Source organism: Nicotiana tabacum, chromosome 19 (genome assembly GCF_000715075.1).
Source record: "Nicotiana tabacum cultivar K326 chromosome 19, ASM71507v2, whole genome shotgun sequence".
NCBI classification, from domain to species: Eukaryota; Viridiplantae; Streptophyta; class Magnoliopsida; order Solanales; family Solanaceae; genus Nicotiana; species Nicotiana tabacum.
This window is the reverse complement of record NC_134098.1, coordinates 29,131,816-29,203,904: the sequence shown is the minus strand read 5'-3', so window position 1 is coordinate 29,203,904 and position 72,089 is coordinate 29,131,816. Positions and strand designations below refer to the sequence as shown.

The following is a 72,089-nucleotide window of genomic DNA, read 5'->3' as shown; positions in this document are numbered from 1 at the left end:
TATACCTATGCATTTCATAGACCGTCCATAGGGTTTCATAACACAATATTCCTATGCGTTTCATAGACCGTCCATAGGGTTTCATAACACAATATTCCTATGCGTTTCATAGACGATCCATAGGGTTTCATAACACAATATTCCTATGCATTTCATAGACCGTTCATAGCATTTCATATACAATGCACCTATGCATTTCATAGACCGTCCATAGGGTCATTGGGACACATCATGTTCATGCTCATTATGGAGAAACATCGCTCATTACATTAGCACATGTATGGTGAATCAATAAGCCAATTTTAGTGGCACATGGCCCAAATTCGTTTTCATAAGATTTATCATCATTTAGCATAGGACATCTCTCTTCTACCTCATAAATACCCTCTTGTCAACTTATAGTCATTAGCTATGTTCATGATTCTTGGGGACTTAACATCGAAGTCATTTACATTAATTATTTTAGTAGCATACATACTATGATAGAAATCATAGGGACATACAACACCTCATAATTCTCATTTTGGCAAACGGCAACATTTCATGTTCATACCATCACTTACTTGTACTTGCCATTGGTGATCATAGGACATCAAGAACATTTAAAATATTTAGGAACACTATAGCCTCTCCTCATGAGGGCGTAAGAGCTTATAATACATTGGAAACATAAGTACAAATTCATTCGTCTCAAAACCTTTCCCACCATATATCACTTCACAATTACTTTCAACTAGTTACAATATCATTATTTCATTGGCTCCCTCGGCCATACATATTATTCTTCATTCGTGGCACTGTGGCCGTATATCATATTCTGCACTTTCATTTCCTTACTTTCAAGGATTATCATCATAAATATCATCATACAGAATACTCTTGAAATACCTTTCCCCAAAAAGGGCAATACACAATTTCAACTCATGAATATATAAGAACTCAAAACATATCGGAACAACTACATTTGGACATGACTTGAGTACATGAGCTTTTGGATAATTCTATTTTCTGAGTCAATTTGGAATAGTTGAATCAAGACTCATTTCTTAACCTTTCTCACATTATTTTATTTCATTTGTACAATTGGCCAGAAGCATAACTTTTATTCTTGGCACGGTGGCCACACTTTATATCCCCAACTCTCTCCTTTCACTTTCACGCATCTTTATAGATTATCAACAACAAAACATCTCTAATCACGTCTTTCATTACACACACGAGTAATTAAGAGTCTTAAGCATGTCGAGACTTCTTACACAATTTGTCATAATAGCCTTCATTCGAAACACTACTTAAAGTCATAACATCTTAACACACATCACATACTTGAACACATTCTCGTATGATATCATAATATGACAAGAGCGTTCGTAACACATTTTGAAATACCTTTCGACACAAAGTTTATTCGGATTAGTCAATTTTTAATTAATAACTCGGGACTTACAAGAACATCATGGGATTCAATTCAAGGAAAGAAGTTTAGCCAACATACCTCGCTTTGAGCTTTCCTTAAATTACTACAACATTTCGAAAATTCTAGCAATCCCAATCTATTTGAGACATAACAAAATTGAACACAAATTAGGGAGATATTCATGGTTTCAGCTCATTTGAGCATTTTATCAAACACTAGGTGCGCAAATTTGGCTACAAGGTTCTTCTACAATATTTCCTTCATTCCACAATCCAATCTTTACTTATTTTAGCTCAACAATCTTCCCACAAACCTTATTGGAACAAGCATGCATAATTAACACTCTTACACCCAAAAATCATACTCCAAATCACCCATCTTTTACCCCAAACTCGAAATTGAAGACTAGGGGTTTGAATCATACCTCTTCCGTGAAGATCTTGTGAGATTTCCTTGTTCGATTGCAAGGCTTGAACAAGATCTTGATAAACAAAACACTTCATCTACTTCCTCTCTCTAGAACACTCTCACTTCTCTCTAAAATATCAGGTTTTAGGTCAAACATGACTTAACCACTCTCTCTACCCGGCCTTGGGCGTATTAAATGAGCTCCTATGTGCGCGAACGTGCACCTGGGCAAAACTCCACGCATCTGGCCGCGCACCTGAGGAAGAAACTCTCAAATATGCGCGGCCGCGTATTTGGGCGCGCATATGACATAGATCCAGTAAAATGACCATAACTTTCTGTAGAAAAATCCAAATGACGAACGGTTTAATGCGTTGGAAACTAAACTCAAATTGATTTAATTTGATATGTAGATAACCACCTAAGTCATTATATTGAGGTAGTGATATTCATTTGAAATTGGGTCTTGTGCCAATTGAAATATCCTTTCCACTTAATGTGTCCAATTTGTTCCACACAAGTTCTTGCCATTCCCAAAACTCCTTAGTATGTTCCAACAAACATTAAACATACATTATCAATTCAACATGATGTGGCTCTATCCCATAGGTCTCCTTTAATACTCATACACGTTATTTCCAAACACCGTTGGCGCACTTTATAACTTAAATCATTAGAAATTTTTTACGGAGCCTTACATTCTCCCCCACTTAAGATCATTCGTCCTCGAATGAGGAGTAGAGTCCGGCCCCAAACATTTAACATAACTCAACTTCAAACATTTCAATCCCCCAAATTTGACTAACTTCAAAACTTTTCAGAAATTTCGGCAGAGTCTCCCCTGTAATTGGGCCTAACCACCTTCCAGAGAAACACCAAAACCACCCTAACAATATATTCGTAACTCAACAAAGCATCACAGTATATTTCAACAACACTTCTTAACATTAAGGGCATTACATTTACAGTAGTGGTATCTAGACATGAGTTGCACATATTTAAATCATAACATATAACAAGTACCCTTTTAAACCTAAAACCATAACATATTTTAAGAATCATTCAACATAAACCGCGTGGCTAAACCCGAGTGGCTCTTCTCTCACATCAAACATTTCTGCTTATTGATGCCAATGGCCCTCTTTCATTTCTTTGGTGCTCTTACCCCATAAACTAGTGGCGGGGTAACATTAATAAAAACAGGGACACTTCCCCTAGCAACTGGTTCTTTCATTCACTCCTCGTTGCTTGTAACTCGTGGGTTACTCATATGAAATATGAGACATGACGAGGAATTTAGCTTCCTACCTTGAGCTCTATCGCACGATCTGGAGTATCAAAGAAGGGTGTAATTCCTAAATGGCCAAGTAACCTCCTCATTATAGATGTGGTCAACAACACACCGATAAGAAGGACTCTACTAGACACGGCTTCGAGACATCCTAGGACACTTTAAAACCTTAGGCTCTGATACCAAGTTTGTCAAGCCCCAAACTCGGGGAATGCGACCGGCGCTCAACCGAGTAAACCTGACTGAGCAAGCCTGTTAGATTTCATTCTACCCAAACTCATCCATGAATAAAGAGGAGATGTACTCCGTTAATCAAATAATAAAAAGATTTCATTAACCGCTTCCATTTCATTCCCATTAACAACATCATTCAATATTTCCCTCATCCCAAGTGTGGATGGAATGATTGGGCAATCTCTCTATCCAGTCCAAAGCCTTTCCCCGTAGAGAAAAGGGAAATAGCCTTAACCGCAGTGCATCCTTGGTGATATTTGTTTGCTTGCTCCCCCAACAAGTATCGACGAAACCCTTGAGATGCTTGTAAGCATTTTGGTGTGGAGCTCCGGTGAAGAAACCCCGTTGCTCAACCAGTGTAAGCATCACGTTGGTAATTTGGAAGTTGCCTGCCCTAATCTGGGGCGGGACTATTGCACTTGCATAGCCCTCATTCGGAAACACCCGGTGTGCTGCTCTTGGTGGAGTTTGTCAGCCTCGCCTGTTTACTTGAGGCTCGGGATGAACCTCATCTACTTGATCGCAATCTACCTCCTCCCCCAATGGTAAATTTCCGAGGAGCTCGTTGTTAAGGGCTATTTTGTACCTGAAAGCAATTCACAAATAAAATTGGTGACTCAGAAGGAAAGAAAGACAAAACATACAAATACCTAGATATATAGATAAATCCGTTTAACTCCCCGGCAACGACGCCAAAAATTGATCTATGCCAAACCTACACCACAATTGAGTAGCGAGGCGGTCGATGCAATAATAAACCCAACAAAGGTCGGGATCAAATCCACAGGGAGTTAGAATATGGGATTAGGTGTATATCTAAGTTAATTGCAAGTTTTGTCTTTAATTGCACTTCCACAAACTTGATTGGTTTTTCTATTTCTAACTTTACTCTAAAGATTGCAATAATTGAAACTAAGGACAATATTTTTGTTGTTGTTTTTTAAATGTTTAAAGAGACTAGGGTAGTGACTTCTACCTAGGTGGATATCTAACGGGTAGCAAAATCTTGGGGAAGCGTGATTAATTGGGATTGTAATATAGCTATCACACCCGGGTACTCACTCTATACCTCTCGGTAGTTTGAGTGATTTTACCCAATTTTGGTTTTCTCAAGTCTAAATGGGTATTCATGCAAATCAAGTGATATTGGCTCAAGTTGGGTATTACTATCTCTAGGTTTAACCCTTTAATTGGGGCTATCAATTTCTTGAGTTCATCCCAATTCCTTGTTAGCCTAGTTTTCCTAGACTTAGTCCCTCTTTCTCAAGTAAAGACTAAGTCATAAAGGCATGAATCAATGTTTGCAACCATTAATTTTTGAGTTCTAGCAAGAACTAGACTAAATATCACTAACCCATTCACATTCAAGCCCTAAAATCAAATACCCATTAAATACCCATACTAGGGTTGGGTCACAACCCTAGCTATAGGTTTAGCTACTCATGGAAATAACAGAAATTAAAGATAAAATGAAAATAAAATCCATAATATTAATTTGTGGAATGAAAATCTAATGTTAAAAAGTGAATATAGTGCAAAAACTCCGAAAACAGAAAAGTCAGTCGTATACAAAACATAACATACCCTAAAAATGACAAAAAGTTCTATTTATACTAAGCTGAAAATATCTAACAAAAATGCCCCTATGGAGGTTGTGCGGCCGCGTAATTCTGAGTGCGGCCGCATAATTCTGATGATGTCCGCGTTCTTCTCTTTTGGATCTGGGTTGAATTGAACTTTCATGGACCGCATAATTCTAAGTGCGGCCGCGCTCCAAATTATGCGGCCACATAAAAGTGATGCGGTCCGCACTTGCTTGAGTTTGGCTTAAATCAACTCTCTAGTTCTTCATTTCGCAGACCGTATAATTTTGATCGCGGCCGCACAATTCTGGTGCGGTCCGCACTTCTCTCTTTTGCTCAAGTGTTCAGCTCTCTGAATCTCAGTCATCGTTGTCCGTGTAATTTAATTCGCGGCCGCACAGGGACTTTCGTGGCCGCACATTTCTGGTGCGGTCCGCGCTCATCATTTAGCCCAAAAATCACTCTCTGGATCACCCTCTCACGGACCGTGTAATTTTGATCACGGCCGCATCATGGCTTTCGTGGTCGCACTATATTTGTGCGGTCCGCGCTTCAAACCTCTTTGCCCAGCCTTGGTTTTTGTTCAACTTTTGACTCTTTTGTGAGTTGATTTTGATTGCTTTGGCTCATTTTGAACAATTCCTGCAAGCAAGCATATTTCATTAGTTTTCGGGATTACCTCCAAGCATTTTTGGCCTAAAACACAAGTAAAAGAGAGCAAATAATTAGGGTAATGCCATTGCACGAGACTCTAATCTTCAGTGTACTGGTCAAAGACTTAGCTCACATTAATACTATAAGTGTTTTCAGGAATTACCTTAAAAAGATAATCAAGTATGGAAAGTATATCTCATGATTAAGCAGACAAGAGAACTCTGGTGAAAGACGTTCACCGCTTAGTTAAGCTAGGAGTTCAACTTTCAGACTCCAAAGATAATGGAGTTGTTGTCCAGAACAAGACTTATTCCTCCTTAGTAGCCGAAGTGAAGGAGAAACACTTTGATGATCCCTACCTGTTGTAGCTGAAAGAGGGGATTCACAAGCATAAGACGATGGCTTTTGAACAAAGGGGGAGATGATGGTACTTTGAGGTACCAAGAAGGAGTGTGTGTCCAGACATAGATGGACTTAGAGAAGGAGGATCATGTTAGAAGCCCATAGTTCCAGGTATTATATCAACCCCGGTTCCCCAAAGATGTATCATGCTCAAGGAGATTTATTGGTGGAACGACATGAAAAGGAACGTCGCAGACTTTGTGGCCAGGTGTCCGAATTGTCAGCAAGTGAAAGTCGAGCAGCAGAAAACCAAGTGTTTATCTCAGAATACACATATCCTTTAGTGAAGATGGCAAATATGGACCTTATAATAGGATTATCTCGCTCATTTTGAAAGCATGATTTGTATGGGCGTAGGTGTAGATCGCCAATTGGTTGGTTCGAAGTTGGCGAAGAAGAGTTGTTGGGTCCAGATTTGGTCTATCAAGCTATGTAGAAAGTCAAGTTGATTCAAGAGCATTTGAAGACGGCTCAGAGTCGCCAAATGTCCTATTCGGATGTGCAGCATAGAGACTTAGAGTTTCAAGTTGATGATTGGGTGTTTCTGAAAGTTTTGCCCATGAAAGGTGTTATAAGATTTGGGAAGAAAGGAAAGCTGAGTCCCAGATACATCGGGCCATAGGATCCTATGAAGGATCGGGCAAGTAGCTTATGAGTTAGAGTTTCCACCAGAATTGGTGGTTGTACACCCATTATTTCACGTGTCATGTTATAACATTCAAGTTTCCAGTATTCAGATCTCATGTCACAACATTTATGTTTCCAGTATTCAGATCTTATGTTAGAACATTCATGTTAATTCAGTACTCAGATACTCATGTCAGTCCAGTACTCAGATATTGATGTCAGTTCAGTGCTTATATATTCACTTTAGTTTAGTACTCAAATATTTGTGCCAGTTCAGTATTCATATATCCACGTTAGTTCATAATTCACGTATCCATGACAGACCAGTATTCACGTATATGTTTCATGTTATGTGTCTTATGATGCCTTGTGAGGCTTGTGGTATGCTTTGTTTGCTGACAGGTGTTTTGGAGAAATGTTGAAGGTAACTAACCTTTTCATTCAGACCTTATAATATAATCTCCATGTCTTTCAGTATTCAGTCAGCTCAGTATTCAGTCAATTCAGTAGCCATTCAGCTCAGTACCTATTCAGTTCAGTACCTCAGCAGTTCAGTAATCATGTATTCATTTAGTTTAGTATGCGTGTGTTCTAGACGATTCAACTTTCACAGGTTTCCATCTGTACCGTTAAGGTCCAGAGTTAGATGTAGTTACAATAAAGAAACTCATTCGAGGACGAATGATCCCAAGGGGGAGATAATGCAACACTCCATAAATTTGAATTAGTTGTGGATGCATTAAATGAGTATTAATATGACCTTTTAACATGTGAAGTCCTATCGGGATGAGTATGGGCAGAAATAATTATATTAGAATCAAGATCGAGAGTGAGGTGCATAAAATTCGATTGGATCAACTAAGTTTATGGGAGGTCCGTCTTATAGCATTAGACAGTTCAAGGCCATGAAAATTCACAGCCTTAGATAGTGCAAGGCCATGAAAACTCACGGCCATCGACAATGCAAGGCCATAAAAACTCACAGCCATATACAGTGCAAGGCACTGTCCAAGGCATTAACCTCAGCTCCCATGACAGTGCAAGGCACTGTCCATGGCATCAAAGTCAGCACCCATGACAGTGCAAGGCACTGTAGTTTTGGCACTTCTAATGGCGCCTTGCACAATCATTTTGGCGCCTCAGATGATGCCCTGCGCCGATGATGTTTACCCGATCTACTTTTATTTCCTCCTCAATTTTTGGGACGCGTACACTTATTTAAACCCTACCTCGTTCTCTACAACCCCAAACACGTAAGTTTTCTCAAGAAAGGGAAGCTCTCAAGAACCCAACTTCCCCAAGGTCCCTCCATCATCCAAGGTGAGTTCTAAAGATGATTCTAAGTTAATTTCAATTCTCCAACACCTTATTAACATGGGTAAATCCTTCAAATCATTAGATTATTTATCGAGATACCATTGTTGAGAAAAGAAATCCTAGAACTCGAATTCAAGAGGATTGAACTTCAAAAAGGTAATGCTTCTACTCCCTGATCATTTATATATATGAATTGATGAGTTTTTGGGAGAATTGTAAATGAGTTTGATAAACAAAACCATAAGAACTATGCTAGGGTTTTGGATTGTTGACTTATGATTGTAGTAAAGATTTGGGTGATGAGAAATGGTGTCAGTTACATCTATTTGGGATTGTAGAGTCACCTAGAAGTAGTAGAATGAGAATTAGGTGAGGAAAACACCATTAATGGGGGATATGAGATATTACTCCCATAAGGTGTTTGATAAAATTCCAAAGTTACCAAAACATGAGTTGTAGCGCTAATATTGGTTCCTCTTACTCTGAGAGATAAGTACAGACGTCTCCGTACCGATCCTTCTAACTCTACTAAGCTTGCTCGTGACTCGTGAGACCTATGTAACCTAGCGCTCTGATACCAACTGTCACATCCCGAATTTCCCACCTTTGGACCGTGATGGCGCCTAACATTTCACTTGCTAGGCAAACCAATGTTAGAATAATATTAACCAATTTAAAATAATTTTAAATGTATTAATAACAAGAAAACAAATGCGGAAGCAAAGTTTGAAATATAGTAAAATAATCCATCAAACAACATTGTCTAAATACCATCCCAGAATTGGTGTCACAAGTGCACGAGTTTCTAGAATAAATACAAATAAAGGTCTAAATAATATAAAGCTGTCTGAAAATAAACACACAGCTAAAGTACAATAGACGGGGACTTCAGAACTGCGGACGCCATGCAGTTATACCTCAAGTCTCCTCTGATAGCTGAAATCCGAGCAAATCTATAGTACGCCGCTGGGACCAACTCCAAAATCTGCACAAGAAGTGCAGAGTGCAGTATCAGTACAACCGACCCCATGTACTTGTAAGTGCTGAGCCTAACCTCGACGAAGTAGTAACGAGGCTAAGGCGGTTCACTTACATTAACCTATACGCAATATTAGTAAAAACAACAATAATAGGAATAAATTAGGTAATTCATTTATAATAATTGAAGGAAACTCAGCAGTCATAACCAATTATCATTTCCATTATTTTTGTTGCAGTGTGCAACCCGCTCTCACAATATATCCACATTCAGTTCTGTTGCGGCGTGCAACCCGCTCCTCAAACATATTCATTTTAATCAAGTCTGTTGCGGCGTGCAACCCGATCCTCCAATATTAACTTTTAAACAAGTCTGTTGCGGCGTGCAACCCGATCCTCCAATATTGACTTTTAACAAGTCTGTTGCGGCGTGCAACCCGATCCTCCAATATTGACTTTTAATAAGTCTGTTGCGGCGTGCAACCCGATCCTCCAATATTGACTTTTAATAAGTCTGTTGCGGCGTGCAACCCGATCCTCCAATATTGACTTTTAATAAGTCTGTTGCGGCGTGCAACCCGATCCTCCAATATTGACTTTTAATAAGTCTGTTGCGGCGTGCAACCCGATCCTCCAATATTGACTTTTAATAAGTCTGTTGCGGCGTGCAACCCGATCCTCCAATATTGACTTTTAATAAGTCTGTTGCGGCGTGCAACCCGATCCTCCAATATATTCATTATAATCAATCATGTTGCGGCGTGCAACCCGCTCCTCCAACATATTCATTAACCAATCAATTCTTATAGAAGAAATTCTCCAATAAACACAATAATTAAGCAAACAATGACAAATAGCAAATTATTATGGAAATCAGGGAGCAAATAGGCAGTTTAATATTTATTATGCTAAATATCAAATAATAATTAAGGCACATAATTCAAATAGCACGTAACAATTAATGCAGGAATTCAAGAATTTATATTTGCAAAGAATAAGAGAGAAACAATTATTATAATAATTAATTTATGATTAAAAATATTTTATGATTTTTCAAGTAAGCAGACAAACAATTAATTTGACGACGTATAGACACTCGTCACCTCGCCTATACGTCGTTTACATGCAATTCACATAACAAACAATTTAAGGGTTGTATTCCCTCAAGTCAAGGTTAACCCCGACACTTACCTCGCTTTGCAAATTCCAATCAATTATTCAACCACAGCTTTTCCTTTTAAATTTGCCTCCGAAAGCTTCAAATCTATTCATAAACAATTCGATATATTCAATACGAATCATAGGAATTAATTCCATATGAATTTATAATTTTTTCGGATAAAAATCCAAAATTCATTAAAATATTCGGCAGTGGGACCCACATCTCAAATCCCGAAAAAACTCGCGAAATCCGATACGAGTTCAACCATACCAAATTTGTCCAATTCCGATATCAAATGGACCTTCAAATCTTAAATTTTCGTTTTTGGAAAGTTTTACAAAAATTCCAATTTCTTCCATCTAAATTCGAAATAAATGATGAATATAGACATGGATTTGTGAAATATAATCACTTTATGATAAAGAACACTTATCCAGTTCAAAGTCGTAAAAGTCCCCCTTGAAATCGCCCAAATCCGAGACTTAAAACTCAAAAATGAGTAAAAATGGCTAAGACCCGATTTTATGTATTCTGCCCATCATTTTCGCATCTGCGATGCCTGGGCTCGCACATGCGAGCTCGCATCTGCGAAAAGGGGCTGCCAGGCGAGTTCCGCATCTGCGGACAAAATGTCGCACCTGCGATGTCCGCTTCTGCGCACAAGAGTCGCACCTGCGAAGGCCGCATCTGCGATGGAAGTCTCCCTTCTGCGAGCTCGCACCTGCGGTCAAAATTCCGCAGGTGCGATTACACCAGAACTCAAAATTTTAGATTTTGCTTAAGTCTAATTCTTGTTCCGATTTCGATCCGTTTCACTCTCGGGGTACTCGGGACCCCGCTAAATATACCAACAAGTCCCGTAACATAATACGAACTGACTCGGGGTCTAAAATCACGTCAAACAACACTGAAATTACAATTCACACCCCGATTCGAACTTTGAGTTTTAAACTTTCAATTTGCAAATCTCATGCCAAAACATATTAAATGAATCCGGAATGACTTAAAATTTGGCACACAAGTCATAAATGACATAACGGAGCTGTTCAAATTTCCAGAATCGGATTCCGGCTCCGATATCAAAAAGTCAATCCCGTGGTCAAACTTGGAATATTTAGCCTTTAAATTGCTAGTTCCGTTAAATGGTCATAACTTGAGCTAGGGACCTCTAAATTAAATTCGGGGCATACGCCCAAGTCCCAAATCACGATACGGAGCTACCGAAACTGTCAAAACACTAATCCGGGTCTGTTTGCTAAAAACATTGACTAAAGTCAACTCATCTGAATTTTAAAGCTCTATTTCCCATTTTAATCTATTCTTCACATAAAAAGTTTCTGAAAAATTGTACGGATTATGCACGCAAGTCGAGAAATGATAAATGGTGCTTTTCGATGTCTTAGAACACAGAATTACTTATTAAATTTAAAGATGATATTTTGGGTCATCACATTAACGCACGATAAGGAATCAAGAAGGAGGAAAGTTCCTAAAGATCTGTAACCTCTCGTAGATAGATATGGAAGTCTCTAAATCGATCCAAAAGACTATACTAGGCCTGCTCGTGACTTGTGAGACCCTTAGAACCTAGAGCTCTGATACCAAGCTATCACGACCCAACATTGTCACGACCCAAAATCCAAAAATGCTGTGATAGTGCCGGACACCACTGTCAGGCAAGCCAACCATAATCAATTAATTTAATTACCCATTTTTGTATTTTTGAAATAAAAATTTCTTTAATGAAATTGTAAAGATAAAACTCATAGAGTAAATGATAAATATTTTTAGCAACTAAATTTCTAAACAATTCACAACCATTCCCAAAACCCGGTGTCACAAGTGCATGAGCATTTACTAGGGAATTAAAAATAAAATACAGCATCTGTCCAGAATACAAATTAGACAGAAAAATATAATAACTCTGAAGGAGACTCTGTTAGCTGCGGATCGTAATATAGAATGCAGCTCACCTATGTCCCCACAATTATTAACCACACCTCTGCGCCCACAAGGCCGCTATACATATATGTACCTGCACAATAAAATGTGCAACAAGTGCAGTATGAGTACGAAAACAACGTGTACTCAGTAAGTATCAAGCCTAACCTCGAAGTGGTAGAGACGAGATAGCCGACTTTGACACTCACTATGGGTCAATAATAATAATTAAAATAAAACTAGAATATCTAAATCAACATGATTCACAGAATTTACAATAATTTATTTAACCAGCGAAAATAATCATATTCCTTCAAATGCAACAATTCTCAATATATTAATTAAATTCCTTAAATTCAAATAATTTCCAATTTATCAATTAATCTCATTTACAGGAATAACAATTAATTCCTTAACAAGCAGGAATAATAATTCATTAAATTTTAAGGATTCTCCAATTTATGAATTAGCTTCGCAAGTTGCAATAACTATTAAAGAGTATCGTGTAATTATTATTATTAAGCACAATTTCTGCCGAGGACGTACGGCCCGATCCAGAGTGTCATGTACACTGCCGAGGGACGTGCGGCACGATCCATAGATGCATCTATCCTGCCGAGGTGTTCGGCCCGCTCCACAAGAAAGGGGGACATTTTCTTATGTACCTCCGGAAGGAGAGTATATTTATTATAAGATAAATTCGGGAGGAAGAACAATTTCTTTAATAATTAATTAATTTAAATAGAAAATCAAGCATATGCGATTTCCATCCTTTAATATCTTTTAACAATTAATTAATTTAAACAGAAAATCAAGCATATGAGATTCTCATCCTTTAATATCTTTATCTGACAATTCACAATATATTCATATATATCAATTAATATTAATTAAATAAAGAATACAATGTACACATGTAATTCATACTTTGAGTCCTAAACTACCCAGACTTTAGCATTAATAGTAGCTACGCACGGACTCTCGTCACCTCATGCGTACGTAGCCCCCGCAATTAGCAACAATTATTTAATTTAGTCACCTATGGGGTAATTTCCCCCTCACAAGATTAGACAAGAGACTTACCTCGTCTCAAAGTCCACTTTTCGATTACCACGTCGAGTTGAATTCTTGATTCGACGCTGAAAGATCCGAAACTATCCAAATATTATACACAATAATTAATATATGCTAAATGATTCGAAATGTATCTATTAAATAAATTACCTTATCCAAAATGGTAAAATTCCTAAAATTCACCCCGGGCCCACGTGCTCGGATTCTGGAAATTTTTCGATGAAAACGTTACCCATAATCTCAAGAACTTAAATATATAATTTTTACCCAATTCCATAACTATTTTCGTGGTTAAAATCTCACTTTTATAAAAATCTAGGTTTTCCATCTAAATCTTTGATTTCTAATATTTACTAGTTATAATCTACTTATAATCTATGTATTTAACTCAAGGGGTATGGAATTAACTTACCTTCAAATTGCTAGTTGAAATCCCCCTCTCTAAAGCTCTGAAAACACCCGAAAATGAAGGAAAAATGGGCTCAAAATGTCTGAGCCCCGATTTTAAAACATTCTGCCAAGCAGGGGTTTCGCACCTGCGGAAGGTGCAATGCACATGCGGCTTTCCCACCTGCGGAAAAGCCTCGCAGGTGCGAGCTTAGCTTGACTGCCCAGCTCCGCATCTGCGCTTTTGATTTTGCACCTGCGCGTTCGCAGGTGCGCCCGAGATTCCGCACCTGCGATGGCAGGCCTCCCCTTCCCTCTTCGCTTCTGCGAATAAATCTTGCATCTGCGAGTGTCACTCCTGCGAGCTTCTGCCGCACCTGCGGATGTCGCGCCTGCGGCTGGCCAAGCGCAGGTGCGATTCTGACAGTAGCTGGGAGCTTCAGTTCTGGCTCCCAATTTCCAACTTGTTCCGAGCCTCGTCCGATTGACACTCGGGGTCCCCGGGACCCCGCCCGAACATACCAACAAGTTTGAAATCATAAAACGGACTCGCTTGAACTCTCAAAACGCGTAAAACAACATCAAATCTAAGAATCATACCCTAAACCAAATTGATTCAAACTTAAGAATTTCAAGTTATTCAATCTACTTCTAATGCGCCGAAATATACTTAAACTACTCGGAATGACATGAAATTTTGCGTGCAAGTCTTAAATCACTATACGGAACTATTCCCAAACTCGTAATTCCAAATGGACTTCAATTACTCAAAACCTACCCCAAACCAACTTTAAAGAATTTTTATACCTTCAAATAGTTGATTTTTACTATTAAGCGTCAAACACTCCCAGGTTTTCCAAAACCCAATTCGGACATACTCCCAAGTCCAAAATCATCATACGGACCTATTGGAACCGTCAAATCCCGATTACGGGGTCGTTTTCGCAAAATGTTGACCGAAGTCAAACTTATCCATTTAAAGCTAACTTAAGGAACCAAGTGTTCCGATTTCAACCCACACTTCCAAATCCCAAACCAACCATCCCCACGAGTCATAAATTAATAAAAGCATGTTCAGGGAGTTTTATTTTAGGGTGGGTTAATAAAAGTTAAAATGACCGATTGGGTCGTTACATTCTCTCCCACTTAAATATACGTTCATCCTCGAACGTGCTAAGGAGTGTTCCAGAGTTATCCAAAATTACTGTTTAACACCTCGTGCACCTACCCGTGCTACCACACCCAGTTGAACACATTAACTCGAGCCAATTTAAAATTCTCCCCTTTATTTAGGCAAATAAGCCTTAGAGCCCAATTCTAACATCCAAAATTCTCCACCATGCATGTTTCCAACCTATGAATGTCGTATCAATCACTACACGATGCACCAATACATGATTGCATACCTTTGTTGAATTTAGACCATGTACTGCATCATTCACATGACTATAATAACATCCTCCGATAACAATAGCCAAAATTCCACGAATCTGATGTTCACAACACACCTCATGATACATATAAGTCCTGTTCCAACTCTTGAAATGCTTCCACGATAGAAGAAATGTGTACAAATTCATAACCAACTGCCGAGTCAACAATTATTGAGTTTCTCCTTCTAACAAGAACCATTGCCTCATTATAACCAAATAATGGTATTTGCTCTTTATTACACTCCATATAATCTGATCGCACTGATCCCGAATCCAATAATCTCGTCTCACCAAGTATACGCTGCTCAGGCAATTAAACCACCTCAGACACGATCAAAAAGTCTCATATGATGCCACAATTAGCTAATAAGCTACGGACTCGATTGCGATACATAAGGAAAACGAACTCGGGAAAGGATTACTCAACCCACATAACTAATTAGACAACTGAAAAGGTGTCATGAACCTTCCTCAGAAAACGGGACATAAAACACACAAAATAAAATATAGGTGACTGTACTCAACATCACACTATTGCGGCATGTAACCCGATCCACACATGATACCGTTGCGGCGTGCAATCTGATTCAAACAACATACTCGTGGCGGCGTGCCACCCGATCCACACAAAAAGAATCTATAAGAAAATACTTACCGAGCTAGAATGCTCATTACTACAAAATATTCGAATATCGAACACAAGCACGCTCAGTGCATAATATCATCCCTAGAAGGATTGACAGCGCCATACGCTACAAAACTCAAGCACAACTAAGGTGCGATATATGATCTGAATCTCGAGAGCCATCCTGCTCACACAACACCATCGCTACGCGGAACCTCAACACATAAGAATTTTATCAAGTTGTTTCATAACTCACACGGCACAATATAGTATTACATGAAATAACCGATGACGAAACGACATCCAACGTCTGAATACTCCTCCATAGGGAGCTTTTATGCTGAAATGAACACATCTGACCCGATATAGAGCCCGTATTCATATTTAAATCTATCCATAAAACTCAAGCCGATTCTGATCGCACCGTACTAGGCTAATAACCTTTCAAGGATCCATAATAACCTTTTTTCCCATAACACACAAGAATAGCCATCATAATCGGAACAAACTTCCACAGTCCACAACCAAATGAACCGAGCACCCTCCAGGTATAAATTCTCGAATCAGCGATATTACCACAATCTTCATACTTGGTTTCAATCTTCACTCAATCAAGTGACTACATGTCACTTTTACACAATCTTTCCGTGAGACACGCTCCCACGACCTTCTGCACCAGGTAACAAGTCTGCACATCCATGCTACCGGTTACACTAATGTTGTAAAGCATATCAAGAATTCACAAATCAATACACAAGGTCTCTTACACCTGACATCGACCTTAGATGATTCCAAAAACAATACCATCTTACTTTAAACATCTAAATCCCTTTCCTGCTCATCCGAGCTCATGACATCCTTGTCAACCGAAATCTTAAATCTTCAACTTTCGAATCCCATGCTACTTAGTGCACTTAACCACGCCAATGCACAGGAGTACAAGAAATCCATCATAACTCCCAAACCACTAATAGGGTAAAAACTTCATCATATAGAAACCTTCTTCTTAACTCATTCAAGAGAACCATTGCAACATGTGACTGAATTCCCATATCCGTAGAAAATACCGGCCTCAAGCAGTGGTCTAAACCACCCTAACTCTTCTGGGATCCCTCTACACATAACATGTCATAATACTTGAATTCCTCCATATAAAATCAATTACGGCGGCCGTCAAGCCTCACACGTACCGCCACAAATCACATGCATAATTTAATATGCTGAAGGAACTGATCATTGCCACCATCGTGCCGATTCAACCATTGTTAGCCGGTCTGTCATTTCTCAATTTACTCTCAACTTGCCTTAGAAATAATGATGACTCCATTCATTACATCACGAACTCAAATCCGCACTCATCCCAAGTGACCTTATTTCACGAGACCACGCTATTTCAAAACCCGCTAATTATCTCATATCCCTTCTTGTGCGCACTTTCACATCTTCAATTGGTACACCCATTCTGATACTTCTTTTATGAATCCGAAGTTATTTTCTTCCATTTCTCTATTGCTACACAACAACCTGAAGATAACGCAGAGTACTCCAAGCCCCGTTTCATAATCTGCTGCAAAAGCTCGATACTCAACCATACTACAGACTCGAGATCCTTAGACACCACACTTTAAATTTTTGAATCCACTAGGACCGTTATTCAGAGTCACTTGCTATGACTTGTTCCCAAACATGATCAATTCCAAGGCCCTGCTAGCACATGGACACTTTATCAAGGAAACATCCGACTGTTTCACTTTCATGTGCATTACATCTACATGAAACATAAACTTTGAGTCTTCCAAAAACCTGAATATGAATTGATAAGGCCAAATATGGCACACTTCCCCAAATACTTTGCTCAAATTACCACTGATGTTTTCTTTCCTTAGTTGCAATGACCCACCCATACACCGATAACCAGAAACCGCATAAGTTGACACTACGCAATCCAATCATAGACGGTGGGGCTCTCCCACTTAGCTTGAAGCTACAATTACAAAATTTTTAGAATCCACCGAGATTCTTTCTTCATTGTTGACATGATCCTACACACGCAACTCGCCAAATTTTCTCCAAATCCTTCTATCAACCTTTAATAAATACTCTGAACCACTAGCCACATTTACATATTAAATCTCTTACCAGGTAGCCAGTAGAATTCTTCGCAGAAGCTTCGTCAATACCACGCAACTGCTAACCTGCTCACAGGAGATAACCCACCTGTGGAAATTACGTGCCGACATATTCCAACGTTGTTGCACTGGGTGCAAATACTACGAAATCAGTAGATCATCCTGAGTCCAAGATCATTCACCAGCTGCATCAGTCCGTTCACTCCTCATGGTCATCAACTAAAGGTGCGATAATACATTCCAATCCAAAGTCATGTTGTATCCTTCTTCATATCAAGCAACTCTCTCCTATCACACAAAATCTTCCTCAATATAGCAGCCAATATTCCAAATTAAGCCCGTAGACATAGTCACTGTCCACCATGGATCCCAAATCACTTCAAACTTTCCTCAAGCCGTGTAGTTATCCTACCACGTAACCCATATGCTACTTTGCCACTCTCCCACTTTGGTCAAACCCTTCTCCTTTAAGCAACTACTCGACTTTTGTTTTCTTACACTTGGCCTTCTAGGAACTTAACCACCACAAGACACCTTCCACATGTCTTTTCTCATCCTTCGCTGCCCAGTTGTTGCCTTACTAAAAATCCATCTCTGTAGCACTTGAACCAATAGCTCGTTATCAGCTTTAAACCTTTTTGACGATCATCCTTCTCGAGACATCATTACTAGGAATGCTGCTTCGATCCTGAATCACTGCACACCAAGATCTCTAACGACTGCTTCCCCTATACAAATTCCTAACACCCCGTCGTGAAGGCGAGTTGAAGAAAACCATAACACCGGTGAACCTTAACGTATTTTACAAGGCGATGACACCACATCAAAATTGAGAATTCTACCACACTCGAAAATATCAAGCTTCGTTACTCCATCAACCCCAAACCTGAACATTCATAGTTCGATTGTCTTTTCTCCGCAGAAATTAAAACATGGAACCTCTGAATCATGTACTGAGAAAAACCTTCTTTCAAGTCGTTTAATGCTCTGGCACATAGACAGGCATTCTACCATTACATAAACACTATGCGATAACAACGCATGAATCGTCATAACAATCAATGCAAAATCTCAAAACCTTAGGTAGTATTGATACTGAACTGAAACGATAGAGCGGCCTTCCGCAGGGCGACGACAGTAGCCCAATTAATTACACAGGAAGAAGCATCCCACACTTCATCAGTAGTACCATTAAAAATTTCCTCGATCCCCAATTTATAACAAGTGCTTCACGTCGCATAAGATTGAATAGGAAGGAAATGTAGGCATAAGCGTAAAAGGAATCGAATCGCACGATGAGGAATCAAAAAGGGAAGTATTCCTATCAGCCCTGTAGCCTCTCGAAGATAAGCACAGACGTCTCTGTACCGATCCGCAAGACTCTACTAGACTCGCTCATGACTCCTGAGACCTAAATGAACCTAGTTCTTTGATACCATGTTGTCACGACCCAAAATCCAAAAAGGCCGTGATGGCACCGAACACCACTGTCAGGCAAGCCAACCATAATCAATTAACTTAATTACCCATTTTAGTATTTTTGAAATAAAAATTTCTTTAATGAAATTTTAAAGATAAAACTCATAGAGTAAATGATAAATATTTTTAGCAACTAAATTTCTAAACAATTCACAACCATTTTCAAAACCCGGTGTCACAAGTGCATGAGCATTTACTAGGGAATTAAAAATAAAATACAGCATCTGTCCAGAATACAAATTAGACAAGAAAATAAAATAACTCTGAAGGAGACTCTGTTAGCTACGGATCGTAATATAGAATGCAGCTCACCTATGTCCCCACAATTATTAACCACACCCCTGCGCCCACAAGGCCGCTATACATATATGTACCTGCACAATTAAATATGCAGCAAGTGCAGTATGAGTACGAAAACAACGTGTACCCAGTAAGTATCAAGCCTAATCTCGAAGTGGTAGATACGAGATAGCCGACTTTGACACTCACTATGGGTCAATAATAATAATTAAAATAAAACTAGAATATCTAAATCAGCATGATTCACAGAATTTACAATAATTTATTTAACCAGCGGAAATAATCATATTTCTTCAAATGCAACAATTCTCAATATATTAATTAAATTCCTTTAAATTCAAATAATTTTCAATTTATCAATTAATCTCATTTACAGGAATAACAATTAATTCCTCAACAAGCAGGAATAATAATTCATTAAATTTCAAGGATTCTCCAATTTATCAATTAGCTTCGCAAGCTGAAATAACTATTAAAGTATCGTGTAATTATTATTATTAAGCACGATTTCTGCCGAGGACGTACGGCCCGATCCAGAGTGTCGTGTACACTGCCGAGGGACGTGCGGCACGATCCATAGATGTATCTATCCTGCCGAGGCGTTCGACTCGCTCCACAAGAAAGGAGGATATTTTCTTATGTACCTCCGAAAGGAGAGTATATTTATTATAAGATAAATTCGGGAGGAAGAATAATTTGTTTTAATAATTAATTAATTTAAACAAAAAATTAAGCATATAAGATTTTCATACTTTAATATCTTTATCTGACAATTCACAATATATTCATATATATATATATCAATTAAAATTAATTAAACAAAGAATATAATGTACACATGTAATTCATGCTTTGAGTCCTAAACTACCTGGACTTTAGCATTAATAATAGCTATGCACGGACTCTCGTCACCTCGTGCGTACGTAGCCCCCGCAATTAGCAACAATTATTCAATTTAATCCCTATAGGGTAATTTCTCCCTCACAAGATTAGACAAGAGATTTACCTCGTCTCAAAGTCCACTTTCCGATTACCACGTCGAGTTGAATTCTTGATTCGACGTCGAAAGATCCGAAACTATCCAAATATTATACACAATAATTAATATATGCTAAATGATTCGAAGTGTATCTATTAAATAAATTACCTTATCCAAAATGGTAAAATTCCTAAAATTCACTCCGGGCCCACGAGCTTGGATTCTGGAAATTTTTGGATGAAAACGTTACCCATAATCTCAAGAACTTAAATATATAATTTCTACCCAATTCCATAACTATTTTTGTGGTTAAAATCTCACTTTTATAAAAATCTAGGTTTTTCATCTAAATCTTTGATTTCTAAGATTTACTAGTTATAATCTACTTATAATCTATGTATTTAACTCAAGGGGTATGGAATTAACTAACCTTCAAATTGCTAGTTGAAATTCCCCTCTCAAAAGCTCTGAAATCGCCCGGAAATGGAGGAAAAATGGGCTCAAAATGTCTGAGCCCCGATTTTAACACATTCTGCCAAGCAGGGGTTTCGCACCTACGGAAGGTGCAACGCACCTGCGGCTTTGGCACCTGCGGAAAAGCCTCGCAGGTGCAAGCTTAGCTTGACAGCCCAACTCCGCATTTGTGCTCTTGATTTCGCACCTGCACGTTCGCAGGTGCGCCCGAGATTCTGCACCTGCGATGGCAGGCCTCCCTTTCCCTCTTCGCTTCTGCGAATAAATCTCGCATCTGCGAGTGTCGCTCTTGCGAGCTTCTGCCGTACCTGTGGATGTCGCACCTGTGGCTGGCCAAGCGCAGGTGCGATTCTGACAGTAGCTGGGAGCTTCAGTTCTGGCTCCCAATTTCCAACTTGGTCCGAACCTCGTCCGATTGACACTCGGGGTCCCCGGGACCCCGCCCGAACATACCAACAAGTTTGAAATCATAAAACGGACTCGCTCGAACTCTCGGAACGCGTAAAACAACATCAAATCTAAGAATCATACCCTAAACCAAATTGATTCAAACTTAAGAATTTCAAGTTGTTCAATTTACTTTCAATGCGCCGAAATATACTTAAACTACTCGGAATGACATAAAATTTTGCGTGCAAGTCTTAAATCACTATAAGGAACTATTCCCAAACTCGAAATTCCAAACGGATTTCAATTACTCAAAAACCTACCCCAAACCAAATTTAAAGAATTTTAAACTTTCCAATAGTTGATTTTTACTATTAAGCGTCAAAACACTCCCGGGTTATCCAAAATCCGATTCGGACATACGCCCAAGTCTAAAATCATCATACGAACCTATTGGAACTGTCAAATCCCAATTCCAGGGTCGTTTTCTTAAAATGTTGACCGAAGTCAAACTTATCCATTTAAAGCTAACTTAAGGAACCAAGTGTTCCGATTTCAACCCACACACTTCCAAATCCCGAACCAACCATCCCCGTGAGTCATAAATTAATAAAAGCATGTTCGGGGAGTTTTATTTTAGGGAACGGGTTTCTAAAAGTTAAAATGATCGGTTGGGTCATTACAAACATCCTATCAAAGATCGTGATGGCGCCTAACCCGCTTGTTAGGCTAGCAAACACTCAACACCAATGATATAAGAAGATTATTAAGGAATCAATAGAGTAATAATATAAATAAGAAAGCGGAATAAGTCTCAGAATAACATCCTAATATACATAAGTCTATGACAGGGTCTAAACACGACCAAAACTGTCTCTTAATCTCCCATGACCCAGTGTCACATCATTACGAGCATCTAATAAGAGTAAACTTTCTCGACAAAACATCTGTGTGGAAAGAAATAAATAGACAATGGTAGACAAGTAGGGAAGGGAGACTCCATATGCTGCCGATCGGATCAAATCAGGCATCCCACCACGAAGTCTCCAAGTATGCTCCTACACTGCTAGATGGGTACCACTAGTACTTGCCTCAGAATCTACACAAAATACGTAGGAGTATAATATGAGTATAAAACCATGGTACTCAGTAAGTATCAAGTCTAGTCTTGAAGAAGTGGTGACGGGGAGTCGACATCGACACTTACTAACAGTCCAATAAACAAATAGAGGTATAAATAGGATATGAAATAAGGTATGGTATCATCAAATAGGTACAAAAGGCATAGATGCAGTAAATATGAAATTTAAGCATGCTTTTTAGATGAAAAGAGATTAAATACGATCTCAAATACTTTAGTGTTTGCATAAAGATATGGTGTATACCAATCAACATTTATATGAAGGTTACTACAAGAATCTAAGATGTATATGCATGTGTAGGACCCACTCTCAATATATTACAATACAAAACTATGTTCCTGACACATGCCACATGACCAAAACCAAGCACCAATCTGAGTGCCTATGCTCACAGAGACAAAAGTAACATGGGTAATCACTTGATTTCGGAGGGGCGGATCCATATCCAACGTCGATCAAATTACAGTAACTGATCAATAGTCAATATTTGTTCACAATGTCCTTAGTACTAAAATTCTCAAGTTTTCCTCAATATCCAACTCTCCAAAATCATGCATATTCCTATGAAATAATATAATTAAGATGCACCAGGACATATTAATAAAATACGGATGAATGTTCACATGGATAAGAGATGGCTATGGCTAATCATGTAATTCAACTTTTCATAATAGTTCAATATGCTTATTCAATATTCATAAGTCTAATGCTGGTGCTGATATCATAGGCTGCAAGCTCTGCTGTGGAACCCTACTAAAAAGTCTGGGGCAATCCCTCTTGAGATGACTCAAGTCCCCACACTCAAAGAAACCCTTCCACTGACGAAGCTACTAACCCTTTACCACATAGTCATAGAATAAACGAAACATGGATAAATAATTCACACTATCCAAAAAAGACATACTATAAGCCTAATTCTATTCGGAGATGGTCATAACCTAGCTAACGCATATACACTCGTCAACTCGCATATACGTAATTTCCAAATCAAGCAACAAGTAGCAAATAGATCGCCTATGGAAAGTATTCTCTCTTAAAAGGTAGACAAGAGACTCACCTCTTCCCCGGAATATCTTCAACCTTCCAAAACTACTTTTCCTTTCAAATCTACCACCAAACGACTCGAATCTAGTCAAATATTATTTAAATGAGTCAATATAAGTTTTAAGAATTGCCTTTATATACAAAATATTCAACCTTTAACTCAAACTAAAAAATCAACAAAAATCAACATCGTGCCTCGGCTCGAAATTCGAAATTGTCAAAAATCTTGATTACCCATGAACCCCCTGAGTCTTAATACAAATTAGATTTCATGTTTTATTTCTACTATTTTATATATTTATTATCTACAGAGGTGATTAAAGTAGCTTTTGACTAAATCTTCGCTACTACTTTATTGGGGGATATTATCAGTGATACTTACTGAGTACTATATCGGTGTATATATACTATACTTCTGCATATTTTTATGCAGATTCAGGTCCCAGTACCAATGGAGTACCTGAGTGAGCTTAGGAGGTAATTTAAGGTCTTTGTAGTGAGCTACCTCGCTTTGTTTGCAGTTATTGGAGTCACCATCTATTTTTCTTTACTTTCTTTATTCCAGAAAGTATTATGTATTTTAAGACGGCCTTGTATTTTGTTCCTTGGAGCTCAAGATTTGTACTATCAATTCCTGGGGTTATTTAATATTTCATATTGTACAAGATTTATTATCGCACCTTATTTATATTATGACTGTTAGACTTTATTATTGTTGTCTCATTTTACCGTTGACCAACTCCCATCGGAGCCTCAACGGTGCCTAACACTACTTGCCACGCAATCCAACAGTCACATAATAGCTTAACATTTGAATAAACATGGTTCAATAAACTCAACAGCGGAAATATTATAATATCTTCCACAAATAACTGAAATACTACTACAACCACCCTAAAATACGGTGTCAACGAGTACATGAGCACTACTGAGTATCAAAACATAACCAAATACTTAGTACAACTGTCTGAGTAATAGAATAATACTGAAGAAATAAACGAAAAGAGAGTCAAGGTCTGCGGACGTCATAGCAGCTACCTTGAAGTCTCCAAGCACTGGTGCTAGCCCTAATCTAGCAATCAACATGTCCAAATGCACATGGATCTGCACACGAAGTGCAGAGTGTAGTATGAGTACAACCAACCATATGTACTCAATAAGTAACAGGACTAACCTTGGGTTGAAAGTAGTGACGAGCTCAGAAGAAGACAGACAGGGTCCAGTATAATGACAACACAGGTATAATAATGACAATAACAATAAATAACTCAGAATCAGCTCGTCCATTGTACAAAAATTTAGACATGCTTTCAAGTTTAACAATTAAAGTCCAACATTGATAGGAACGTGTCAAGTACAGGTAGCATGAGGAATGGTACATCTTTATGCTTACATGTCAAATATGCATGTCAAATTATGATTTCTCAGTGATATTCCCAAGTACTCACACTCTCAGAATACTCAATCTGTCTATCTCAAATGCCCACTCATCACACATACAATCACTCAGCATTATACGGGTGTCTGGCATTAATGGCCCTCACCAAAGCACGTGTATATATCATTGTGCATGCGCTCACTGCTGGTATGTCAGACTCCAGAGGGGCGGATCCTGCCCAAGCGCTAATCAAAGCCTATAAGTCCTGTTGCGGTGTGCAGCCCGATAACAATAATAAGAATAACAACAATAAGAATAACAATAACAATAATAAGAATAATAGTAATAATAATAATAGTAATAATAACAATAGTAATAGTAATAGTAATAATAATAGTAGTAGTAATAATAATAGTAGTAATAATAATAATAATAATAATAATAATAATAGTAATAATAACAACAACAACAACAACGGTGCACGCCCACACACCTGTCATCTAGCATGTGCGTCACCCCAACATAACACAAATAACATGTATTTCAGGGATAATACCATCAATTCCAAGTTTAGAAATGTTACTTACCTCAAAACGCGCAACTTAATACTCCAAAAAGCACTTCCCACGCATATCGGCTTTCGAACGGCTCGAATTTAGTCACAGACAACTTAATATCATAAATAATATTGTAGGAAACAACTTCAAACAATAAAGTTTTGATTTTTTATCAAACTAAAAAAGTTAACTCAAAAAGTCAACCCCGAGCCCGCACCCTAGAACCCTGTCAAACTCACAAATTTTGAACACCCATTCTGATATGAGTCCAACCATACCAAAATCATCCAATTCTGACTCCAAATCGACCATCAAATCCTCAATTTTCATTTTGAGAAGTTTATACAAAATTCCCAGTTTCTCTACTTCAAATCCCCAAATAAATGATAAAACTAAGATGGAATAATGAATAATGAATAAGTCCGAGTTAAAAACACTTACCCCGATCCAAATCGTGAAACTCCCCTCCAAAATCGCCCAAAATCGAGCTCTACAACCCAAAATACGATATAATAACTCTAACCCTCGAAATGAGATTTAATAGGGTTTTGCCCAGCGATTCTCGCACCTGCAACTCAACTAACTGCATCTGCGGTTCTGCAGGTGCAACCAAATCACGCTTCTGCAATTCCCCCTGAAGCCTCCGTCTTTCCGCATCTACGGACCATGCTCTGCATTTGTGAGTCTGCTTCTGCGGACCAGCTTCGCACTTGCGCTTCCGCAAATGTGGTTCTCCCACCGCATCTGCGACCACTACCTTGCCCAGCTAGAATCCCTTTTTGTGGAAAACCAAACGCATATGCAGGCTCGCAGATGCGGCAAATCCCTCGCATCTACGACCCATCACCAGCCTAGCCAAATACGCACCAGCGAAAATTCCTTCGCAGGTGCGATCGCATCAGAACTAAAGCCAACAACCATCTCACTAAGTGCAACCATGTTCCGAATCACACCCGGGACCTCATCCAAACATACCAACAGGTCCAAAAACATAACACAAACTTAGCAAAGTGTCACGCCCCAAAACCGAGGAGTGCGACCGGCGCTCAACCGAGTGAACCCGATCGAGCAAGCCTGTTAGATTACATTCTACCCAAACTCATCCATGAATAGAGATAATACATATTATCATTAATTAGACGAAAATGTATTCATGTCTACAATACCAATTCATTTCCAATTGTTTCATCATTTTTAAAGTCTCAAATGGACAAGTAATACAATCACAACATAGCATAGTTTGTCTTTCCCAGCACCAATACACAACCCACACTATGTCTACGGAGCCTCTATAGATAAAGAAGAGTACAATGATAATGCCGGCAACAAGGCCCCGGCTATACCTCAAATAGAATACACAAAGTACAAAAGATTTATGACCCCGGAATGAAGTGGGGCTCACCAAGTCAGCTGGGAAGAAGGTGCACTGCTATCACTGATCAATATCTCCTACTGTGGAACCACCTGCATCCATTTAAAGATGCAGCGCCCCCGACAAAAGGGACGTTAGTACCGTCGAATAGCACTAGTATGTATAACTAAACACCCTCTCAATAGAATGACAAATAATACAAATAAGATTATCATAATATCAATAAAAGACTTAATCAACATCAAACCTCAATTTAGGATCAAGACAATGTTCAAATTAATTTCCATATCTCACATTGGGAGATTTTTAGTATCGATATACCATTGTCCACAATACCATTATTCACAATACCATTATTCACAAAACCAGTACCACCGTACTCTCAGCACGGAGTCCGATCACGACCCGATCGGCTAGGCCATATCATTAGAGGCATCAATCACAATTTCTCTCAATATCAATACCACTGTCTTTAACACGGAGTCCGATCACGGCCCGATCGGCTAGGCTATCCATTAGGGACATCAACCACAATTACCATTTCAATTACAATTTCCAGCACAATCACCACCATGTGTGCGGCATGGTGTCCGATCACGACCCGATCGGCTAGGCCGTCTTATTTGAGACATCAACCTTTTTATATCAATCATCGCATTTCATAATACTTTCACATCTTTTCATTTCATTGGCACTAGTGGCCATAATTATAAGATCATTCTTGGCACGTTGGCCATATTCAGTATTTCATGCTCACATTATCAATTTCAAATATCATCCTCATCATCAACAACAAACACAATTCAAATCAAAGTGTGTAGTACACATGTGAGCAATTTAGAGTCTAATGCACATAGAGATATTTCACAAAATTTGGCATAATAGCCTTCATTTGAACTTGACTTAAAGTCGAAACATTATTAATGCACAGTCCATATTTTAACACATCCTCAATTGGTAACATAACATGAATAGAGCATTTGTGATGCTTGTTGAACATATATCGTTCAACCCAATCTTACTCGGAATAGCCAATTTCATAATGAATCACTCGAGACTTACATAATTTATATGAATATCGTAGGATTCAATTCTAAGAGAAGAGTTTAGCCAACATACCTCACTTGAGCTTCCTTACACTCTAAAACGTTCCGTAATTCTTAGCAACTTTAATCTATTTTAGAAATATAACAAATTGAACCAAAATTAGGAAGATGATCATGGTTCTAGCTCACTTGAGCATTTTATCAAACACTAGGTGTGCATAAGGTTTCAATGTCCTTTTTATGAAGGACTTCATCATCCCACAACCCAATCTTTACCATTTTTAGCTCAACAATCTTCCTACACCCTTTGATAACACATGCATGTAAAATAAACAACTCTCATGCCCAGAAATTTATCTTGCTAGTTACCCATTTTCAGAAAATTTTGATATTAGAGTTTAGGGTGTAGAATCTTACCTCTAGGATGAAGACCTGGTAAGCTTCCCTTCTTAATCTTCCAAAACTTGAGCAAGAATTGAAGAAAAATTATGGAAGAACACCTTCTCACTCTAGGGCACTCTCTTTCACTCTAAAATATCAGATTATGTCTCAAAAATGGCCCAAATAGTGTATTTAACGAAATAGAGTCGGGTTTTAAAAATCCAAAAATGGAGCTCCGGAACTAGGTATGCGATCGCATAACCGATATGCGGACCGCATATCGGTCGCATATTTGGTTACAAAATAGCCAAAAGAACTGCATGTGTATGTGGTCACTATGCGGTCCGTATAACTGTTATGCGGTCGCATAATGCACCGCATAATAGTTATGCGGTCACATAGTCGACCGCATAGTTGCTTCCAACTGACCCAATCAACTGCCTCACTCTCCAGCCATTATGCGGTCCGCAGAGAGGTTCTGCGGTAGCATAATGGACCGCAGAAATGCATTTTTCCGCCGAGAATTTTTCTTTACTTTCCGGTGCATTGTGCAACCCAAAAAGTCCGAGTCGCGGCTCGCAAGCTCACCACGAAGAATTTCTACAATCCTCAAACACGTAAGCCTAGTACGGCACCAGAAAATATTATTTTCTTTGTAAATTTTATCGGGCTTTGCACTTAAGTACTTTAAAATTTTTCGGGGTGTTACACAAAGCCTCAAATCACATCAAAATTACGAATCGCACCTCAATTCAAGCCTAATGAAACTAGTGAACTTCCAACTTCTAAAAACGATACCGAACCATATCAAATCAACTCCGAGTGACCTAAAATTTTGCACACTAGTCCCAAATGAGACAAAGGACCTATTCCAACCCCCGGAACCAAAATCCGAATCCGTATCAACAAAGTCAAATCTCGATCAAATCTCTCAACCTTCCAAACTTTTCAACTTTTACCAAAAAGCCTCAAACCAACATACGGTATTCGGACATACGTCTAAGTCCAAAATCACCATACGAAACTATTGGAATCATCGAAATTCCATTCCGGAGTCGTCTACACAAAAGTCAAACTCTGATTAACTCTTTCAACATAAGCCTCAACCTTAGGACTAAGTGTCCCAGTTCACTCTGAAACCTCCCCTAAACCAATCCAACTACCCTGACAAGTCATATAATCATAAATGAACATAAAAAGCGATAGATAGTGAAACGGGGCTACAATATACAAAATGACTGGTCGGGTCGTTACAATCACGATTATGATGGGATTTAGATCGTGAAAAGTACTCAGTAAGTATTATTGACTGTTTTTTCCAATAAAATAATGGCTAAGGTTTATTCAAAGTACTCTCTTTTTTAACCTCTACAGTTTATATACACAACAACAACAACAACAACAACAATAACAACAACAACAAAGAAATGCGCATAAGCAACATAACAAGTTAATCATAGTCAAAGCATATAATAATATGCACAAATATGGCATGACATGAAACAACCTATCTCAGCTAAACAAATCCAATATATGTATTGATACATCCAAAACAGCATATATAATATATGTATAGAGTAATATTTATATGAAATGCATAAATAATATTTATAAATGCTATGCATGATAAAGACTCAAACTTTACATCAACCGACATTCTCTAAGTGACAAGCAAGAAACTCATTATTTTCTCACAAAATCGCGTTAACACCATCAAGAAAGAAATATAGTTGGGCGACTCTAGAGGGACAAATCCATATGCACACGCAAGTGCATGGCCAATTCAATATGCATATCATAAACTAGCATGGATAACTCAATGTGCATTTTATAACCCACACTGATAGACCAACGTGCTTATCATAACCCCGCATGATCAGCACAACATCCCATAACCACATCTATGTACGAAATTCATATGCAAATAATGCATATGGCCAATGCATGACTAACAGGTTAAACATGTAATCCAACATATATGTCAATTACAATGTCAAACTAGCATGTGAAGGATTCCTATAATATTATACTAGCATAAGTGAAATACTTAGATAACCATGCAGCAACTAGTCTTGACATACAATATCCTATTATGTATGTTACACTAGCATATTAGAGATGCGTATAACATGATACTAGCATGTGAAGATCTATATGTAATCATGATACAAGTAAAGCAATAGATAAAGCATATAAAGCTTATTATTCTACCTAAGTATGGAAGCATATGACATCTACATATACATTAGTTACCTTGCATATACGTTATCCCCAAATATGTAGCACATAGCGAACAATACAATTTGGAAAAATTGCCAGGGGTAAATTTTTTGAAATTTGAACGTTTGCCAATAAGAGAAATGGAGTCAAAAAATTCAAGACTACCTACCACCAAAATCATTCTTGTAAATCACCCTACCTATGCTCATAGGACAAGCGTCGGAAGAATGCTCATAGGACAAGCGTCGGAAGAATTCAGCGAACGTGCCATGTTTTGCGCGCCAATAAAAATTGATGCTATTATATCTTTAGTTATTGTGTGGAGATCTTCTGTAAGTGTTCCTTTTCACGACACTATGTATTAACATCAAAAAGTTCATTTTCTTATTCCACTCGGAAAAAGCTTGATGAATTGATCTAAACTGTATATCTTTGTGATGATCCAAAATATCATCTTTAAATTTAACAAGTAATTTTGTATTCTAATACCTCGAAAAGCACAATTTATCATTCTTCGACTTGCGTGCGCAGTCCGTAAAATTTTCCGGAAAGTTTTTATGTGAAAAATGGATTAAAATATGAAATAGAGCTTTAAGAACTCAACTGAGTTGACTTTAGTTAATATTTTGATCAAACAGACCCAGATCAGTATTTTGACAATTCCGATAGGTCCGTATCGTTATTTGGGACGTGGGCGTATGCCCGGAATCGAATTCCAAGGTCCCTAACTCGAGATATAGAATTTTGATGAAAAATTAAAAACTTAAAAGTTTAATAATTTTCAAGAAATTACTGATATTGGATTTATTGACCTCGGATCCGTATTTTAGTTCCGGAGCCCGGTGAAGGTCCACTATAATATTTATGACTTGTCTGCCTAATTTGGTGAGAATCGAAGTTGATTTGACGTGATTCGGACGTCTGGTTGTAAAAATATAAGTTTTAAAGTTTTCTGGAAAAGTTTCTTTGATTAGGTGTCCGATTCGTAGTTCTTGGTGTTATTTTGGCGATTTGATCGCGCGAATAAGTTTGTATGATGTTTTAGGATTTGGGTGCATGTTTGATTTGGATCCCTGAGGGCTCGGGTTGGTTTCGGGTGGTTAACGGATCATTTTCGCACTTAGGAAATTTGGTTTTCTGGAGACTTCACGCTTCTGGTGTGTTCTTCTTCGCGTTCGCGAAGGTACTTTCGCGAACGCGAAGAGCAAATTGGGGCTGGCATGTTTTATGCTTCGTGTTCGCGACAGAGTGACCGCGTTCGCGAAGGCTTGAGGTTCAAAACTTCGCGTTCGCGAAGGGAAAGAGGCTGGCCAGGATTATTGCCTTCGCGTTCGCGAAGTGTAAAATTGGACAGCACAAATTTGTGCTTCGCGAACGCGAGGCACTGACCGCGTTCCTGAAGGGTAAAAGTCCCAGAAACAGAACTTAAGTTCTGGAAAATGGGATTCGTCCCATTTTCAACCCTTTTCCATTTTTGAGCTCGGGTAAGGCGATTTTTGGGCAATTTTTACGGGAAAATATTGGGGTAAGTGTTCCTTATCCTATATTGATTATATTTCATGATTGCATACTCATTTATATCATGAATCCGTGAATTTATGGAAGAAAAATCAGATTTTTATAAAATCTTCCAAAAAAGAAAATTTAAGATTTGAAGGTCCATTTGACATCAGAATTGGATAATTTTTGTATGGTTGGACTCGTCTCGGAATGGGTGTTTGGATTTCGTAAGTTTTTCCAGGATTTGATATGTGGGTCCCACTGCCGAATATTTTAATGAATTTCGAATTTTTATCCGAAAAATTTATAAATTCATATGGAATTAATTCCTATGATTCGTATTGAGTATATCGAATTGTTTGTGAATAGATTTGAAGCTTTTGGAGACAAATTTAAAAGAAAAAGTTGTGGTTATATAATTGATTGGAATTTGCAAAGCGAGGTAAGTGTCGTGGTTAACCTTGAATTGAGGGAATAGAACTCTTAAATTATTTGTTATGTGAAATGCATGTGAACGACGTATAGGCGAGGTGACGAGTGTCTATACGTCTTGAAATATATTGTTTGCATGCTTACTTGAAAAATCATAAATTATTTTAAACCATAAATTAATTGTTATAATAATTATTTCTCTCCTATTCTTTGCCAAATATTAATTCTTAAATTCTTGTAATAATTGCTACATGCTTATTTGAATTATGTGCACTAATTGCTACTTGATATTTAGCATATTAAATATTAAATTATCTATTTTCTCCTTGATTTCCAAAATAAATTATTATTTCCATTGTTTGTTCATAAATAAATTATAATTATTATGTGCCTTGATGCTTAATAGTTTCTCATTGGACGTGGTATTTATTGGAGTAATTTTTATTTACATTATGAGCTGTTTAAAGTTATATATATTGGGGGAACGGGTTGCACGTCGTAACAGAAATGAAAGTAAATATATTTATATTATGGGGGAATGGATTGCACGCCACAACGAAAATGAAAGTAAATATATCAATATTGGGGGATCGGATTGCACGCCGCAATAGACTTATTTAAAAGTCAATATTGGGGGATCGGATTGCACGCCGCAATAGACTTATTTAAAAGTCAATATTGGGGGATCGGATTGCACGCCGCAACAGACTTATTTAAAAGTCTATATATATACTTGATTGAAATAAATATATGACAGACTAGATTAAAAGGAATATATATATTGGGAGAGCGGGTTGCACGCTGCAACTGAATTAAGTGTGAATATATTATGAGAGCGGGTTGCACGCTGCAACAGAATTGGTTGAAATGATAATGGATTATGACTGCTGAGTTGGCTTCAATTATTATAAATGAGTTACCTATTTTATTTTTATTATTTGTTGTTGTCATTAATATTGCGTACAGGTTAATGTAAGTGAACCACCTTAGCCTCGTCACTACTTCGTCGAGGTTAGGCTCATCACTTACCAGTATATGGGGTTGGTTGTACTGATACTATACTTTGTACTTCTTGTGCAGATTTTAGAGTTGGTCCCAGCGGCGTACCATAGACTTGCTCGGATTTCAGCTACCAGAGGAGACTTGAGGTATAACTGCATGGCGTCTCCAGTTCTGAAGTCCCCGTCTATTTTACTTTAGCTATGTGTTTATTTTCAGACAACTTTATTTTATTCGGACCTTTGCTTGTATTTATTCTAGAAGCTCGTGCACTTGTGACACCAATTCTGGGATGGTATTTAGACACCATTGTTTTTATGGATTATTTTACCATATTTCAAACTTTGCTTCCGCTTTTGTTTCCTTGATTATTAATAAATTAAAAATTATTTAAAAATTGGTTAATATTATTCTAACGTTAGCTTGCCTAGCAAGTGAAATGTTAGGCGCCATCACGGTCCGAAAGAGGGAATTTCGGGTCGTGACAGTTGGTATCAGAGTACTAGGTAACATAGGTCTCACGAGTCACGAGCAAGCTTAGTAGAGTCTAAAGGATCGGTACGGAGACGTCTGTACTTATCTCTCAGAGGCTATGAAGTTTAGGAACAATATCACTTCTTTCTTATTCTGTCGTGCGAATTTATTCTATCATCGATGATTGAACCATTCTACTCTTAATCTCTCGCATATGCTGAGAACGCCTAATACCTCTACCGATGGACAGGAGCCAGAGTCCCCAGTGACAGCTACGACTAGGGGCAAAGGTCGAGGCCGAGGTCGTGCTAGAGGCCGAGGTAGAGCTCAGTCAAGAGCTCGAGCAGCTGCACTTGTTGTTGAACCGCAGGTGGACGTTCAGGAGGAGGTTCCAGTTCAGAATGTACCAGTTGGACCAGTTCAGGTCCTGAAAGGATTCATAGTCACTCCAGTACTTCAGGACGCTCTAGCCTGTTTGGTAAGTCTTATGGAGGGCGTGGCCCAGAATGGTACATTTCCAGTGGCACCAGCCGTCTCACAGGCTGGGGGAGGAGCACAAACTCCCACTACTCCCGCTCCAGAGCAGATGGCTCCCCAGACTCAGGCTCCAGCAGCCCCGCCAGTTGGGGTAGTTCAACCAGTTGTTGTGGCACAGACCGGTGATAGGCCCGCCATATCTTTTGAGGTCTTATTGAGACTAGATAAGTTTACTAAGCTCTTTCCAGTTCACTTCAGTGGTACACCTTCTGAGGACCCACAGGATTATCTTGAATGCTGCCACGAGGTGCTGCGGAACATGGGTATAGTTGAGACCAATGGGGTTGATTTTGCTATATTTCAGATGACGGGTTCCGTCAAGAGATGGTGGAGAGATTATACATTGACCAGACCAGTTGGATCGCCTGCACTTACCTGGGAGCAGTTCTCTCAGCTATTTCTAGAAAAGTTCCTCCCTATCACACTGAGAGAGGAATTCCTCAAGCAATTTGAGTGTCTACGGCAGGGCAGTATGACTGTTACTCAGTATGAGTCCCGTTTTGTGGATTTGGCCCGTCATGCTCTCCTTTTACTACCTACGGAGGGAGAGAGAGTGAGGAGGTTTATTGAGGGACTCACTCACCCTATCGGACTTCAGATGTCCAAGGAAACCAGAAGTGAGATTTCTTTTCAGGCGGCTGCTAATGCCGGAAGGAGGATCGAGATGGTTCTTGCATAGGAGAGAGGGCAGAGGTCTGATAAGAAGCCTCGTCAGTTCGGTGGTTATAGTGGTGCCTCGTCTGGAGGCAGAGGTAATTTTGGTAGGGGTCATCCTCCCAGACCATTTCATTAAGCACTTCATGCATCTCCCGGTGCTTCAGGGAGTCACGGTCCTATTATGCCTTACTCTGGGCAGCCAGCATTCAGTGCACATTCACCTCATATCAGTGCACCACCACTCCAGAGTTACTACAGCAGTTATCCGGCCCATTTGGGTCAGCTTCAGCTTCAGCAGCCATGGCATCAGGATGGGCGTTATGAGTGTGGGAACATTGGTCACATCAGGAGGTATTGCCCTAGATTGGCGAGTAACAGATCTCGTCAAGACTCTCGTGTCATCATACCGGCACCGATTGCTTTACCGCCTGCTCATCCAGCTAGAGGTAGGGGTCAAGCAGCTAGAGGTGGAGGTCAGGCTATTAGAGGTGGAGGTCAGGCCATTAGAGGTGTAGGTCAGACCGTTAGAGGTGGAGTTCAGGCTATTAGAGGTAGAGGTCAAACCGTTAGAGGTGGAGGCCAGCCAGTTAGAGGCCGTCCCAGGGACGCAGTTCAGAGTGGTGGGGCCCAGCCCCAATTTTATGCTTTTCCAGCTAGGCCTGAGGCCGAGTCATCTGATGTTGTGATCACATGTATTATTCCAGTTTGCCATAGAGATGCTTCAGTTCTATTTGATCCAGGATCTACTTATTCCTATGTGTCCTCCTATTTTGCTTCATATTTGGTTGTGCCTTGTGATTCTCTGAGTGCTTCTGTATGTGTATCTACACTGGTGGGAGACTCTGTTGTAGTAGATCATGTCTATCGTGCGTGTGTGATTACTATTGGTAATCTTGAGACTAGTGTGGATCTTCTACTTCTTGATATGGTAGATTTTGATGTCATCTTGGGTATAGATTGGTTGTCCCCTTATCATGCTATATTGGATTGTCATGCCAAGACAGTGACCCTAGCTATGCCGAGGTTACCTCGGTTAGAGTGGAAAGGAACTCCTGGTCATTCTGCCAACAGGGTTATTTCTTATATGAAAGCTCGGCATATGGTAGAGAAAGGGTGTCTAGCCTATTTGGCTTATATTCGCGATCCCAGTGCGGATGCTCCTTCTATGGACTCAGTACCAGTTGTTCGTAAATTTCCAGAAGTATTTCCTGCAGATTTGCTGGGGATACCACCCGACATAGATATTGACTTCTGTATTGATTTGGCTCCGGGCACTCAGCCCATTTCTATTCTACCATACCGTATGGCCCCGCCGGAGTTAAAAGAATTGAAAGTGCAGTTACAAGACTTGCTTGATCAGGGACTCATTAGACCCAGTGTCTCACCCTAGGGTGCACCAGTATTATTTGTAAAGAAGAAAGGCGGCTTTATGCGGATGTGTATAGATTATCGGCAGTTGAACAAAGCCACTATCAAAAACAAATATCTGCTGCCAAGAATTGATGACTTATTTGATCAGTTTCAGGGTGCCAAGGTATTTTCGAAGATCGATTTGAGGTCTGGTTACCATCAGTTAAAGATTAGGGCATTTGATGTCCCTAAAACATCTTTTCAAACTCGGTATGGGCATTACGAATTCTTAGTGATGTCATTTGGGTTGACAAATGCCCCAGCAACATTTATGGATTTGATGAATCCGGTGTTCAAGCCTTATTTGGAATCTTTTGTGGTTATATTCATTGATGATATCTTAATTTACTCCAGCAGTTGAGAGGAGCATGAGAAGCATCTTCGAAGTGTGCTTCACACCTTGAAGAATAATCAGTTATATGCCAAGTTTTCAAAATATGAGTTTTAGTTAGACTCAGTTGCCTTTTGGGGGCATGTTGTATCGGCAGAAGGCATAAAGGTGAATCCTAAGAAGATTAAGGCTGTTCAGAATTGGCCTAGACCTACTTCAGTTACAGAGATCCGGAGTTTCCTAGGTTTAACAGGTTATTATCGTCGGTTCGTGGAAGGGTTTTCATCTATAGCAAGCCCATTGACCAGATTGACCCAGAAAGGTGTCCCATTCAGATGGTCAGACGAGTGTGAGTTGAGCTTTCAGAAGCTCAAGACCGCTTTGACGATGGCACCAGTGTTGGTATTACCCACAGGTTCAGGATCGTATGCGGTGTATTGTGATGCATCTCACATTGGGCTTGGTGCAGTATTAATGCAAGATGGCAAAGTAATTGCATATGCGTCGCGGCAGTTGAAAGTTCACAAGAAGAATTAGCATGTTCATAACTTAGAATTGGCAGCCATTGTTCATGCGCTGAAGATTTGGAGGCATTACCTCTACGGTGTCTCGTGTGAGGTATTTACTGATCATCATAGCCTTTAGTATCTGTTCAAATAAAAAGATCTTAATTTGAGGTAAAGAAGATGGTTGGAGTTGTTGAAAGACTATGATATAACCATTTTGTATCACCCCGGAAAGGCTAATGTGGTGGCCGATACTTTGAGTAGAAAGACTGTGAGTATGGGCAGTCTTGCGTATATTCCAGTTGGTGAGAGGCCATTAACTGCAGATGTTCAGACTTTGGCTAATCAGTTCGTGAGGTTAGATGTTTCAGAACCCAGTCGGGTTCTAGCTTGCACAGTCTCTCGGTCTTCTTTATATGAGCGCATCAGAGAGAGGCAGTATGATGATCCTCATTTACTTGTCCTTAAGGACACGGTGCGGCACAGTGATGCTAAACAGGTTGTTGTGGGGAGAGATGGAGTTCTGCGAATGCAGGGTCGTATTTGTGTGCCTAATGTGGATGGGCTTCGTGAATTAATTCTTGAAGATGCACACAGTTCCAGGTACTCTATTCATCCAGGTACCGCCAAAATATATCAAGATTTGCGGCAACATTATTGATGGAGGAGAATGAAAAAGGATATAGTTGCTTATGTAGCTCGGTGTCTGAATTGTCGGCAAGTTAAGTACGAGCATCAGAGACCTGGTGGTTTGCTTCAAAAGTTAGAAATTCCTGAGTGGAAGTGGGAGCGTATCACTATGGATTTTGTTGTTGGGCTCCCACAGACTCAGAGAAAATTTGATGCAGTTTGGGTCATTGTGGACAGGTTGACCAAGTCAGCACATTTCATTCCAGTGGCAGTTACCTATTCTTCAGAGAGGTTAGCTGAAATTTACATTCGTGAGATTGTCCGCCTTCACGGTGTGCCCGTGTCTATTATTTCAGATCGAGGTACGCAGTTTATCTCACACTTCTGGAGGGCTGTACAGCGTGAGTTAGGCACGCGGTTTGAGTTGAGTACAGCATTTCATCCACAGACAGACGGACAGTCAGAGCGTACCATTTAGATATTGGAATATATGCTTCGCGTTTGTGTTATAGACTTTAGAGGTTCTTGGGATCAGTTCTTGCCACTTGCGGAGTTTGCTTATAATAATAGCTACCAGTCGAGCATTCAGATGGCTCCATATGAGGCATTATACGGAAGGTGATGTCGCTCGCCAGTTGGCTGGTTTGAACCGGGAGAGGCTCGGTTGTTGGGTACCGATTTGGTACAGGATGCCTTGGATAAGGTCAATATTATACAGGATCGACTTCGCACAACTCAGTCTAGGCAAAAGAGTTATGCCGACCGTAAAGTTCGTGATATTGCATTCATGGGTGGAGAAAGAATATTGCTCCGGGTTTCACCTATGAAAGGTGTAATGAGGTTCGGGAAGAAGGGCAAGTTGAGCCCTAGGTATATCGGACCCTTTGAAATTCTTGAAAGGGTGGGTGAAGTAGCCTACAGGCTTGCATTACCACCTAGTTTATCAGCGGTTCATCCGGTGTTCCATGTGTCTATGCTCCGAAAATATCATGGTGATCCGTCCCATGTATTAGATTTCAGCTCAGTCCAATTGGACAAAGATTTGACTTATGAGGAGGAGCCGGTGGCTATTCTAGCCCGACAGGTCCGATAGTTGAGGTCTAAGAGTTATCCTTCAGTTTGGGTGCAGTGGAGAGCTCAGCCGGTAGAGGCATCTACCTGGAGTCCGAGTCGGACATGCGGAGTAAATATCCACACTTATTCACCAGGTCAGGTACTTTTTCTAACTCCGTTCGAGTACGAACGTTTGTATTAGAGGTGGAGAATGTGATGACCCAAAATGTCATCTTTAAATTTAACAAATAATTCTGTATTCTAAGACCTCAAAAATTACCATTTATCATTCTCGACTTGCGTGCGCAATCTGTAAAATTTTTCGAAAAGTTTTTATGTGAAAAATGGATTAAAATGCGAAATAGAGCTTTAAAAACTCAACTAAGTTGACTTTAGTCAATATTTTGAGCAAACGGACCCGGATCAGTATTTTGACAATTCTGGTAGGTCCGTATCATAATGTGGGACTTGGGAATATGCCCGGAATCGAATTCCGAGGTCCCTAGCTCGAGATATGGAATTTTGATAAAAAAAATTAAAAGCTCGAAAGCTTAATGATTTTTAAGAAATTACTGATATTGGATTTATTGACCTCGGGTCTGTATTTTGGTTCTGGAGCCCGGTATAGGTCCACTATAATATTTATGACTTTTCTGCTGAATTTGGTGAGAATCAGAGTTGATTTGACGTGATTCGGACGTCTGGTTGTAAAAATATAAGTTCTAAAGTTTTTTGGGAAATTTCCTTTGATTTGGTGTCTGATTCGTAGTTTTTGGTGTTATTTTGGCGATTTTATCGCGCGAGCAAGTTCGTATGATATTTTAGGACTTGGGTGCATATTTGGTTTGGAGCCCCGAGGGCTTCGGTTGGTTTCGGGTGGTTAACGGATCATTTTCGGACTTAGAAAATTTGGTTTTCTGCAGACTTCAGGCTTCTGGTGTGTTCTTCTTCGCGTTCGCGAAGGTACTCTCGCGAACGCGAAGAGCAAATTGGGACTGGCACGTTTTATGCTTCGCGTTCGCGACAGAGTGACCGGGTTCGCGAAGGCTTGAGGTTCAAAGCTTCGCGTTCGCGAAGGGAAAGAGGCTGGACAGGATTATTGCCTTCGCGTTCGCGAAGGCCAAGCTAGGCAAGCTTCGCATTCACGAAGGGTAAAATGGGACATAACAAATTTATGCGCGAACGCGAGGCACTGACCGCGTTCGCGAAGGGTAAAAGTCCCAGAAATAGAACTTAAGTTCTAGAAAATGGGATTCATTCCATTTTCAACCCTTTTCCATTTTTGAGCTCGGGTAAGGCGATTTTTACGGGAAAATATTGGGGTAAGTGTTCCTTATCCTATATTGATTATATTTCATGATTTTATACTCATTTATATCATGAATCCGTGAATTTATGGAAGAAAAATCAGATTTTTATAAAATCTTCCAAAAATAAAAATTTAAGATTTGAAGGTCCATTTGACATCGGAATTGGATAATTTTTATATGGTTGGACTCGTCTCGGAATGGGTGTTCGGATTTCGTAAGTTTTTTCGAGATTTGAGACGTGGGTTCCACTGTCGAATATTTTAATAAATTTCGGATTTTTATCCGAAAAATTTATAAATTCATATGGAATTAATTCCTATGATTCGTATTGAGTATATCGAATTGTTTGTGAATAGATTTGAAGCTTTTGAAGATAAATTTAAAAGGAAAAGTTGTGGTTGAGTTGAATAATTCATTGGAATTTGCAAAGCGAGGTAAGTGTCATACTTAACCTTGACTTGAGGGAATAGAACCCTTAAATTATTTATTATGTGAAATGCATGTGAACGACGTATAGGTGAAGTGACGAGTGTCTACACGTCGTGTAATTTATTGTTTGCATGCTTACTTGAAAAACCATAAATTGTTTTAAACCATAAATTAATTGTTATAATAATTGTTTCTCTCCTATTCTTTGCCAAATATTAATTCTTAAATTCCTGTAATAATTGCTACATGCTTATTTGAATTATGTGCATTAATTGCTACTTGACATTTAGCATATTAAATATTAAATTATCTATTTTCTCCCTGATTTCCAAAATAAATTGTTATTGCCATTGTTTGTTCATAAAAAAATTATAATTATTGTGTGCCTTGATGTTTAATTGTTTCTCGTTGGACGTGGTATTTATTGGAGTAATTTTTATTTACATTTGGGAGGATTGGACGTGGTATTTATTAGAGTAATTTTTATTTACATTATGAGTTGTTTAAAGTTATATATATTGGAGGAACGGGTTGCACGCCGCAACGGAAATAAAAGTAAATATATCAATATTGGGGGATCGGATTGCACGCCGCAATAGACTTATTTAAAAGTGAATATTGGGGGATCGGATTGCACGCCGCAACAGACTTATTTAAAAGTCTATATATATACTTGATTGAAGTAAATATATGACAGACTTGATTAAAAGGAATATATATATTGGGAGAGCGGGTTGCACGCTGCAACTGAATTAAGTGTGAATATATTGTGAGAGCGGGTTGCACGCTGCAACAGAGTTGGTTGAAATGATAATGGATTATGACTGCTGAGTTGGCTTCAATTATTATAAATGAGTTACCTGTTTTATTTCTATTATTTGTTGTTATTAATATTGCGTACAGGTTAATGTAAGTGAACCGCCTTAGTCTCGTCACTACTTCGTCGAGGTTAGGCTCAGCACTTACCAGTACATGGGTCGGTTGTACTGATACTATACTCTACACTTCTTGTGAAGATTTTGGAGTTGGTCCCAGCGGCGTACCATAGACTTGCTCGGATTTCAGCTACCAGAGGAGACTTGAGGTATAACTGCATGGCGTCCGTAGTTCTGAAGTCCCCGTTTATTTTACTTTAGCTGTGTGTTTATTTCCAAACAACTTTATTTTATTCGAACCTTTATTTGTATTTATTCTAGAAGCTCGTGCACTTGTGACACCAATTCTTGGATGGTATTTAGACACCGTTGTTTTTATGGATTATTTCACCATATTTCAAACTTTGCTTCCGCTTTTGTTTCCTTGATTATTAATAAATTAAAAATTATTTAAAAATTGGTTAATATTATTCTAACGTTAGCTTGCCTAGCAAATGAAATATTAGGCGCCATCACGGTCAGAATGAGGGAATTTCGGGCCGTGACAATCTTGCAGATGAAGTACTTCCTTCGGGAAAAGGACGAACCACTTCTAAAGATAAGACAAAGTTAGAAGGTACTATTTATCTGAGGCAAATTGAGATTAGCCAAATCTAGTGATCAAATACCAGATGATTGAACAAAAAAGTTAAAACTCTCAACTTTGAAGTGACTTTGTCATTTGATCCAATTGTACTCGTTTAGATCGGAACACAAGTATGACTTCGCATAATATCCAAATTGATCTGGCAAATGTTAGATTCAAAAGCAATAATTTGAACCTCCTAGCCATAAGAGACATAGGGCTAAAGAGTGCCAGCAAAGGATATCTCAGAATTGGCTAAACTGTTTACTCTTGTGTTTTCTTGCTTCGCAAACTAACATTTTGCCCGTCTTCTAAAAAGTATTACGGAATCTAAAAATTTCTTCATAAACACACACTACATAGCACTTACTCAGACGAGATAGCCTAGATTAATTTCTATATCAATTGTCAGAAGATGGTTTCTTTTACGCAAATATATAGTACTAACTCCTAGAAAAGAAAGCAGCATTATCTGAGTTGACGCTTATCAACAAGATTCATCAAAAAGCATCACAAAAGTAAGTTTTTGCAATTAGCGATTTCGATTCAATTCTAAGCTAGCAGCAACCCATTTTTCATCGCTGCAAGGCAAAACACAAGCACCATTTGGAAGCTCCATATTTTCATTCCGGGGGAAAATGAAAATCTTCTCGTTTGGCAAAATACTGGTCCCAGCATATGTACCAGAATCAACAGACTCCGCAACTGAATCAGTTGAATGATCAAAGACCGCTGAAGCAGAAGACTGCCCATCAGGCGAGCAGGAGGCAGCAGGACATGGATCCCTGATAACAGAATATGTTTTGGGTGCAGTTGAGCATCTGTGTCTGTTTGCATTTGTATCTGTCTCTGCAGATCAGGCCAAATAATGAGTACTGGCACATAACATAACTGGAATAGACTAAATGATGCAGGTGATAAATTGGAAGAAACACAAAGTGCATGTAGATAATATGCCTATATAACCTTGTTGTTTAAGTTGTAAAGACTAAAAGCCAGAACCAAGATGCATGGCTCCAAGACAGTAGGAGACTGAGTTGGACGAAATGCAGCTCTTTACTTCTAAAGAATAAATGTGATTACTAATTGATGTTTCCAATAAGACTAAATAGGCTGCTCTATAAATGGATATTCCCTGGTATTGACCTCAATGATATACAGCCTAACTAAAAGAAACCCTCATAACGACATTGTTCTGAGATATTGAGCAAAAAAGGTATTTGGCCTAAATGATGTAGAGCCATATCACAGTTCCCAACTTGATATCATGATATGCATGTTATTGATCAAACCTATTATACATTAATTTAAAAACGCAGCACTTTGTTTTGTTTGCTGAAAAGTTTAGAAAAATGTTTTTCATGTCTACTTTTGCAGTGATGCATTAAGAAATTATACAGTTCCTTAAAAGAAACAATCATTAACAAGAATTTAAATGTCAGCGATACTCAGTTTGATTCTATCAGCAATATTTACAAAATACCATGAGGGTCCAACACAGCTTACCTGCTTTACACGAATTGAGTGAGAAAATCTCGTGGTCCAAATGCTTGGTTCAATCAATGAATTTGGACTTCAGGAATTACCATATTTAAAGTTTGATAATACCATCTAAGACTTTTATCTTTCTTTATCTTGACCTCAACTACTTTCCATGACATAATAAAACCCTCTACAGCTAAGAATGACCAAAACAAACTTGTGACAATATTTTTCCTTTCCAATACATGAAGTTACAGTGACACAGCTGGTAACGCGACACCCGTATATTTTGTTCGATTAAGAGCCTCCACAGACAAGAAAGCTATCACACCAAAACTGAAGAAAGTCAAAGTAAAAAAATCGAGTTAAATAAATGATGTCAAGGGGTTTCAGATTACAGAAAGCACCTTCTTTTTGCAGATTTAGTTCTTCAATTATCAATTTGGTTTTCTGCTGAACAACTGGTTGTGGTACATCGGTAGCAGCACATCCTGAACTGGCTGGAAGGACCTTAAGAGATTCACCTAGTTGACCGCCTGTAACACAAAAAGTACGAAATTGCATACCTGACTTAGAACTTGCCAATGAACCCAACCCTTCCGAGGTTAACGGTGTTGGCTTCGGAAGAAAAACAAAAGATATTTTCTTTAAGTTACAGGAAATAAAGAACATAACGATTGAGCAAATAACCTGATAATTGAGCAGAAATATTTGGATAAATGCAGGATAATTGAATTGTGAAGTGGGAAAATGTATCCAGTCTAGGATCAGCCGAAAGAAGTTCAAATAAAATGACAAGTAGATTAGAACCATCGGATTTTTATATCTTGTGGAGCGCTTTTAAAATAAGACCAAAAAAAGTTTTAGCAACTTTCTAATGCTCCTATTTATAGGTAAAGAAAGGTGAATAGCAGAAGCCATGTGTATTTCTCTCGGTAAAAATGAGCACTGAGGTTATTAATATATTCATACTCAACTTAGTATTTTACCATTAGTATCTCCAGATCACAAAATCTAAATGACTATGATTTTCGAACATTTGCTGATTAAACAGTATGTGGTCGTTCTCAACCAAGGATTCAGGGATTTGAAGAACAAGACATTTTGCTTATTCAAAAAAATAAGCTTTAATTAGTAATTAAAGAAATATGTTTCTATGAGTTGTCAATCATTTACTGTTTCAAGTTGAGCAGGACCAAGACAGAATACTTGGAGTGCAAGTACAGTGAGGTGATTCATGAAGCGGATGTGGACGTGAGGCTTGATACTCAAGTCATCCCCGGGAGAGGAAGTTTCAAGTATCTTGGGTAGGTAATCCAAGGAAATAGAGAGATTGACGAGGATGCCGCATATCATATTGGAGCGGGATGGATGAATGGAGGCTCGCATCCGGTGTTTTGTGTGATAAGAATGTACCAGCAAGACTTAAAGATAAGTTCTATAAAGAGGTGGTTAGACCAACTATGTTGTATGGGGCAGAGTGTTGGCCAGTCGAAAATTCTCATGTACAAAATATGAAGATGGCAGAAATGAGGATGTTGAGATGGATGTGCAGGCATACTAGGATAGATAAAATTATAAATGAAGATATTCGGGATAAAGATGGGTGTGACCTCAGTGGAGGAAAAGATGCGGGAATCGAGGCTTAGATGGTTCGCGCATGTGAAGAGGAGAGACATTGATGCCCTAGTAAGGAGGTGTGAGAGGTTGGCCGTGGTGGGTCTAAAAAGAGGTGAAGTATTGGGGAGAGGTGATTAGGCAGGACATGCATGGTGCTGCTTCAACTTGCCGAGAACATGGCCCTTGCTAGGAGAGTGTGGAGGTCGAGAATTAGGGTATAAGGTTAGCAGGTAGTCGTGAGTTTTCCTTGTCAATACCAGTAGTATTAGTGTTAGTCCTGTACTTTCTTATTTTTAGATTTCTATTATTATTTGTTGTTTCTTTCGCTTCGGCTTCTTGCTATCTTGTTGTTATTACTGCCTGTTGCTACCGCTTCTTTTCTCATCCTTGAGCCGAGGGTCTATTGAAAATAGCCCTACCTACTCAGGGTAGGGGTAAGGTTTGCGTACACACTATCTCCCCGGACTCCACTTGTGGGATTACACTAGGTTTGTTGTTGTTGTTGAGCAAGTGTTTTTTCTTTTTATTTTATTTTATTTTATTTCAAAGCTATTCTGACTCTTCCTTCTTAATAGGGGTAAGGTCTGCGTACACACTACCCTCCCTAGACCCCACTTTTGGAATTACACTGGGTTTGTTGTTGTTGTTGTTGTCGTCGTCGTCAAAGCTACTCTGAGTAAGAGTTAAAAAGGATGTAACTATCATCTTGCTTTAAGTTCAACAACCTTACTGTACACCAAGAAATGGGTATTGACGCAAGTATTGAACGGCCACTTTCATCAAATATTGTAATATTGTGAGTAAACAGAAACTGCCGAAGTACTTTATGTCCTTGCAAACTTTCCAGACAAGCGATTGAACAAACTAATCTCATTTAATGATGTAAAAGCATATAGTATCTTGTTCACATCATTCCCAAGCAAAACGACATTATCACATTTTTTTCACGCAGATGTAGCCCAATTAAAGAAGAGACACAATGCCATGGTAGCTCATGCAGACTGAACAGATCAAACTAATAATGACGAGGCAGTAATGGAGCTTTGGTGCATTTTAGCTGATCAGAAGGAAAATAGTATATTAGTTGTGAGAAAGCACGGGAGAAAAATATATTATTGATATTCTATTAAGTATTTATAATAGCCCGATTTATAACTATACACAATACATATTCAACTCCTATTCCATGTGGGACTAGGGTTATTAACATAATTATCTATCACTCTCACTCGAGTCGGTGCGTAACAAATCATACGTACCGAGCTTGTTACATATATAACTAATATGAGGACTACTGAGGGACTTGGCGAAAATATTTGCAAGCTGATCATTCGACTTCGCAAACTTTGTAGCAATATCTCCTGAGAGTATCTTTTCTCTGACGAAGTGACAGTCAATCTCAATGTGTTAGGTTCTCTCATGAAACACCAGATTTGATGCAATATGAAGGGCAACTTGATTATCACACACAAATTCCATCTTGCTGATCTCACCAAATTTCAACTCGTTGAGCAAATGTTTGATCCAAACTAGCTCACATGTTGCCACAACCGTTGCTCGATATTCTGCTTCTGCACTAGACCGAGCAACCACATTCTGTTTCTTACTCTTCCAAGACACCAAACTACCTCCTACTAAAACACAACATCCGGACGTAGAACGTCTATCAGAAGGTGACCCTGCCCAGTCAGCATCTGAGTATCCAACAATTTGCTTATGGCCTCGATGTTCAAACAATAATCTTTTGCCTAGAGCTGATTTTATATATCGAAGAATGCGAACAACTGCATCCCAATGACTATCACAGAGAGAATCCATAAATTGAGAACACGAGGAGCTAACTCATCTTTTGCTAGAGTAAGGTTATGAACAAAACACGTTCTTCCAAAGACACGGGGTGGAAGAGAGAAGTGGGGAAACAAGACAGAGAATGGAACTAGATTCTGGATAGCTGAGGATGGCATACGATTAATAAGATAACAAGATGTAAGACCTGCATCCCCCAAAAACGCAACGAAACATGAGATTGTATGAGTAGGGTACGAGCAGTTTCAATAAGGTGTCTATTCTTTCTTTCAGCTACCTCATTTTGTTGAGATGTGTATGGACAATATATTTGATGAACAATCCCATGAGAGTTCATAAACTACTGAAATGTGGAAGACAAATACTCTAGGGCATTATCACTACGAAATGTGCAGATAGAAACCCCAAATTAATTTTGAATTCAGCGTGGAAGGGCTGGAAAATAGAAAATAACTCAGATCGATTTTTCACCAAAAATATCCAAGTGCACCTCGAATAATCATCAATGAAACTGACAAAGTAGCGAAATCTCAAGGTAGAACTGACCCGATTAGGACCTCAAACATTTGAATTGACTAAAGTGAAAGGTGACTGCTCGATTATTAGGACGCCGAAGAAAATGGGAGTGAGTATGCTTACCGAGCAGTCGAGCTGACATGACTCACTCTCTACAGTGGACAAGTGAGATAAACCAGGAACCATTTTCTGAAATTTTGACAAACTGGGATATCCCAATCGTTTATGTAATAAGTCTGGTGAATCAATAGTAGGACGAGTTGTTGAAGGAAGATAAGATGTGAGTCCATGTGATTTTCCAAGGATAAGGTAATAAAGTACATTTGATTCACGCCTGGAACCAATGATCCGCCATGTACTGTATTCCTGTAAAAAAAAACAAGGTCATCAAGAAATAAAACAAAGCATTTAAGTGATTTGACTAAGCGACTAACGACTATGAGATTAAAAGGACTACCGGGAACATAAAAAACTTAATCTAAAGGTAAGGAAGGAAGTGGACTTCCTTGACCTATTCCAGTTGTCATAGTTTGAGAACCGTTGGCCATTGTGACTGTTGGAAGAGATTGAGAACAAGAAATAATAGTGAAAAGAGATTTGTTACCAGAAATGTGATCAGATGGGCACCTGAATCATAGACCTAAGACTCGGAGGATAAAGATTGGGAGACACAAGTCACGCTATTACCTGTTTGAATAACGGAAGCTATCTTTGAAGATGTATGTTTACATGTTTTGTACTGAAGGAACTCAATATAATCCGGTAGAAAAACCATCTAATTATTCATAGTATTGGATCCCATTTTGCTACAACCAATTTCTCAACTTCTTGACTAAAAGTTGTATGGTTAACCTTGGAATGCCAAATCAAAATACTTCTTTTTTAAAACATTGTTCACTCGCCAGAAAATAAAAGGTAGTCGGAATTTGATGAAACTTGAATGGACAAACTCGAAATAACCTCCTGAGCAATCTGTCCAAAAGAAGCTTTGTCGGAAACTAGCCGGAAGGTGGGCCATGCGCCTGTGCGTGGACAAATCTCGCCGGAAAAAAAATCTAGCTCTGGTCGGCGCGTGGATGGGAGTTTTCCGGTGGGGTTTGGTCGCCGGAGGGTGGAGAACACTGTTGTGGTGTTGGTTTATGCACAACACCGGTAAAAAAATAGTTTTGACGCAAACAGCCACCGGAAAAATTGCACGGCGACTGTTTCTTCAAGGAATCATTGGTAGATTGCACAACGAGTATTTTCTCACTACCGCTCTGATACCATGTGAGAAAGCACGGGAGAAAAATATATTATTGATATTCTATTAAGTGTTTTACAATAGCCCTATTTATAACTATACACAATACATTATTCTAACTCCTATTCCATGTGGGACTAGGATTATTTACATAACTATCTAACATCAGTTACCAGTGCTACAACAGGGTGAAGTACATAACAGGATAGCAAGCTTGTAGCCAAAACGGCTCAGGCCAGAAATGATACAGAGATACAAAGAGCGTGCAAAATGTGAAATTCTCTCAAGGATAGAAGAAAATAAGGAAACAAAAGTGACATGAGAGAATCCGGGTGAGATAGTGGAAATGATGTAGCTGGAAAATCAAAAGAACATGTTTGTTAAAAACAATTGACTGATTCTGATTCTAAAGAAGGAAATGAAAGGAACACATAACGCCGCGCTATATATTTGTTGGGACTCTGCAGTTCGTAGCTCCATCCAATTAATTCCAACGGATGGAGCTATTGCAAGTTTGTGCATTAAGGTGACATGCAACCACCCCATTTACAGGTTTTGTTTCCCGTATTTACCAACCATCAATAATCAGACCATTTATACATGCCCAAAGGTTCAAAAGGGGTCCTGTGTGACTTTTTACAGAAAATAGGAGACTCCACTTTCACCAGAAATTATAGGGGGAGTCAGTCGAATTCTACTAGTTGGTTCTCCTGGCCTTTATTTTCATTTTCTTTCACGGGGAGAGGGGCATGCTAATAAATCATGAATGCTACCTTTATTAACAGACACGCCAGTATGCCTCCTGTTACAAGCATCGTTTTCAACTTCATTTGCCCTGATTGTGTGCTTTGCACTATCTTCGATAGTTGACTGCGAGCTAGAAGATGCAACCCCTAAGATACTCTTCAAATTACCATCAGGGAGATCAATTTGACTACCCTTACCTGAAAGGAGATGGCAATGTTATTCCATCAGATATTGGACATTCATATTCACAACAGAACAACAGGAAGCTGCAAGTCTTTAAAACCTATAAGATGCTGGAAATATTGTTAGGTCTAAACAAAATATTTCAGTCACAAATAGATCTTAATATCTCCATAGAAACTCGCGTTAAGCATCCTTTCATAGGTGCAAATGTAGGTTCTTGAACTATTTATGGTACCTTAATGGTTGTTTAACCAGCTGTAACGAAACTTCAACTTGATTGGTGTGCATAGTTTTCCTAGTTTATTAATTTCTGCAGTTCGGAACACCATGTCCTCCTGCTTAGTTTTATATTGTCTTTAAAAAGATCATGTTTCCTTATCAGAAATAAAATTCCATGTGATTATTCCTTGTCCCACAATCAAAAAGAAAATCATTGATTGTCAAGAAAACTAGCAATTGTGCTACTGAGTGTATATCTTCCTTACGTTTCACAAGGGCATTGTAAGCAACCTTTGCAGCATTCATCTCTGCTTGCTTCTTGGTTTTAGCTTCTTGTCCTTGAAAAGTCCCACCTCCAACTTCCACAGTTGAACTGAATGTTGGTGCATGAGGTGGGCCAGCTCTGGCTGTATCATAAACTGGAAAAAGTAAACCCTCTTTTTGAGCCAGTTCTTGCAAAAGTGTCTTGTATAAACCTTCATCCTGATGTATTCAAAAAATAAATATATAAATACATAGAAGAACTAAGAAATGTAGTGCACGAATGATCTCCCAGCACAAAGTAAAACAAAGACTGTTTAAATACTCCCCCCCCTCCCTTCCCATTTTACTTGATGGTGTTTTAATGGACACGGAGTTTAATGTGCTAAGTTGACTTACACGTCATATTAGTAATAGAAGAACATATTAAAATAATGGTTGAAAAACCAATTTGATAGAGAAAATACCACATCAAAATTTAAAATTTTAGCTGAACGAATTTGAATTTTGACAGAGTTACCCGGTACTTGTGTTGGTGGGAGGTAGCGGTATCAGTTACCCCGTGGAATTAGTCGAGGTGCGCACAAGCTGGCCCGGACACCACGGTCATTAAAATTTACCACATCAAAAATTAAAATTTCAGCTGAACGAATTTGAATTTTGACAGAGTTACCCGGTACTTGTGCTGGTGAGAGGTAGCAGTAGCAGTTACCCCGTGGAATTAGTCGAGGTGCGCACAAGCTGGTCCGGACACCATGGTTATTAAAAAAAGAATTTGAATGTTGAAGTTTTGAAAGTTGTACAGAAATAGAATGGATCAAACATTTCGCACCAAAGAGCAAAGAGTGTTACATTAACTGGAAGAGACTAACCTCCTGAATGTCATTCAGCGCTAATGACTCAAAAGCACCTTTTGCAGCTGCATGTTCAGCTTCCTTCAATGTAGAGAAGAATTCCTGAGTTTCATAAGTTTTTCCATCAATAGTCACTTTTGACCTAAAACGACAGGCGTGCGGAGGGCCATCAAGTTCAGAAGAATACACGGGTAAAGTGAGATTTTGCTTTTGGGCATACTGTTGTAGTCGATTCTTGTATAGATGAAGCATCCCTGCAACATGGATGAAGTTGTAAGAGTTAGAAACTTGACATAAAAGTATGAGAAATATCTAAAGTCAGTCAGATGAACTTAAAGGCATTCGCACATTCTTGAAAAGTTGTTCAGAAATGAGGCATCCAGAAATATGAAATATGAAATACTTCAACAGTATCTCCCATTGCTTCCAAGCATATATATTACTGTTTAGCTACAATAAGATCAAAGCATTATCCGTCTTTTAAATGTATCCTTGAACTTAACCACATCTTCTTCAGCAACTTTCTCTTATGAATTTGAAGCTCTGTAGAGATTCACGGAATTCAATCACTGGTAAATTCCCTCACACGCCAACTCTCATTTTGATAAGAAGATGAATTATAAATATGCGAGCAATGAGTAGTCAAGTACAGAGAGATGAACAAAATATTTTTAAAAGCACAATGGAAGGAAGGAACATCTGAAGGAAATTGCTAAGAGATCTCATCTAAGATCCACTATAGCCACCGTTTGAAATTAATGTGCTCACAAGATAGAGACACCAAGAACACTATTGCAGTGGACCATCAACCGCATACTGATATAGAATGAAAAAGTTACACTGGTCCAGTTGACAGATAGGTTGAACCTTCTACTTATCCAGAATTAGAAGTAAGCGACATTCCCACAAATTTCCTTTCCTGGTTTAGGCTTTATGTGTCAAATCTCGACTGCTTACACATGCTTTCTTCCAGGTACTGATGAAGTAATAACTCATAAAATCCAGAAGGAATTTGATCCATTTACCAGGTGTTCCAATTCGCTGAATAAACTTATGCTTTCACCCCACAACTGTAGGTTTATCGCTCTTCTTGTCAGAGTGATTTACCTTAGTTTTAAGGGGCATGTATTCAGTTTGAAGCTTTTAAAGGATTAGGTAGAATATTATACAATTGCCACAGCAGTAATACAAAAAAACAACACGAAACAGAGCTAAAAGAAGAGAAAATAGCTAGAAAGATGCAACTCAGTAGGGCAAATAATCATCGACTTCTATGCCACAGAACATAACCTTAGAACCAATACTGCCTCCAAAAACCTCAAGTATACTAGTATGGTTGAGAAGCATGAAATCTACTGTTTCTTTAATTGTCTTGTTCCTTTTTTTATGTTCCTAATGGTAGCTCAGGGTTTAAATGCAATATGTGCAAAACATATAGAGAATACACCATTAATAACCAACATAATCACACAAATAAAATAAATTGCTTAACCAGTAAAATTACTGGTCCTTAGTCATATACAACAAATCCCATCCAGAACTATCATCTATAACATCAAGCAATGAACATAATTAGCATTGCATTTAACTTTAGAGGGTTAGCCGGAGAGGAAGCCAGACCATTTCATCACATCTTCAATGCACTGGAACCAACTTTGTCCTCATCATTTTCAATGTGGTACATTCACATTTAACTCTTTTATTGTTATTATATTCCCTTTTGACAGAGCATTCACAGTTAACTCTTGTAGTTATCATTTACCCTTTTGACAAATATTTAAAACTCTTGTCATGGAAAACATAGACTTTTTATTTCTTCATAGCTTTTCCAAAGAAGCCAAATAGATTACAATCAAAAGTTATTCACCAAATTGTAGAAATTCATATGATTTTACATTTCATTAGCTTATTATATCAGGAGAAAAAAGCTGATTATGAACGGGGTAATCAAGATGAAATTACATGAATGAGAAAAAACATCTTAGATAAAAATAGGGCATCATGACTGACCATTTAGAAAACAGACGAACTGCTCGTGAAGTTTTACATGATCAAAACACTTGCTCACTAAGCTGGACGGAGACATTGGCTTAACAAATGTGGAATAAAGGAAATTGCAAGCTGAACTGAATAGAAACAATTGTACAAAACATGTGGAAAAATGAAAACTAGGAGAGGGTTTGAATCTGGGTTTGAGAAGGAATTTTTTTTTAACAGGATGCAGAAAGAGCGGCTTCCTGATGGAAACAATTGGAAGTCTGAGGTTGCTGCCTGACAAAGAAGATCCTCTGTCATTGAAAGGGGACAAGAAGTGCAAAGTTCACTATAAAATGCTACAATATTCTGCCAAAAGGACCAAATGCAAAAGAAAATAGGTCTTGGAAGGCAGTATGAACACTAGAGCCATATCCAGAGCTGCAGTTTTTGGTTGGATTGCTATTAGTATTGCCTGCCTAAAAGAAATTGAAAGCTGAACTGAATGTGGAATAAAAGAAATTGCAAGCGGAACTGAATAGAAACAATTGCACAAAAAATGTGGAAAATGAAAACAAGGGGAGGGTTTGAATCTGGGTTTGAGAAGGAATTTTTTTTTATCAGGACGCAGAAAAAGTGTCTTCCTGATGGAAACAATTGGAAGTCTAAGGTTGCTGCCTGACAAAGAAGATCCTCTGTCATGGAAAGGGGACAAGAAGTGCAGTTCACTATAAACTGCTACAATATTCTGTCAAAAGGGCCAAATGCAGAAGGGAATAGGCCTTGTAAGGCAATATGAAGACCACCCAGAGCTGCAGTTTTGGTTGAATTGCTATTAGTGTTGCCTGCCTAACACAAGACAACCTACAAAGTAGAGGATATCACATTGATTTAGCAGTAGATGCTATTTATGTAATTACAAACTGAATCGCGGGAACACTTGTTATTGCAATGTAGATATTCATGGGAAGTATGGTCCATGTTCTTGAATATATTTGGGGTGAAATGGGTGGCCCCTTTATCAATAGCAGATGCAGCAAGAAGCTGGAGTGATCAGTAGATCAGAAGGGAGCTCAAATGCATCTGGAAGACAGTGCCTCTATGCATTTTTCTATAATTTGGAAGGAGAGGAACTATAGGTGTTTTGAAAATCAAATATTCATCCCTACCATGATACAATTTAGTGTTTTGCAGTCTCTATAATCTTGCTGTAATATGAGAGATATTTAAGGTGTAAATGCTTTTGTGGGCATTCTAAACTCCTTACAGATTTGAGGGTCTAGAAATGCTTGTTTCTACACATATTAGCACATTCTTGGTGCCTAGCAATAAAATCCACATTCTATCCAAAAAAAATGAATGAAAACGAGGTGAATGTTTTATTCTAACCTTTCGAGGTATTAGCGTCCCTACCAGCCAATGGAGTTCCATTGACACGAGAAGGTTGTCCAGCGTTATTCTGTCTTTGTTGAAAAATATCCATATTTGGAGGTCTAACATCCACCTTCTCAAAAACATCCACCTTACTGCTTGATGTTGAAGCGCCTGCCCAACTAAGTAAAATGTAACAAATTAACAATATCAAGGCAATTTTCCAAATACCGCATAAGTATTCCCATTAAATGAAAACGAATATTTTTTCTTGTTTGGTTCTTTTTTTCAGTTGACTGTAAACTTGATCATCAAGGATAGAGACACAGCACAAGCTTTGGCTTAAACAGTTAGACAAGCAGCAAAAATAACAATAGTAAAATTATATTCTTATTCAGTTAATTCAATTTACTATTTGGTAAAATAAGAAATTATTTTCAAAACATGAAAAGAACTTGGATATTTGTCCCCATTTTCTATCAAAGTAATGTGATCAGGAGGTCAAGGGTTCATGTTGTTGAAACAACCTCTTGAAGAAATGCAAGGTCGGGCTGTATACAATAGACCCGACGTGGTTTGACCCTTCCTGCACATAGTTAAGGCTTACTGCACTGGGTTGCCTGTTCCTTTTTTAAATAAAAAAAAGGAAAATACCAAACCAGTTAGGTAAACAACTACTCCCTCAGACATTGTTCCCGATTACCTTTCAGGGATCAAAACTTGACCATATTCCGAAAACTTAGACGTGAATAAATTCCTCAATGCATAAGTAAATGCCAACTCTTTAACTTATACGCATAACAAAATAAAATGAGACGTCTACATTGGGAAATAAAAAGTACTCCCTTTGTTCCCATTTTATATGACACATTTTCTGTTTTAGTCTGGCTTAGGAGAAATGAGACCTATGTAAATTTAAAAATAATATAACTTTAAACTTCTCATTTTACCCTTAATGTCAATGATTTATGGGATGTGTATGGATTATTGTAGACCACTCTGCTGCGGAGGGAGTAGTAAACTTATCGTAAAAGTACGACACCAAAGCACAACGTTCAGCAACTACAGCATGAAGTACAACAGCAAAAACAGCACCCATAACCATAACCTTATACTATCAGAGAACTTCAAAACCCAAGAAGAACAATCAAAACTGGTCGCAAATCAATTACTTACATAAAAAATGACTAAATATACACTTTAAAATCCATATAATAGCCCAATCAGTTAGGAACTAACCAGAAGAAGAGGAGGCTGGTAGTGCAGCAGCAGGTGAAGGTGAAGGAAGGTTGTGATGTGAGAAGGCCTGGGCGGATTTGGGGGAAGTGAAATGGGCAAAGGCGATATGGGCAGCAAGATTTTGGGCTTCTTTGGAGGATCGGCAATGGTCCTTGGGTGACGCAAAGGAGAATCCATTGACGGTAACAGTGGCTGTGAAACGAGGGTTGTGATCAGGTCCCTCTTTCTCCGTCCCGTACTCTGGCAAATTCCACCCGTACTGGTGGCAAAGCTCTTGTAGCTTCGTCTTGTACATTCTTTGTGACTCGAGAGAGTTAGGGGCAACGAGTGATAGGGAGGTTCCGTGGAGTTGTACATATTTATAATGTAGAAATACTTCTTTTTTGGGAAAATAAATATTAACAAGGTGGTTGGATGGTTGTTACATATCGTTTACGGTGTATTATTGTATTGTACTATATCGTATTATTTGATGAATACAATGTTTGGCTAGATTGTATCGTTTGTTATCGTTTCATGATATCACACACCAGCAATATGAAGAATAAACTTGCAATATTATAAAAACAAATTATGATACGGTATATAAAAAGGTAGGGTAAATGATAAAATAAAATTATTTAATAATAATAAAAGGTGAGATTGAGAGAAAAAGACATGTCAACGATGCGACCACACCAAAAGTGGCACATTTCGTCGTTACGTAACGACGGATTTAACGATACGATACAATAAAATTTAAGTAACAATCAAAACAAACATCATATTTAAAGTAACAATACGATACAATACAATAGGTAACAACCATCCAAACAAGATGTAAAGAATATTTCTTTAATGTTTCTTCAAGTTTGGCTAATAAATTACCATTATCTAACTATGTTATGTTATTATAAAAATGCAAATAAAAAATGTTGATCTATTTGTATACTCGTCAAAAATCACATTAAGTTGCATTCTCCGTTAGATAGAAATTATAATCATGCATACTTTATGTAGAGGGTAAAATATGTTTATATTAAATGATCGCATGAGAAAATTATAATCATGACCGAAGACAGAAGATAGTTGAATCTGAAGGCAACGATCCTGTTTGTTACAAGAGAGAATGATACCCATAAAGATGAAATAAATGTCTGTCACTCGGTAACATTTAATGAAGAATATTTTACAGCATTAAGTACACGGCCCGTTACAAGGAATATGACATTTACTGCTTGCCGTTACATATTCTTCAATGGCCCTCATAATTGAAGTTAAAGAGGGGCTTGATCCTAGGACCTTGTTCCGTGGGTGCAGCTATAAATAGTAAGCTCTATTATCATTGTAAAGGACACGAATTTTCTGGCAAACATACGCTACACTCTATGCAAAGCTCAATATAATTTCATCTTCTTGTTTACTGATATTGTTACTATTGTCCCCGAAAGCCCCGCTCCCGGAATTACTATTTCTGCTATTTTATCTCAATCTCAAGGCTAAGTATTATATTTTTGTCTAATTCATCTATTATTTTAGGATCAAATTAATTCACTTATCTATAAACCACGTATAAATTCAACTGTACCATTTTACGGGTAAACAGTTTGGCGCCCGCCGTGGGGCTTTGTGTAATTAAGTTGGCCCTTGCCTCTTTTACTAACGCGTTTGATTATTTGTTCTTAGCAAAAAATTATAGAAAATGGCAGATAATGGTGTTAACAACATACATAACCTTGAGGCCCAAGGAAATCAGCCTCAGCACGAGGATTCAATCAGTGATACCCGCAGTGAGGGGAACGAGGCCACACTAGTCCACGGCACACGGTACACGCGACATGTTCAAGAGGCAACTCTTGATGATGCTAAAGAAGAGCACGTCGTCGAAGCGGTAAGGGTCTTGCAGGAGCAACAAGAGGCCATTTTAGGCCATCTCACACAGTATGATAAGGTTATCACAAAGTTGAAGCAGGCATTATCGGGTGCTTCCAATAACGCGAATGAACGAGATCCAGTTCCTCCCGGTGCTCCCCCAAATCAAACAACGCAGAAGGTCGACAACAGCACCCCGAGGGGAGAGGTCGTCTTCGATGGGGCAGAGGGGAGCGGATCCGATCACAACAACGAGAGTGATCCCTTCAAAAACGAATTCATACAGTTTATGAGGGAAGTAAACGTCTGCATGGACCAAATTATGGGCGCACCACTAGTGCTGAAAGGGCCGGACTCAAAGAAGTACACTCAATTGTCGTACATACCAAGCGCGGCACCAGAATTGATCCTGAAGCGGTTTAAATGCCAGATGTGTCGAAATATGATGGAACTTCATATCCTCAGGAGCATATCACCACCTATACAACGGCGGTGAAGGGGAACGATTTAGCTCCCCACGAGATAGAGTCAGTTTTGCTGAAGAAATTCGAAGAGACTCTCACGAATGGAGCCTTGACGTGGTATTCATTTTTTCCCGAGCATTCCATAAACTCCTTCGATATGCTCGCATATTATTTCATTAAGGCCCATGCCGGGGCCAAAAAGGTACAGGCCCGAAAGGCCAATATATTTAGGATTGCACAAGAAGAGTCTGAGTTGCTGCAAGAGTTTGTAACCCGATTCTAGAAGGAAAGGATATTGCTACCGGGCGTTTCGGATGAATGGGCGGCTGAAGCATTCACCAAGGGTTTGAATCCGAGAAGTTCCAATGCTTCCCGGAAGTTAAAAGAAAGCTTGCTCGAGTTCCAAGCAATAACTTAGGCGGATGTTCACAACCGGTACGAGTCAAAGATAAGGATTGAGGATGATCAACTCAGTTTCCCGGTGTTGTTTAAGGGTCGGGACTGGGAGAAGAATAAAGAGAAATCAAAAGACGATTTTGATACAACTCGACGGTCTTCGAGGAGCCGGTTTTTGCCATATGAACGGTCCGAAGAATGCGACAGAGGTTTTCGATCGGCGGATAGGTGCGTTATAGATAGAAGAATTGATCGCGGCTGGAACAACAAGTCGTTACAGGATAAGGAAACGTCAGGTTCTCGAGATTCTCCCTACCTTAAACTTTCAGAATATAACTTCAACGTCAGTGTAGTAGAGTTGGTGTCGTCCATGAGGAATATTAAAGAAGCACAGTTCCCAAAGCCAACGAGATCCGATCCCAGTCAGAGGGATCCTAATTTGTGGTGCGAATACCACGGGACAAATGGTCACCGGATCGGGGACTGCCGGTATCTGCACGAAGAAGTAGCGACACTGCTGAAAAATGGCCATCTCATGGAATTTTTAAGTCACCGAGATAAAAACAATTATGGTCGCAATCGTGATAACACGGAGCCCTCAAAAGCAGGAGAAGATCCCCTGCGCCTGATGATCAACATGATTTTTGGGGGAACGAGATTAACGGGGTTACATTCTCGACAGCAAAATAGATGAAGGTATCAGTAACCCGCAGTAAGAGGCTCCGGGAAATCACTAAAGACCACATCACTTTCACGGAGGAGGATGCAGATTGTTGCTACCACACAAGGACGCATTGGTAATCTCTTTAAATGTATTAGATTTTAAAATTAAACGTGTTCTGGTGGATCCAGTGAGTTCGGTCAATATTATACAATGGAGGGTATTGGAGCAAGCCAAGCTCACCGGAAGCATCATTCCGTCCACAAAACTCCTCGTCGGGTTTAACTTAGCCAGCGTGACAACCCGAGGAGAGATCCTGCTGCCCACGAATACCGAAGAGGTGATGAAGACGACCCCTTTCGAGGTGGTGGATGGTGATATAGGCTACAATATTATCCTGGGAAGACCATGGTTGCACGATATGAAGGTTGTGCCATCAACATACCACCAATTGCTGAAATTCCCAACTCCCGAGGGAATTAAACAAATAAGAGGTGACCAACTAGCGGCAAAGGAGATGAATGCAATTTCAGTCTCTAGTAGCAAAGGGAGGGAGCATGCGGCATAGCAATTATAGGAACCGACGCCTGCTCTCGAGTTAAGTGAAGTCAACTGGGGGAAGAGGCATCAGAATCTTATCAGGTGCCAAGGTATTTCCAGGTACCAGAAGAGACGGACACAACAAAATCCACAGCGGAAGAGGTTGAGCAAGTCACATTATTCGAAAAGTTCTTGGAGAGGAAATTCCACTTGGGGACAAGACTGCACCCCGAACTAAGGTCTGGATTTATTAAATTTCTTAAAGTTACGTCGATTGTTTTGCATGGCCACATGCGGATATGACATGTATCCTATCGGAAGTGGCCGTACACAAGCTAAGCTTGGATCCCAGCATTCCTTCGGGAAGACAGAAAAAATGTCCTATTGTTGAGGCTAGAAAGAAATTCGTCAAAGAAGAGGTAACTCGCCTACTTGATATCGGTTCAATCCGAGAGGTAAAGTATCCAGATTGGGTAGCTAACGTAGTAGTAGTTCCAAAGAAGAAGAATAAATTTCGCATGTGCGTAGACTATAAGGACTTAAATAAGGCATGCCCAAAGGACTTGTTCCCATTGCCGAATATTGATCAAATGATTGATGCAACGGCCGAGCATGATTTAATGAGTTTCCTCGATGCTTACTCTAGGTACAACAAAATTAAGATGAACCCAGAAGATCAGGAAAAAACTTCGTTCATAACGAATTTAGGCACATATTACTATAATGTGATGCCCTTCGGGCTAAAGAACGTCGGAGCCACTTATTAAAAAACAAATAGGGAAAACCATGGAAGTTTATATAGACGATATACTTGTTAAGTCTTTGAACGGAGGTGATCATCCTAAACACTTGTAAGAAACTTTTGACATCCTAAGGAAGCATAACATGAAGATTAACCCCAAGAAGTATGCGTTCGGGGTCAGGTCCAGCAAATTCCTGGGATTCCTGGTGTCACAAAGGGGGATTGAGGTTAACCCCGATAAAATCAAAGCCATCGAAGATATCCCGGACCAACTATCAAGCGTAAAAGAGGTTCAAAGGCTCATGGGGAAATTGACCGCTTTGAGAAGGTTCATTTCCCGGTCTTCAGAGAAATTCCATCATTTTTTCTCGTTACTCAAAAAGAAGAAGAACTTCGAATGGACCCCGGAATATCAAAAGGCTTTAAGAGATTTGAAAAGGTACTTGTCAAGTCCTCCGTTATTATCGAAGCCGGAGGAAGGCAAAAAACTGTTAATCTACCTAGCAGTCTCGGAAGTAACGGTAAGCTCTGTTTTAGTCCATGAGGATGAAGGTGTGCAATCTCCCATTTAATATGTTACTAGAATTTTAACGGGAGCAGAAACTCGCTACCCACATTTGGAGAAGTTGGCCTTAGCCCTCGTAGTCGCCGCTCAGAAGCTAAGGCCTTATTTCCAATGTCACCCGATAGCTGTGGTGACCACCTTTTCCCTGCAGAATATCCTTCATAAACCCGAACTTTCGGGTAGGCTGGCTAAAAAATTTGACATAGAATATAAACCTAGGACTGCGATTAAGTCACACGTTTTGGCCAACTTTCTGGCCTATTTCAGTCCGGGATTGTTACCTTTGGCAACCAAAGAGGCAGTGATGGTGTCAGAATCGACATCAGGAGTTTGGACCCTATTTATGGACAGAGCTTCTAACGTAAAAGGGTCCGGGCTCGGCATAGTATTAACCACGCTTTGGGGAGAAACCCTAAGGTAGGCCATAAGAACGGTTCCTCTAACTAACAATAAAGCATAGTATGAAGCTTTGATTGTAGGGATAGAATTGGCTCGGGGACTAGATTCTGAGGTCATAGAAATCAAATGAGACTCCCAACTAGTGGTAAATTAGGTCTACGGGATCTTCGAGGCCAAAGAGGAACGCATGCAGTAATACGTAATGAAGGTTCAGGCTCTGCTTGCTCGGTTCCGGGAGTAGTTAATTACGCATATTCCGAGGGACAAAAATGCAGAAGCGAACGCATAGGCTAACCTTGGCTCATCTATGAAAATAAAGGGATCGGACTATGGTACGGTCGTACAGCTTATGCACTCGGTTCTTGATGTAGATAGCTACTACAAGATAAACGCGACTAATTTGGTCTGGGACTGGAGGAATGAGATCATTGATTACCTCAAGCAAGGAAAGTTTCCTGAAGATCCCAAGGCATCCCGAGCGCTACGCGCTAAAGCAGTGCGATATTATTTCAAAGGAGGCCAATTGTACAGGAAATCTTTCCAAGGCCCGCTGGCCCGATGTTTGGGACCCTTCAAAGCTAATTATGTTATGCGAGAAATCCACGAAGGGATCTGTAGAAATCATTCGGGCGCAGATTCCTTAGTACTAAAATTAGTAAGGGCATGATATTATTGGCCCCGAATGGAACAAGACGTCAAAGCTTATGTTTAAAAATGCGATAAGTGTCAACATTATGCATCGTTGGTACACCAACCAGCAGAACCATTGCACTCAGCTTTTTCTCCATGGCTGTTCATGAAGTGTGGAATGGATATTGTCGGACCACTGCCGCCGGCCCCTGGTAAGGTGAGGTTTCTTTTGATTTTAACTAACTATTTTTTAAGTGGGTTGAAGCAGGTCCTTATCATAAGATCGGTGAACGTGAAGTGATGGATTTCTTGTGGGAGAACATAATTTGCAGATTTGGGATACCAAAAGAGATAGCCTGCAACAACGGGCCACAATATATAGGCGCAAAGGTCAAAAAGTTCCTTGAAGACTTGAAAATCAAAAGGATCACATCTTCGCCCTATCATCCTAGCGCAAATGGTCAAGCAGAATCAATAAACAAAGTGATTATACAAAATCTCAAAAAGAGATTGGAAGCAACTAAGGCAAATGGCCTGAAGAACTACCAGGTTTATTATGGGCGTACCGAACAACGGCCAAATCGAGCACGAGAGAGACTCCTTTCTCCCTTGTGTATGGAGCAGAAGCCCTAATCCCGGTGGAAGTAGGGGAGCCTACCTTGAGATACTTCCGGGCAAATAAAGAAACAAACAATGAAGCGATGTTGGTCAATTTGGAGCTGCTTGATGAACGCAGGGACTTGGCGCATATAAGGATGACAACTCAAAAGCAGAGAATAGAAAGATATTACAATCGAAGAGCCAACCTCCGTTATTTCAAAGTGGGGGACTTGGTTTTAAGGAAAGTGACTCAAAATACCTGGGAACTCAATGCAAGGAAGCTAGGTCCAACATGGGAAGGCCCCTACTGGGTTGCAGCTATTACTGGGAAAGGATCATACGAGTTGGAGAATCAAGATGGAGAAAAGTTTCCAAGCAACTGGAACGTGGCACACCTCAAGAGATTCTATTTCTGATGAACATAACCTATACTGAAAGTATGTGCTGCACTCTTTTTCCCTTCGTCTAGTTTTTGTCCTAATGGATTTTTCTAGCAAGGTTTTTAACGAGGCAGCAATGGAAAACATACTACGAAGGAAGTCTCAACATCAACAATAAGACCTTTTAATGACAAGGCACACAAGCGAAGAACCACTCTGGAGCGGTTTGATAGTCTTTTGCTCGATAGCAAAGTTCCTACCGGAAAGTTAAGTTTGCTATCGAACAAAGATTACCCGACCGTTCACAAGTGCATGCCACTGGGGATTGTTAGATAATCTTTGGCTCGATAGCATAAAATCCTAAGAGGAAGTGAAGTTTGTTACTGAACTGAAGATTATCTAGCAATTCACTAGTTGAATCCTCGAAGGTGTAAAACTTCCACTGTTCAAACACGCATTCTTCGCATTTGAACATTGGGGGGGAATGATATGAGGATACGACAACAATGACTACCGCTTCGACCGGAATACAAAACCCGAAAGCATAGTTGTATCATTGGGACTGGGGACTGCGTGGCCAGCCCCGTAGAAATAAGTTGTACAAGTTAGCCATAAGAAATGGCAACAATGACTGTCGCTTCGACCAGAATACGAAACCCGGAAGCATAGTTGTATCATCGGGACCTGGGACTGCACGACCAGCTCCGTAGAAACAAGTTGTACAAGTTAGCCACAAGAAATGGCAATTTCTTTTTAGCACAACGGATGCTTATATACTTTTGAAAATTGAAGGAATAAAGTAAAGTCCTTTTATTTTTATCTTGTTTCTTGTCTTGATGATGAATTGATTTTGTCATTTGAAAGTTAAAAAAGTACATCAAATGCTAGTGTCGTAATGAACAGGAGACGTCCTTTTCAAGAGCACTGTAAACATAAGAGGGCACTCTTTTATGAAAACCCTCACGATAAAGGGTTGATTTCGGAAGAACCTGTACCCGAAATCCAAACGCTTTCGGGGGAAAATACACCCAAAGCCTTGCATGATCAGACGCAAATAGTAAAACTTGCGCAAAACACTTAAACGAAAAAGGACGCAAAGATCAAACTTGCATAAATGTTTAAACGAAAGTATGAAGAAAGAAAAACTCATACAATACTTGAGCAAAAAGTATTTTTATTTACAATGAATGTGCCAAACGGCATAAGTACAAAAGTTGGAAAAAGAAATCAAAAACTAAGTTGTTGTATCTCCAGAACCCGGAGGAAGAGAAGCATTCGCGCCCCCAGGAGAAGTGGGTAGATCCGCCGCCGGATCGATGTCTTGGCCTTCATCATTTTGACCTTCAACATCATCTCCTTCTGGTTCCTCTTCAATTCCTGAGAATTCGAAACCGGAACCATAAGAAGCAGTAGCATCAGGCCTGGCCGGAAAACCCTTTTTAGCAGCTGACTCCAGCTCACGGGCTTTAGCGATTTCGGCATCAAAGTCAATGATACCCGTTTTAGCCTCTTCCAAGGCTTTTCTCCCCATGCTGTACATAGCATATGTTTTTTCAACAATGAAGGAAGCCGCTCGGCGCTTGACTTTTTCTTTAAGTTGGTCAACCTCGACAGAAAGATTTTCCCACATGGATCTAACATACCAGTGGTTGACATCGAGATCACGGACAGTAGAGCTAAAATGTCTATTATGCTCAATGTCTTCCTATACTTCTCCTCCAATTGGGCATGCTTCATCCTAGCGGCAGCAAGCTCTTCAATTTTGGAGTTCAAGGTCGCCTCCAAATTATTTAATCTTTCAGCGGAGGCAGCTTTGCGATCAGATGCATCAAGAACGACACTATGGACTTCAGCTCATTTGGCCCTAGCCTCTTCAAATTGAACCCTCAACGGGGCGATCTCTTGTCTAAGGGTCTCCACTTCTTGCTCGGTATGCTACAACCGACCCTCCAATATAATAGCCTCAATAGCTTTAGCTTTCAGTTCTGAGAGTCGAGCTGTAGTTTGGTCCCGCTCGACTAAAAGTTGATCCCGCTCGGAGGTAAGTTCCTCCTTATCTCAAATCAAACTTTGGAAGCCCTCGGAAGCAAGAAAATTGGCCTGCGAAATGAAAAGTGCAAACTCAAAACACTATTATATCAAAGATAGAAGAGATAACGAAGGAAACGAAGAATATATCGCTGCGGCGTGTGCATAGCATTGTTCAACAAATACTCTCCCGAGAGAGCTTATATATTTTCCCTATATTTTTCTGAAGCAAAGGCTTCAAATAGTTAGCAAGTTCCACCGGCCGGGACAACATGTTGCATCCGGTAGAGACCGAGAGAGTAACGCTCCTCTTCCTTTGCGAATATTCTGAGGGGCGGCATAATTTTGCTCCAAGCTCCCATGAACCAAGGACTGGGGGACAGGAACATCCGCTTCTCGGATAGCTGCGGCCGGTGGAGATGATGCAGCAGTTGCTGGTGGTTAAGGAAGAGTTGGTGAAGAAGGAGATGGAGCTGATGGCATTGAAGGATGAGAAGTGGTTGCGGAAAGCGCAGTGCTGGTTGTTGGTTTCTCGTCAACCGAAGACGGTAGGGACCCGATACTCAGCCTCATAGTACCGGGCGCAGCGACTGGGATTCGGAAGCGGGAGTTGGCATTTTCCACCATCTCAAACTCTCCCTAGAGCACCGAGGCATCGTCCTCGGTTGGTATAACTAACTCAACAGATTGAGCAGCATATTGAGCTGAGGAAGGTCGTAGTCTTCTATGTAGAGAAGCCCCTTCCTCGCTGGCTTCCCCATCATCATCAATCATCACGATGTCTACGGCCGGCCCGGGCGGGGGCCTCGTCACCACAACGTTCGGAGACAACTCGGGAGCGACATTCTTTGCCCTCTTATTCTTTCCCTCGGCTGTGGAGGAACGTCTTCTCTTTGGTTGTTTGTTATCCGTTCGGGGACTCCGAGAAGAAGCACTCGCACCAGAAGCAGGCCTGGAGACACCTGCCTGCGTAAAAGCCTCCTGTAACAGCCTCGCTGCATCAACAGGATTAGCCAAAATGTCCTCCTCAGGGACGACAACTGAGCCCTAGGGTAGACTTGAATTCAACAAGAGAGAAGGATCAAACAACTTCCTTATATGAAAAGGAAAAACAAGATGATTTTGACTTACCATAATTTTTGGCCTTCCACCTGTATTTAAGGGACGATTCTTTCCACGTGCGAGTTTCGGGCATAGTAACATCCAAAATTTTCTGGATCCATTAGTCCAAGCCTTCAACCTTAGGTGGAACCCACCGAGTCGCTGAAATAAGTAAAAGAAGAAGGGTCAATAATGATGTAGAATGATCTTTAACAGAAGAAGAAACAAATGGTAGACTTACGAGTGCGGTTCCATAATTCCGGAAAGGTTGGAGCCGTGGCCGGGATGATGTCACCGGTGGTGACTGAAATGAACCGTTCCATCCATCCATGGTTGTTTCATCATCCATGCTGGATAGCAGGGGATGGTGGTCGTGCTTGCTGAAATTTATCATTCCCCCGCGAAAGATCTTGGGGGAATAAAGGTTCATCACTCGAGCTAGGGTTAGCTCTTCTCTTGTCTCCTGGCACAGGCGCCAAAGACAAGCGATTGTCCTCCACACGGAAGGACTTACTTGTGCCAAGCACACTTGGTCGCGAAGTAGAACTCCACGATGACAGAGTCAAGCTCTCCACTCAAATAGAACGCTCCCAAAGTGAAGGGATACGTGTAAAAATACGTAAAACCCTTCTTAGGTAAGGTTATCCACTCTGTCAGGTCAAGAGCGACAATGTCCAAATCTTGACAGTGGCAGTCTTCATTCACAGCGGGGATACTGGAAGGACGGATGGAAGAAGGGTATACGCTAATAGCCCACATATTAGGGTGGACAGAAGGATACTTCTCTTCAAAATCTTTGGTAGTAACTAGACTCTTTGGGATGATGGTGCTCACCGTAGGAGGAGCAGCATCATCAGTTTTACCTTTGTTCTTTGAAGAACTAGGGTTTCTAGAAGAAGAGGCCATTTTTTATCAAAATGAAGGTTTTCTCTCAAAGAAGAAAGTTAAAGAAAAGTTAAAGACGAAGTAAGAGTTGAGTAAAGAAAGTTTGAGAAAATTTAGAGTATTATGAAATGTAAATGAAGGATGTTGATGCGTATAAATAAAGGTATAGGCGGCTAAAATCGTGGCCATAATTATCTTGATAACCTGTAAAAGTAATGCTAAATCATGGGATGACGCGTGTTCGGGGCATTAAATGCGAAGATACGTACGTCTAATCAACTGTCAGAAACTTTTCAGAGGGGGCCATCGAATTTTCCGCCAAAAAAGGTATTTCTACCAACTTTCGGGTGACACAAATTAAAGTTATGCCATCGGAAAGCAGCTAGACTATTTGTATAGAGTAAAATATGATACATTCTTCAATAGCTCTCATAATTGACATTAAAGAGGGGCTTGATCCTAGGACCTTGTTCCCTAGGTGAAACTATAAATAGTAAGCTCTAATATCATTGTAAAGGACACGAATTTTCTGGTAAATATACGCTACACTCTATTCAAAGCTCAATATAATTTCATCTTCTTGTTCACTGATATCATTGCTATTGTCCCCGGAAGCCCTGCTCAAGGAATTATTATTTCTGTTATTTTATCTCAATCTCAAGGCTAAGTATTACATTTTTGTCTAATTCATCTATTATTTTAGAATTAAATTAATTCACTTGTCTATAAACCACGTATAAATTCAACTGTACCATTTTACGGGTAAACACTTTAACCTTTAGATGAACTAGTAATATTTAGGATTTATTTCTTAGTCCTTATATTTTTTGACACTTAAAAAATAAAAATGTATTTATGGTCTAAAATACGCTACAGATAGTTTATGAGGATCATATGGCTATAAAATTATATCATTAAGGGTAAAATAAAATATTTATAATTTAATTATTTCTAGTGTATAAAGATGTCATTTTTTAGCCCAGATTAAAAAGAAAAATGTGTTACATAAAGTGAGATAGAACAAGTATTAATTTTCCAATAAATATATAAACGTAAAGAATCTATATATTTATATAAAAGAGGGGCATAGCCCAGTCACGTGGCAAGTCTTACAAGTCAGGATTTGAATTTATCTTTTTTTCCTACATTTTCTTATTTTTCCTTCAATTTTTTCAATTTATGTGCTCTACAACAAAACTTGAAAAGTCGCGTCCTAAATTTCCTTTATTGCCTTTGCTCTCTTCCTCGTCTTTCTCCCAAAAACGTTACTTCACTTCTTTCTTATCATCCCATATTCATGGGTTCCACCATTGTAATTCTTTTCTAAGTTATTATCACCCTTTTTCTAACTATTTTCTCTCTCTACATTATCTCTATTAGTTGGTTTACAATTTACCCACCAATCTCTATTAGTATTTTGAATTTTATGCTCTTATATTTGTATTTTTCTTTAAAATATTTTATGGCCTTATATTACAAGTTTTTTTGTTACTATATATGGCCGCATGTACGCCGAATCTGATCAAGGTTAGTCTTTTAAATTTGATGCTCTTATATTTGAGTTTTCTTTTTTACAAAAATATTTTATGGTCTTATATTAGAAGTTTGTTGGAAAAAAGTAACTATCAATCGGCATCTATTATATCAACATCCTAAATTGTTGATGCTTCACATCCGTTACATCAACATCTTGATTGTTGATGCTCTTGTGATTGTATTTTGGTTTCGAGTATGTACAATACCGGAGCAAGTACGTGTGTCTATTTTACTATGCTCTTCCAGTCTTCCTCCATGGTGGAGTGTTATATCAAAGATAATATGATGTTCATGGAAAATAAATGGTAAAACCTCAAAAGTGATCGCTTTGTAATTAAAAAACTATGAACAAAATGTTAATCAGTATTTATATTGCAAATGTTAAAACCATTTGTGTCTCTTACATGAGAAGGCCCCGAAGACATAAGTAAAATTGCGCCTTTATGTAATGAAAGGCTTCTTCAACAGTAAGAATTTGCAGTGCCACCAGAACCAACTCTGTTGTAACTTAACAACTTCTTCTATTATTTTTTTCACACAAAATCTTTCTAATTTGGTTTTGTTGTTTATTGTTTTCAATCGGTTTCTGATATTTGCTTAACCATGAGAAAAACTATGTGGAAAAAAATTAAAAATAGTTGAAAGCTCTCAGGAATTAAACGCTCTCGGAATAGATATTTTGTAACTGGCAATCATGAACTCAATTGTAATGTTTCTTCAAATTCTCACATGCACAACATTGAAGTTGTATCATGGTCTTTTCAAATTTTCTCTTTACATTTCTTAAATATATTGGCTTTGCAATACTTGAGGGTGGTAATGAGATATATACTACTCTCTTACTCATTTTTTTGGTGTATTAGGATATTTCTCAGGAGTAGTATTTCAGCACCAACTTTTCCCCTTTGTCCATGCCTTATCTCCTTTATTTGTGTAATAATTTTATTATCCAGACAGTTGTTAAATTTGTGCAAATTTTTGGGCCCTTTGTTCTCTTTTCCTATTTCTCCACTTAAGTGCATCGTCAGATCCATTTTGCATGCTTTTTTTCGAGTGAAAATAGCACGGGGTAGCCAGTTTCGGACCGATAATTAAAAAATAGCCAGCGTGTTCAAAGTCGTTGAAAAATAGCCACTATTTTGCTGCAACACCTAAAGTTCTATCATAATATACTGGAGATTGGTGCACCTGTGTATGAACTTCTAACATATTATACTGGAACTCCAGCACACGGAAAATTCCAGCTTAATATACTGGAGATTGGAGCATCTGTGTATGAACTTCCAGCATATTATACTGGAACTCTAGTATATTATCCTGGAAGTTCATATATAAAAAATTAAAACTCCAGTATATTATGCGAGAATATTTTCCGAATTTTGAACAGTGTTTTCTTTCAGATTTATCTTTACATGAAAAGTGGCTAAATTTCGATTACTTTTGAAACTATGATTATTTTTCAATTATCACTTATAAATTTGAATGTACAGTTTATTCAATTGTATTGAACCAAATTTTATGATATTTGTGGTTCTGTATTAGACCAGGTAAGGCAGAAGCTATCCTCTGTGGGCCAGGAAATACGTATCAGTAAATATTGCACCTACTAAATTGTTTCACTTGGGCTGGTGTGTCCTTTTGGTTTGTTGCTTGTATTCATCGCAAATATCCCATCTCATTACATGCAAACTCATTGCTATTTCCATTTACTTGCTTCTGTACCTTTGTTTGAAATTTTTTTCTCATATTATCTGATTAATCTGCATAATAATTCATATTAATCTCTATGCTTCATCATATTTTTAATATAATTTTGTGCATTACATATGTATTAAACCGCCTCTAACTTGATCTTTTATTGTTCTATTGTAATAGAGTATATTTTTCTTTCCGAATTGAATGTTAATATAGATGATTGAACTGCAGTGATTCGAGTACTTTATCAAATGTGAAACTCCGTCAATGTGAGGAAACAAGGTGAACTAATTAGTTTACACATAATTTTCTTAGATGAGACGGTAGTTTGATGTTTCTGATCATGTTTCTTTTTTATACAGTATATGTTTTGTAAGCTTTAATAGTTGAACACGAATTTTATTCTCTTTAACCAACAATTTCACTGCAGTGCCTTCTATTTACTTAGTGTGAAAATATTGAAGAGGCTGTCAAAGGAAAGAGATTACCAAGAATTTCCCAGGATGGCCATCACAGGGTCACTGTTGCCGGATTTTAACTAATATGATATCCATGGTTCATTCAAATATAATTTCTTTTTTTCTTTTTTTTTTCTTTCATGACATGTACTCCGCCGTTATTATACATTTGTAGTTCACTATTATGTATTCTATTGGTTTTATATATTTGTTGCTGCATTAGTATTACTCTGAACAAGTTACTACAATCATATTGTGATACAGTTATTTGCGTGAAGAAAATAATGAAAAGAAAAGTACCAATTCTCTTCTTTTCTTTTTATTTCACAAATAAACTTACTGCACTCAACTATTGTAATACCGTAATTAATTGCATACAATTCTAGGACCTAATGATACTTTTAAGACCAATGCTATTTAATTAGAGTTATCAAAAGATAATTACTCCTTCCGTTCCACTTTATGTGAACTTGTTTGACTTGGCACGAAATTTAAGAAAAAAAGAAGACTTTTGAAATTTGTGGTGCTAAACAAGTCAAAAAGGGATCCAGAGTATTTGTGTGGTTATAAAAGCTTCTCAGTAAGGGTAGAATTGAAAGTTTAAGCTAAATTGTTTTCAAATTTAGAAAGGAATCATTCTTTTTGGAACGGATAAAAAAAAAAAAAAAAGTTCACATAAACTTGAACGGAGGGAGTAATTGTTTGCGCCTCAAATACACGTTCAATAAACTCATAGTGTCGTGGCCCGACAACAACCCAATCATTCGATGGCAGGTGAATTTGGGATGTGGATAAGTTGTCAACAACTAATTTTTTTATTTTCATCTGCTAACATATTACTATATTTGCCATACAATAAAATTATCTGGAAAAGAAAAAGAAAAAAATAACAATCTTGAAGTTTGTGACTCCTACTTCACTAGATGATAAAACTGTAAATACTATTTTCAGTTTTCAGAAGCTCTAACCTATCCAAAGAAGAATTAGTTCACGTAAATTAAGAATTTTAATAAAATTAGTATTCTTCTAAGTATAAATTATAAAACTCCATTTTGGAAAAACAAATCTAATCCGGTCTTACAAATAACTTGATTTGCTTAATTATCTTTTATACAACCGAGGCGAAGCGCGGCATATTCACTAGTTAAGTAAATATATAAAAATTTATAGCCTAATATGTACTATTAAGAAATTCTCTAAGTGGTCTTAAGGGAAAGTGTGTAGACGAGGGATTAACAACTTCTCAAGCCCTTAGCCAACGTTTTCATTTTACCCTTTTATCCGTTTTCTCCGTATCTCAATCTATTTTGTTTCTTCGCGTCTCCATCCATAACTTCCATTGTAAGATGATGCAAAGCTATAATTTAATCTCTCTATTATTTTACTTGAAATAAGTTATTTCAAATAGCCTATTTCAATTTCAAGTTGAAGTTAAGATTTCCTTCTAATTTTGA

General features: G+C 38.9%; 1 protein-coding gene across 3 annotated transcripts; it reads right to left on the bottom strand.

Moving 5' to 3' along the window:
- Positions 1-42,576: 42,576 nt before the first annotated feature.
- LOC107768358 (double-stranded RNA-binding protein 1) lies at positions 42,577-56,047 on the bottom strand. Of its 3 annotated transcripts, none has more exons than XM_075239804.1 (7): positions 55,705-56,047; positions 54,484-54,639; positions 51,139-51,374; positions 50,272-50,488; positions 49,630-49,800; positions 44,079-44,207; positions 42,577-43,032 (listed from the first exon to the last, which is right to left on the bottom strand). In XM_075239804.1, exons 1-7 carry the CDS (start codon positions 55,997-55,999, stop codon positions 42,722-42,724), a joined length of 1,515 nt encoding a protein of 504 aa, XP_075095905.1. In that variant the 5' UTR covers positions 56,000-56,047; the 3' UTR covers positions 42,577-42,721. The 3 variants fall into 3 exon arrangements, 2 of the variants coding, with proteins under 2 accessions (XP_075095905.1, XP_016442964.1); XM_016587478.2 differs by having other exon boundaries at positions 42,577-43,038; positions 55,705-56,046; XR_012703244.1 differs by having other exon boundaries at positions 42,917-43,038; positions 43,696-44,207.
- Between the last annotated feature and the right edge of the window lie 16,042 nt (positions 56,048-72,089).

Coding starts and splice junctions, on each gene's coding strand:
- LOC107768358 (XM_016587478.2), bottom strand. CDS start 55,999: ATGTACAAGACGAAGCTACAAGAGCTTTGCCACCAGTACGGGTGGAAT. Junction 51,375..54,483: donor GGACGCTAATACCTCGAAAG/GTTAGAATAAAA, acceptor TCCATGTTGCAG/GGATGCTTCATCTATACAAG. Junction 50,489..51,138: donor CGCTGAATGACATTCAGGAG/GTTAGTCTCTTC, acceptor TGAATACATCAG/GATGAAGGTTTATACAAGAC.